This window comes from Notothenia rossii (assembly GCF_949606895.1).
Source record: "Notothenia rossii genome assembly, chromosome: 4".
Taxonomy (NCBI): domain Eukaryota; kingdom Metazoa; phylum Chordata; class Actinopteri; order Perciformes; family Nototheniidae; genus Notothenia; species Notothenia rossii.
Genome location: NC_136902.1, coordinates 75,223,282 through 75,284,229, shown reverse-complemented (window position 1 = coordinate 75,284,229; position 60,948 = coordinate 75,223,282). Strand labels below are relative to the sequence as shown.

Sequence of the window (60,948 nt, the reverse complement as noted above, 5' to 3'; positions counted from 1 at the left end):
TTTGTATTAAACAAAACATTAAGCTTTCCCAATGGTGTGGTTTTCGTTTTGTGAAAAAGTGCAAATGCAGTGTTTGTATACAATAACCTAACCTCACATATTTTTTTGCTGTTGGTCATGAAATTGCTCCTGCTGACTTGTGCCAGCCATTTTTTCCTCCGCTCTGTGTCAGTGGGGAAGCCGTACATTCGTACTCCTTTCTCAGAGCGATTTGAGCATCCCCAGGCAGCACAGCAAACCAGGACAACACGGAGGAAAAGGCACAGACAAACTGCATGATATGCTATTCAATGTTTATTGAATTCCATGTATTTGCAATGGATGTTCCTAAAACAACACATTTAACATCATCATCATCATCATGCTGCTGCTGCTGCTGCTGCTGCTGCTGCTGCTGCTGCTGCTGCTGCTAGTCCTTTGATAGTCACCTGTCGGTCTCCTCTCCTTTCTGAAAGCCATAAAGATGACATTAGTCATTTAGATAACTTGTGTCCTCAATTACCATGGGATTACTGAAACTACCATGAATTTAAGAAAATGGTAGAAATGAATCTAATCTGAATTTTGAAGCATTCCTTTAGATCCCCTCCCTCTAAATATATCAATAAACATTAGAAAGTGATGCTCCTGACTACTATACAAGTTTAAGAAGATAATATTGGTTTGAAAGAATTCAAAGCTATAAATAAACAGCAACAGGCTCTTTAACCAAGGCACTGTTAGCCTAACATGTAAACTAGTTGTTCACACTAATCCTAATATTATCACTTAATATTAGCAAATTCTATTTTATTTTTTAAAACATATTGATGTAAATACATACACATATCGATTTGTTGTATAAATATTGCAAATCAAAACCTTTATTCACTAATAATTACCAAAAGTCGAAGTTCTATCTCCTGTTATCAATGCATTCACATTGCCCGCCATGAACTTCCGGTGAACGATTCTCGTCTGCATGAACCACGTGACGATAACCGTTTTTGGACTTCCGCTGTCGTAACTCTTCTATCTATACGGCTATCTATACGGCGCTGGTTAGGCCTAAACCGCGGTTTTTTTATTCAAGTCAAGAACTTTCACTATATACTTGCAGGTAAGGAAGCCATCCTTTTTTAAAGTTTTGTAATTCGGGTCATGAACATATGGGGGAGTGTTCTATGCACAGCTCTCAGCATATTTTACACTTTTTCTGCCGAAATTAAGCAGGTGCCTTGTGGCCTCATGTGTGGCCTAATCTCGGACTCGGCCTCCATGTTGTTTTTTTCAGCAGGGCCGCTGGGCTGTGTGAACAAAGCTTACATTAAATCCGTGGGAGATCTATATCTGGTTGAGATATGTCCCGACTTTTCAATAGATAGCGACTACCCAGTTAATATATAGGCTCCATCTATGTCCATCTATGTTCCATCTTTAACGCCATTGATCTGTGGAGGATCTGCCGCGGTTTGAGGGCCTGCCGTCCACCCATTTCTGCTTCTGCTGGTGGTGGTTCCCACGGCTGAAGGCCGCTATCCACCTGCTGTTAGAGGCCTACTCCCACCTGTTGGGTGCTACTGTGCGGGGGAGGCCTGGTCTGGAGATACCGCGGAGAAACCGGAGTGTTGCCACACTGCTGATTGCCTATTTCCTTGCTGCTGTCCTGACGTGGTTTTGCTTCGGGAACATCGTGGATGCTGTTGAGCTGGACTGGGAAAATGGCAAATGTCGTGTTTCTGCTGTGCCTTTTTTTGACTGTGCTGGACAAGGAGAAGTTCGCTAGTCATCCTGACAATTCTGCTGGATGCGGGTCCGTTCTGCCGCCCGCAGTGGACATCCCCTGTACAGGTTCGGATGGGTTGCACAAACAATTGCTAGTTGCACTGTCGCGGACATTCATTTCGTCAAATGTCTGTCTTTCTCACATGCCTGCCACAATGGTCCTTCAGAATTGTTTTTTGAACTCTAATCTCACTTTTGCGAAGTTTGCTGGTGACTCTAGAACAGCTGAAAATGTATGTGTGTTGATTAAGAGGAAAAGGTGCTTGGTATTTTTATTGTTGTTACTATCAGGAAATGTACAGCCAAATCCGGGTCCACCTGGTAGTTTTAGTCAAATAGCTACTCCTGCTGATTTTATTTCTAGATCGGGGTTAGGTTTAATTCATTTAAATGTGCGCAGTCTGTTACCTAAATTAGATTTTGTCCGTATTTGGGCGAGTTCAACTGATGCTGATGTCATTGTCTTATCAGAAACGTGGCTAGACAAATCGATCTTGGCCTCTGACATTTACATAAATGGTTACAATGTATATCGCACTGACTGTCCTAAAAAAGGTGGTGGCGTTGCCATTTATGTGAAAAATAAGTTTTGTGTAACAAAAATGGTTTCCAAATCTGTTAGTAAACAACTAGAATTTTTAGCTGTGAATGTCGAAGTAACAAAGGGTCAACAGGTCATGGTGGTGGGTTGCTACAGGGCCCCCTCGGCTGTCAAGGACTCCTTATCTTCATTGGCAAAACTGTTATCTCAACTTTCCTACAAGGAAATAGTGCTGCTTGGTGATTTTAATTGGGATTGGTTAACTTCTGTGTCAGAGGATTTTAAAAACCTGTGTACCTCTTTGAACATTACTCAGATTATAGACAGTCCTACTCGCCCAAATATTAAGTCCCCAAATAAATCCTCCTTAATTGATCTAATTTTAACAAATGTTCCATATAAATACTCATCTGTGGGAGTATTTGCTAATGATGTGAGTGACCACTGTGTTGTAGCCACAATTAGGGACACTAAGGTCCAAAAAGTTAAACCACGCATCATCACAAAGAGAGATAAAAATCACTTAGTGGAGCAGGGTTTTTTACATGATCTGTTTGATTTTGATTGGGGAAAAATCGATCTGTGTGCTGATGTAGAAACTGCATGGTCTTATTTTTATCTTGGTTTTATAAAAATTATAGATAAACATGCACCTCTGCGTAAATTTAGAGTGAAGGGACGAAACAATACCTGGTTTTCTGCTGAAATGTCCAGTCTCCTTCATGAGAGAAACAATGCCTGGGCAAAGGCTAGGAAATCAGGCTCAGAGGTAGAATGGCTACGCTTTAGGCAGCTAAGGAATAGCTTTACTTCAAATGTCAAAAGTGCTAAGTCAAAGTACTATTTGTCAGTTACCACAGAAAACCTGAATAATCCTAGTAAATTTTGGAAAGCCATAAAATCGATTTCCACTGGTGATATCCCAAATGAGCTACCTCCGTACCTCACCACAGCATCTGGCATTATATCAGACAGGGCCACCATGCTAAATTGCTTTAATAAGCATTTTGTCTCTTGTGGCTCTCTGTTTGATTCTGTCACTGACTGTGCTTCTGCTTCTGTGAACGCTCCAGTCCTTGACTCTGAACAATGTGGTCTGGAAAACCCTTTCAGTTTTACTCCTTTAACTGTTGGTATTGTCCATGAAGCTTTATCCAAGTTAGATCCTAAGAAACCGGCTGGCCCGGACAACGTAGAACCTTTCTTTTTAAAGATAGCTGCAGATTTTATTGCTCCACCTCTTACTTCTCTTTTTAACCTCTCCCTCAGCACAAATACAATTCCTAAAGTATGGAAGTCTGCTTATGTCCTGCCTCTACTGAAAGGAGGGGAGGCAACTATTTTAAATAACTATAGGCCAATCTCTAAATTGTCAGTTTTGGCTAAGGTGCTCGAACGACTTGTGAGTGAACAAGTAAAGGAGTTTTTATGTATAAATGATATCCTGTCTAAACATCAGTCAGGCTTCAGGAAGAAACATAGCACCATCACTGCGACAATGAAAGTGGTAAATGATATTACTAGTATGCTAGATAATAAACAGAGTTGTGCAGCTCTGTTTATTGACCTTTCCAAAGCGTTTGACACCGTTGATCATCGCGTCTTAAAGCAGAGGCTACTCAGTATTGGCATATCCAGCCATGCAGTGGGGTGGTTTGTGAACTACCTCTCTGAAAGGTCCCAATGTGTTCATTTTGATGGGCTGTCTTCTGAGTGGTTAAACATAGCTAATGGTGTTCCTCAAGGTTCTGTTTTAGGTCCACTTTTATTCTCCATATATATCAACAGTTTAGGTGAAAATGTGGATGAAGCTACTTTACATTTTTATGCGGACGATACCGTGATGTATTGTGCAGGTCCCTCCATTCAGGAGGCGGTTGTTAAATTACAGGCTGTTTTTAACATTATTCAGACTCAGCTCTCTGAACTAAAGCTTCTTTTAAATGTGGATAAAACCAAGATAATGCTCTTTTCAAAAGCTAAAAAGTCACCAGAGCCTGTTTTAGATATTGTATCAACGCAAGGAACAAAACTTGAAGTTGTTGCCTGTTACAAATACCTTGGTATCTTGCTTGATGACTGTCTCTCTTTTAAACTTCATGTCAATAACCTGCTTAAAAAACTGAGGGTTAGGCTAGGTTTCTTTTTCAGGAATAAGTCCTGTTTCTCGCTTGAGGCCAGGAAAAGGCTAGTCACTGTGACCTTTTTACCTGTGCTGGACTATGGTGATCTGCTGTATATGAATGCACCTGCCAACTACCTAAGCAAACTAGATGCTGCGTATCATAGTGCTCTGAGATTTGTCACTAACTGTAAAGCACTTACTCATCACTGTACATTGTATACCAAGGCAGGTTTACCATCACTCACTGTACGGAGGCTCAGTCACTGGTACACTTTTATCTATAAAGCTATGTTGGGCAAACTCCCGTATTATATCTGTTCATTGATAAAGCAGAAAGTTGCAAGCAGCTATTGTCTGCGATCACAGGATATAGTCTTGTTAGATGTGCCAAGAGTAAGGACTGTCTTAGGTAAGACAGCTTTTATGTGCGCAGCTCCACTTGCTTGGAACAGTCTACAGGCAAAATTGAAATTGAGCATTTTTATTTCTTTGAATGTATTTAAGGCATGTCTAAATGAAATGCTTTCTGACACTCTGGGTATTTGTAAATGTTGAATATGTAAATATGATATCCTCTGTTGTTTGTATGTTGTTTTTATGTTTCATGTGGAACTAAATGATGCAGGTCTCCCTTGTAAATGAGATCGATGATCTCAAGGGACTAATCTGTCTAAATAAAGGTTTGAAATGAAATGAAATGAAATGAAATGAAATGAATAGACGAACGTACTCTATGGGAATGTAAAGGAATTTACGACAGGCTGACCATGGGCAAGCCTAATAGAGCTAGCCACGCGCGCCCACGCTGCGCCCAGCCCTTGCGCCCCTTGCTGCAATGCACCCCCCGCCCCCTTTGGATCCGTCGCTGGCTCTTTATTGTAGATTAATAATAGAGCATGAAGTTGGCTAAGAAAGACCTAAACACAGGTACACACTGTGTTTAGGTCCTTCAATGCTAGAAGTTGGTATTTAAGGTTATAGAACTTTAGAAGGGTAATTTAGATGACAATGTGAAGTTGAACACTGCAGATTTTTAGTGAATTTCCATCAAGAAAGCTAGAGGATGCTAAATTATGGCTGCTATATATATATTTTTTTTTTTTATGTAGTCTAGATCTATGCAAAATTCAACTTTTCAGAGTAACAGACTCTTTATGTTTTTGAATGGACATTGGTTGATAGTTTTCAGCCAGTTGAAATTATGTTTTTATGATTATCTTTTGCCCTGAATTTATTTAAGTTGATTAAGTTGGAAAAAGTAACATCCTGAAGTAATCAATAGTCTTCCATCAGCATTTGCAACTAAACCTTGTACAAATTGCAATGGGGCAAAAAGTAGTAATATTTGTTGATCGCTCATATTCTTAACTTAAAAGAAATGAGGAACATACAATCTTACCGTGCAGGCAGTGGTGCATGGCAGTAGTGTATCCAGGGGGGCTTGCCCCCCCCCCCCCTATTTTCAATTCCTGGATCCACCCCTGCATGGGCATGTTTTTTTATTTTAATTTGATCATATACATGCGCAATCTTGTCTTGCAGCAAAATGGATGAGAAGAGGCGGCGTCGTACACAATACAATAGAAAGTGGGTTTCAGCCCAAAGATCGGCATCACGTATGAATAAAAAGGTCCAGACAAGACACAGTGACAGTGATGGTGACATTACTGACTTTGTGTTAGATGTTGCATGCAATTCAGATGAGGCAGCTGATGTTCCAATGAACGAACATGTTACTTTGGAAAGCGAGTCTGTGGAAGAAGAAAATGGACAAAATGCTGATGCTGAGAGCGATGATGATGGGTCAATGTGGGACTTCATTGACGCAAATCCAGTCATCCTTTCATCTGAATCAGAAGAAGAAGAACAACATGTACCGGTAGCTGAATACTTAGTGCCATGGGTCAATGCACACCAAATAAAACATATGGCAGTAGATGACCTACTCAAAGTGTTCAAGATTGGACATAAGAATCTGCCATCAACAGCTCGTACGTTATTAAAAACAGACAAGAAGGTGACAACTGAAGAAAAATCGGGCATGAGTTATGTATATTTGGGACTTGAAGATTCCTTGGTGAAGACCTTGGACAAGTACCCCCAGGAAATACTGCACAATACAGACAGCATTGAAATTTCTTTCAATATCGATGGTCTCCCTCTTTTCCGCAGCTCGAATACATGTGTGTGGCCAGTCTTGTGTGCAATAATGATGGAACCAGTCACTGTCTTCCCTGTTGCCATAACATGTGGCAATTCAAAACCAAGCAATTTAGATTTCTTACTTGACACAATAACAGAATTGAATCACATCTTGCAACATGGCATTCAGTACAAGGAAAATGCAATTCAAGTGATACTGAAGTGCATCGTTTGCGATGCTCCTGCAAAAGCAATGGTGCGGGCTACAAAACAGTATTCTGGATACTACGGTTGTGAAAAATGTACGCAGAGAGGTGTTTGGTATGGCAGGCTGACATACCAAGACATTGACAAGATTGTGCTAAGAACAAACCAGTCATTCAGGGATCAGTCTCAAGAAGAACACCATAAAGGAGTTTCCCCTTTCACTATTCTTCAAGTGGATGCTGTGAATGTATTTTCTATGGATTATATGCACCAGGCCTGTTTTGGGGTCACACAAAGGCTAATTCTTCTGTGGGTCAGAGGCAAAAAGGAAATGAGGCTCCCTGCGACACACATAGAAGAAATCAGTGAAAAACTTCTGGACCTTCGGAGGTGTATTCCAAATAGTTTTGCGCGGAAACCCAGAGGCCTTGGAGATATTGAAAGATGGAAGGCTACTGAGTACCGTCAATTTTTGCTGTATACAGGAAAGCTGGTGCTCAAAGGCATTCTTAGGAATGACCTTTATGATCTTTTCATGGCCATATCTGTTGCTATGTGCATTCTTGTTTCACCAACTCTTGTGCAAATTCATAAGGAGTATGCTCACAACCTTTTAGTCTACTTTGTACGGAGGGGTCGTGAACTCTATGGCAAGGAGTTCCTTGTGTACAACGTGCATGCCATGCTCCACATATCCGCTGATGCTGAGCGGTTTGGAAGCCTGGACAGCTGTGCGGCCTTCCCATTTGAAAACTACCTCCATAAGATGAAGAGAATGGTCCGTTCTGGGAAGAATGCCCTGGCACAGATTGTGAAAAGGATTCACGAGTTGGAAAACGCTCCATGCACAACATGTTTGACAAGGGCAGAAAGCACCATGCAACTACAGAAGCCGAACAATGCATTTATTTTGGATGGTCCATCTTGTTGTGAGGCGGTGGCTTTATCAAATGAGAAAGATGAAGAGGGAAATAAGAAAGTGTTGTGCAGGGTGTACAACAGAACTGAATCTGTCTTCATGGAGCCCTGCGATTCCCAGATTATTGGAGTATATTGCATCCACTTGAACGACAGCTGCATGAAGCTCCTGACAAGAAAAAGCCTCCACACTAAAGCCATCATGGTCGAGAAAGGGAATGGCAGAAAGGCGGTGTTTCTTACCATTCTGCATGGATTATAATAGTTAAGTGCATTATTTCATTTCAATAAGCACCACTGCTACAAAGTTTGCAAGTATTTAGTTGTTCTGCATGGGTTATAGTTTATCCAAAGTATACCACAGATGATGTAGCAATTAAATATATGATAGTAAGCTTAGTGATAAACAGCTTTTGTGTCTTGGTCTTCAGGTAAAAGATGTCGGGCGAATTTGTTGTAGTAGAGTTTGTGGAAGAGATGGCTGTTGAAGTCGTCCACAAGTCATGGATACAGTCAACAAGAGATGTAAGTAAATACATGCATGTACTTGGAACATTGTCAAATATATGGGTTTGCAGCTGTTTGATAAAAAATGGAACTTAAAGCGTTTCACATATGTGGTTGGTTGGGGCGGTGGTGTCTAGGGGGCTTTTCTTCCCCCTTTAGAGGAATTAGAGGCCAAAAAAGTGGTCTCTTAAGAGAGGTCACTTCTCATAAGAGTTTCAATAACATGGGATGTATAGCCCTTGATCTCAATACAGGACCACTGTATATCACTATGCAATTCATTAAAACATTTAAACTACATTCAGTCGCTGTTGTTATATTTCAGCGTCTGTGTTGCTATTGGCCAGCAAGGGGTGGAGCCTCTTCAAAAGCCAGGAGAGGGGTGCTGCCTGACAAAGAGAAATGGAAGCTTTATGAAGTTAGGATATTTTCATTTGGAGGTAGGAAGCATTTAATATTTACAGTTTGAAATGTTAGATTAAGTACATAATTCATGCTAGTTTTGTGTACTAAGCGGGAACTGTAATAAATTGAAGTGAAAAAAGGAAACAGAATGACGTTAATTTTATTACCTTGTCAGTATATCAGGTCTCTTAATATAACATATTGTTTCCAACTTCAGACACCTATGAGAAGGCTCAAGAAAGGGCGAGAAAGGCTGAGGATACCTCCAATGTAGAGACTGACACAGAAGAATGTCGACGGAAAACTAAGAAGCCTGCAAAGTTTCAGGTTTCAGAAACTGAAGATGCTGATGGTAAATACAGAGAATTGGGCATAAGAGTATATTTAAATATGTGACGACATAGATGGCTTCATAATTGCCACAAATTAATAGAAAAACAGTTCAACGGAATAAGAAATATTAAGCCTTTCAGTTTTCTTTATTAAATGTCATTTAATGTGGTGCTTCACTTCACCTGTTAATCTTTATTAAATAATGTTAATACAGACGAAGAAGGGGAGATACTGGAGGCAAGTGACAGTGTCCCTGCTCTAGTTCTGGCCGAGCTACCAACACCTCCTCAACGGACAAATGGTAAATGAGGTTGGCACAAGGATCAAGTAGAGCTATATCCTCAACTGTTAATTTCAATTATTTTAGTTTCAACATGAAGCTTGAGTCACAAAAGGAAAAAAACAGCATTTGCTTGTATGCTAATTTTATTCCCAGGAGGTCCAACCTTTTCTTAAACACAGTATCTAACTGGCTAACTATGGGCTATTTTGACATATAGAACAATGATTACTTTTTGGTACAGACATTTATGCAGTACCAGGTAGATCAGTACCGGTAAATTGATATTTTGGGAGTATCTTCTTGCATTGAAAATAAAGTATTGCTTTCATGTCCTAATGAAAAATGCATTAATAATGTTTTATCGATAACCGCACTCATTAAATTCTGTTTAAGGCTGTTCTGCACCGAGAGCGATATCACCAAGTACCAGTACCCCTTCCAGGTCTATTTCTGGGCATAGAATCCAGTCTCCTGTGTGTCCTAACAGTGACACAAGATCAGGTATTTAGGACTATTGACATTGTGCATTTGTCTTCATATTTAAAAAAAAAAACTGTTTCGAGTAATGATATACATTGGTCCTCTTGAGAGACCACCCCATCTGCCAAGCCAAACCGATCTGTCATAAAGGGTGGTCTCTCATAAGAGGTTCAATAGCATGGGATATGTAGCCATTGGTGCATGCTGTAGTGGTCTCCCAAGAGAGGTGGTCTTAAAATGAGGTCACTCAAAAGGGGCACCACTGTTTTCACTTTGCTCCATTTAGCCTTTCACTTTATATTAATTTAAATATTCTGATACAGACATTTATAAATTAATGACATTACTATCTCTGTATACAGTGATGACTTCAAGTGCACGACTGTCTGAGGATCATCGTGGAGGAAAGCAACCCTTCCATACCAGGTAAGGAATCTGAGGCTTTGTAGTTTTACCCAAGTATTTACTGAGAGTAGTACGTACATGTATATCTCATTGCTCACCATGATTGGTCTAGGCCATTCATTGGTACAGTCACCCTGTGCTAAAGCATTTAGACTAGTACATGTAGTACATTAGACCAATCTGATATTAAGTTGTAGCGAATCTCTGTTACTACTCATGCCATGTAACTATGGCTTACTGTTGGCATGTACTGCAGTGAAGTAATAATTTCATGTTATGTTTTCAGCACCCCCACAACACCCAGAGCTTCTACATCTGCTGCAATAAATCCTGAAAGTGAGCCAACAGGTAACAAAGCCTAATGTAACAGTTTTACTTCAAGAATATTTTTCAAAATTGTGATCCAGAAAATATTCAATTTTGATTTCTTCATTCTAAACATTGTGTTCTTTTGAGACAAATTGATTGATGATTATGGCATCCTTTTCGCATTTTTTTCTCATTCCATTTACGTTTAGCTTGGGATCTAGCACTTGCCGTTGCTTGAAATATGTGTTTAACTTCAACGCAACATGAAATGTAATGAATCATTTGTCGCAATTGCCTTAATGCATTATACATGTATGTGGGTGAATAGATGCAAATTCTAAGCATAGTATTTAAAAATGTGGAATTGTGTTATCTTGCTACAGGATTCCAGAGCAGGATGCTGCTGCGTATGCAAAACCTTGAAGAGTCACAGGGGGAAATCCTTAGAATGCTGCGCTTCTTGACAAGTGCCAGCAGAGCAGCAGGAGAGGAGTTGGACGATGTACTACCAGACCCTGTCAGCAGTACTGAGGAGCTGGATAGGCTTTGTGAGAGGCTTACAGATAAGGCCTTCAAGAGACAATTGGTATGTTCCATTGTGAAAGAAAAACTTATTTTGTTAAGAATCGCTTACATTTTATGAAGAAGTAACTCCATCTTCCAAAGAGACAGATAGGCAGACACCAAGACAGACAGGCAGGCAGGCAGGCACACATACAGACAGGTATACAGACAGATAGGCAGACAGACAGGCAGGCACACAGACAGCTAAACAGGCAGGCAGACGGACAGTCAGGCAGACAGGCACCTAAGCAGGCAGCAGGCAGGCAGGCAGGCATAGATAGATAGATAGATAGATAGATAGATAGATAGATAGATAGATAGATAGATAGATAGATAGATAGATAGATAGATCGATCGATCGATAGATAGATAGATAGATAGATAGATAGATAGATAGATAGATAGATAGATAGATAGATAGACAGACAGACATAATTGGGACCACTGAATTATTTCAAAACTGTAGTAGTTATATTCAATGCTGCGTTTGTTATATATATCTGACAATTTAGCATTTTCACTTGGATGTACTCAAGGGTTTTTTACTAAGAAAACTAATTATCTACATTGCAGACATGCTATATGACTTCCTTGGGTGGCCACAACATCGGAGACACCATCCGGAGGATGCACTCCAAGTTGGGAACCAATGCCTTATGGTCAACGTATAGCCTCAAGGGAAAGAAGGGCAAGAACGCGTTGATTGACCTGTCGGTCACCAAGGTCCTCATCAGTAAGTGTTTAAGTCATAAATGGCATGCAATTGCTTCTTCAGTATTTTATGAAGCTCGCCTGATGCACTCCAGAGATACTCAATATAACATGTTGATTATCATTTATTATAACCGAAACGACCATTTTGGGGATGTTATGTTTCATGTGCATGAGTGGGTACGTGTCTGGGTCTGCATCTTCGTTAGTGGATCTTTCAAAAACTATGTGACATTCTAATTTACTTATTTGTATGAGTATTGGTCATCCATGGGCCAAGAACCCTCATGATTTTGGTGCTGATTCTATTTTTATATCTTTATTGTTGTGGCCATCTTGGATTTTCTTAATTTTTCTCCGGGGTTTGGCCATACTACCGCGTAAATTTTTCAGCTGTTCATGGGGGGTAATCATCTCGGTTAGCGATAATGGTCCCAGGTGGGTGATAATGGGGGATATTGATCCTACATCGGCGCTAATGGGGATATTGGTCCCAAGTGCGAGATACTGGTCCCCAGTGGGTGATCATGATAATGAGGGAAATGGTTCAGCAAGAAACCCATTTGTCTGGCAATCTTGAATATTTGGTGCCAGTAAAGATTTGGGGGATGTATCCTGTGTTCGTCTGTGAATACCATTCTAATTACAAATATTAAAATATAAAACTGCCTTAGGATTATTTAGATAAGATTTGTGAGGAATAGTTGTTTTAGTGTTAATTATTTCACCTGTACATATACATATATATATACCGTGCATTGCTTGGGGTTAGCAGTTTTGTGCTACTTTTCCTACAGGAGCATGCTTGAAAAACCATCCTAAAGCCAAGGCTTCCGAGGTGGAGGAGCAACTGTCCGAAAATCTCAAATATGCACCGAAGAAAAAAGGAGGGCCAAAATACAAGGTGATAGTGGATTCTAGTGACTTACTTAAATATTTGGTCCATCTCTCCAAATGTCTGTCAATAAAGCATTTACATATCACATACATTTACCACTTTGACATATAGTATGTGTCATCAGTACTTAAATCTTTGCATTCTCACAAAGTTAGTTATCATTATCACTACTCATCAATTAGGAACAATTAAGGATTTTATTTTCTAATATACCATGTATTCCCTAATGTGCATTCTTGCTTTTTAGGAACCTGCTGCAAAGAGAAGGAAGAGCGTCGCATCTGCAGTCGATGTCGATACAGATACAGATTCAGATTAACATTTCACATATTATGCCTGGTCATTGGTGCACGGACGTTTCGGCCAACGGACGTTTTGGCCAGGTATATTTGTCGGGGCGGACGTTTCGGCCAGCTTGTACAAAAAATATAATAACTGAATAAATAAATATTTTATTTCATTTAAATTCACCTACGTAGTAGATACATGTTACAGCCATTCATATATATAATAACTGAATAAATACATATAGCGCCACCAACGTAAATGTTCATTTAGTCTACAAGGTCTCGGTTCGAAAGCCACAAATGTTCAGCTGGCCAGCTATTATTGTATTACCTTGGACAATGTTTTATCTATTGTTAGGTTATTTCCTTGAGGTACTTAGAAAGTAGTTTAGGTAAACCTGTTATGCCTTCATATAAAGAGATTGCAATTGATATCATTTGTATCCCTCTTTGTGTTACTACATTTGACCATGGCTTCATTATGTTCTTTTGTTCAGGAACATACAAATTAAACTGGTTACTTATACACCTTAAGTTTGCAGAGAATATTTACATTTCCATAATTGTAGAAATATGATAAAAAATATTATTCTACTGTCTACATGTCCTAAAATTAATTATGGGTTTATGGAATTTCTTATTGATATATATCTATCTGTCCATTTGAATCGTGTCATGATGTATTATGCATTTGAACCATTGAAATGCAAATAAAATTGTCTAAGAAGTGTATTATTAAAATTTGAGTTGTGTTGATTACTTTGACATAATTAAAGCTAATCGAAAGAAAATATAATTGCAAATAGAAAGTGGTCTAAAGGTGGTGTGAACGTTACATTTCAACGTTACATTTCAATGTGGTGACCACGTTATTTCAACCATACAAAATCACGTGGCCTCCACGTAAATTGCCACGTTGTCACAACAACAGCATCACGTGGCTGTAACGTGGCAGCCACCCCAGCCTGTCAGACATGCGTCTGTGGTGACCACCTTCCGTGAAAGGACAGCACCCATAGGTACGCCCCGTACCAGAAAAGTCGGGTGCAGCCAGTGGCGCAGTGCCATTACGCATTTCACAGTAACCATCACTCTCCGCGCGCCATGAGGCGCAGGGTTTAGTTTTAGAGCGGCTATTCAGCGCTGAAACTCCCTCATGTGTAACCGTCCCAGTCGTACAACCAGGATGGCTGACGCCATGAGCCCCAGTAACCGCAGGCATGATCTGAAAAGAACATGTTTAAGCAGCTGGAAATGAGCTAGGCAAGTTCTGAAAGCTTTCACTCTTTCCGCTGACAGGCGGGCTGTAAAGGGCACCGAGTTCAGGTGTAAACCCAGGAAGATTACAGTCTGTGCCGGGCACAACATGCTCTTTTCTGTGTTTATTATGAAACCCAGATTGAACAGGTGCTTTACGAGGACATTTGTCTGCGTAATAGCCTCCTGTTCCGACTGTGCGAGAAGCAGCCATTCGTCTAGGTAGGTTGCCAGGCGAATACCCTGTTGTCTTAACGGGGCTATCGCGGCTTCCGTACATCGTACAAACACTCTTGGACTGAGAGACAGACCGAAGGGAAGTACTCTGTACTCGTAACAGACACCCTGAAATGCGAACCTCAGATATTTCCTGTGTGGGTAATATACTGGGATGTGGAAATACGCATCTTTCAGGTCGACTGATGTAAACCAGTCGTTTTGTCGCACGAGACGCAGCAGAGATGTGTAAGTGAGCATTCTGAATTTGTATCTTTTTAGATATTTGTTCAGAGCCCTCAAATCTAGTATTGGCCGAATTCCGTTCCCTCCCCGTTTGGGAACGAGGAAATACTTGGAATAAAAGCCGCTCTGACTCCGCTCGGCGGGTATTATAGATATAGACTTCTTTTCTAGAAGTGAGAGAATCTCTCTTTCTAGAATGTGGGCTGACTCCCCTCGGGCCTGTGAATACAGAACGCCCGAGAAGCGAGGGGGGGTGACAGCGAATTGGAGTCTGTAGCCCCGTGTAACTGTCTTGAACACCCAAGCAGACGTTGTGAGCATCTTCCACTGTTCGCTCCTTAGAGCCAGCGGAGATGTCACGTCATTTGCCCTCTGAGTCTCTATTTGTTGTGTTATGGGGCCCTCTAGTGTCTGAACACGGTGGTACCCCGATTTGACAGTCCCCACCGACACTGCGCATGCGTGTGACGGAGGTGCCTTCACAACCCCAGCCGGCACTGCGCCTGCACGCGACGGTGGTAGCCTCACAGCCCCAGTCGTTACTGCGCATGCGCGTGGCGGCGGTGCCCTCACAGACCCGTTCATCGTCCGACTTTTGAGAGAGGCCGTAGCTGCTCTCAAGACAAATGGCGGGCTGTTTATTGGTTTTATTGTTTTTATTGTTTTCTCTTTCATTTTTCTGAGCTGCGCCCTCAGCCTGAGGCCTGGATGTGTCAGCGGAAAATGCTTTATCCGAGAAAACAGAACAATATTGTGACATGTGTTTTGGTGCACTTGACGATGGCTTTGAGGCATCTCTCGAGGCAGCGGGAACACATCTGGAGCTGGGGAACCTTCCAGCTCTGTCACGGAGGGGAGAAGAGGAGGCTGTCAGGCCGCCCGCTTCTTCTTCCTCGACTGCTGACCGAAATTCCGTGTTGGCTGCGCCTGGGCTGCAGCCGGAACCGGAGATTTTCTGGGCCAATTCGCCTCCGTCTCCTGCCTGGGCTGGGGACTCGGGGCGGGCCGTGACCTCTGCTGTTTCGGTACTTTAAACCGAGCAGCTGAGGTAGCTTGGGCGAAGGACTGCCACTGTGAAGGCAGCGGCTGGACCCATCGAGGAAGACAGAGGTGGAGGGCCTCGTCTTTCTTCTTCTTGAACTCGCATCTCTTCTGCATAGAAGCGAGCGCAGATCCAAAAATCCCCTCGGGAACGATGGGCATTTCCAGCACATCCTCTCTTTCCCGGTCTGGTAGGTTGGTGAGGTTGAGCCATCTAGCTCTTTCCTGCACCACCATAATTCCCATTGCCTTTCCCGTGGCCTGGACGGTGCAGCGTTGAACGCGGAGACAGATGTCCGTGATCGCGGCTATCCCGTCCAGTACTGCCGGTCCAGGATTACTCGACAGATCCTCGCAGAGCTCCGCTTGGTAAGCGGTTAGCAGCGAGCAAATGTTCAAAGCCCTGGCAGACAATGCGGCTCTGTAGGACCGTTCAGTCATGGTTGACTGCAACCGGTCTGCCTTTGCCGGCAGCGTGTGGTTCCTGCTCGGTGTAGTCGCAATCCTCGGGAGGAGGTGAGCTGCCACCAGCGGTTCCATCGGCGGTATGCGGAGCATAGGGAGGAGGCACCCTGGATTGGGGCCTTGTTGCTGAAGGGCCGGTCTCTCCACGAGACCGACACCTCATCCAACATCTCCGGGAAGACCGGCAGGAGTTGCCTCTTTGTCCTCATTGCTTGGGGCAAATTGTTCCCCTCGTAGCGAGACCTGGAGGTCTCCTTGGCCATTTCGGGCCATGGGATGTCTAGTCTGGCTGCGGCACGCTGACACACGGCCTGCAGGTCCATACTCAGACAGGGCGAAGCTGGTGTGCTATCGCCCGGGAGAGCAGCCATCGCTCCCGGCTTTGCAGCCTGAGCTGATGACACGAAGACATCATCGTCTTGCTCATCAGAGTCGGACAGGAGGAATCCAGAGGTTACATCCTCTTCGTCCTCCATGTAGTCCAACTCCAGGACATCATCCGCGGGCGAGACCATGGTGAGGTCCAGTTGGGAGCCCCAGCTTGACACAGCGCGGGGCTCCGCTCGCACGTCCCTCGCTGCCACCGAGTCCCAGCCTGACACGGCGCGGGACTCCGGTTCTGCAGCTGCCACTACTGATGAGCCCCAGACCGACACAGTGCGGGGCTACAATCTCTGTGGCGGACGCCCTCATGTCCTGATTTCCGTCCGGTAAATCAGAGGACATGAGGAAGTCCTGACCTGACAAGCTAGCTTGGCGTGCTAGCCGTCGGCGAAGGCTCTTGATGGTGAAGCGGGCACAATGTCCGCATGAGCCGGGGTTGTCGATAGCCTCCTGGGCGTGTTCCAGCCCGAGGCAGGACGAGCAGACCTGGTGTGAGTCTGTGCCTGATATCTTCAACCCGCAGCCGCAGAGCCGAGCCTCCGAGTCTCTGACTCCTCTGGTGTGAGGGAGAGAAGCGTCCATCTCGGTCGCCGTGGTGACGGCGTGGAGAGGACCCGCTCGTAACAGGTACGTTGCTGAGAAAAAATCATTCCCCACCTGTCGTTAATCCGGAGAAAAAACGACGGTGTAGAATTTTATTCTCAAAGAATATTAACTGGTGTGTTAATACCCTTTTTATCTTCCCCTCCTCTGGTGTGAGAGAGAAAAAGAAAAAACCGTCCCCGCTACCTTGGCGTCGGTAGTGAGGAAAGGCAAGTTATTAACAGGTGTGTTACCAGGTTGAAAAATCAAAACCTTACCTTTAATTAAGAAAGAAACGGTGAGGTAGATTGCAACACTAACTGGTGTGTTAGTATTAACAGTCTTCTTGCAGAAGTATATATAGAAGTAGCCGGCGAGCGCCCGTCGACCGAAGTTAGCTTGGATAGCTTGGTTCCGTCTGTGGACTGTGTGAGCTAGCCCGGCTACCAGTAGAGATGTGCTCTGAAGCGAGAAAAGGTGTTTGAATGATGCATGCGGCGTAGCGCAAGCTACTTATAGGGGTTAGATTCACTGACGCTGACGTCAAGATCACCAGCCAATCAGGATTGGCGTAATGAGATTGATGCTTCTGTTTGCTCCGCGATGAGGCGCATCCCATAGTGAGACATCGAACGGAGTGTTACGAATGAGAACTTGAAACCACCAGAGTAAATCCAGACGACAGTAGATCAGAAATGTCTCTATTAGAAAAAGTAGAAAGTAGAAATAGTTTTTAGTAGTTTTTATTAGAAATATCCCTTACAATAAAGGCAGTATAGTATGCCCGTGTGTCATCTCCAATAAATGTCTTCAACCATCCTTTAAACTCAGGGTTTGATTCCCACTCCTCTGTACTTTTGTGAATACAGTTTAGACTGTGACATGATGACCTACGTGGATGTTTAGTTTGTCACAGAGAGGCACACACAGTGGACGAGGTGATTAAGTGACTGAAGCTGTCTCGACGCGGGAGAGTGTGGCTGTCTCCTCTCTGCTCTGACTGCAGCTGAGCTGCTGCGGGAGGCAACTGTGAGTGTACCGCCTGTGAGTACTAAGGGAGGGCTGAGGGGCTCACGGCAGCTCGTTATCTGCAGAACAATATGTGAGTCTCCAAACACCAGAAAAGTCCCTAATAACACCATTACAAGTCGTTAGATTAGTCGTTAGTCGCTTTTGACAAAAATAAGTAGCCGGAGGGTTTGGAAAGCCGCCAAGTTTAACGACAAAGTCGCCAAGTTGGCAACACTCTTGGTAGCTTCAGCTAGCTCTGGAACTTTCAGCTCGGTGGCAGCAGGTCCCGCCTCGGCTCCGCCTCTTTGCCCTTATTTGGATCAGGCTGGAGAAGGCGGGAGTTGATCTCTGACGTCACTGTCGAGCCGTTAGTGGCCGACTCCGCCTACTAAGGGCTTCTCGGCAACTCTGCAGAATAGGGGTGTGCGATACCACAAAATCTAGATTCGATCCGATACCAAGTATTTCAGGGCCAGTATCGCCGATACCGATACCGATACTTTTTTAAATGAAAAGCGTCTTATGTACTTTCATATAGGGGGGAGCTGCATGACATGGTTTTTGAGCTGAAATCATCATAAATAGACTAAATCTGAATTAATTTTCATGAATAAAAACAGGACAGTTTTTATAGACAAATAAACGTTTTACTTTTGCAAATGTAAAGTGCAAACATGAAAAATAACAATACAAAGTGGCCAGAGTAGCGAACTGTGTTCTTGCACACATCACAGTTCGCTAAGTTTTAATTGCCAGTTGTGAAATTGATCCACACAACGCTGCTCTTTCTCTCAACCATCATGCGCGTGTGTGTTTTGCACTCGTGAGTCGCTGGCTGCTGCTATCCTGCCCTGCCGGCTGCTGTCAGTCAGCTTGATAATCGGCGTTCAGGCAGGGACGCGCTGCGCGAGCCTCGAGGGGGATATGACAGCATGGAGAGAGAAGAAAAGAGCACATACTTGTGTTCGTTTGCACATAGTTCTTTGAAGAAATTGACGAGTAGAGGAGACGGGAAAAAAAGTATAAAAGTATCGATCCTATTGGCTCGAGTATCGATATTTTGAAATGTAACGTAATATCGGAAGTATCGATATTTTGGGATCGATCCACCCACCCCTACTGCAGAATCCTGTGCTTGACGTCACGGACCCTACGTCCATTTATATATACAGTCTATGGTAGACACAAACCTCCGCTGCCGCGCCCCCCGCCGTTATAATGTCCGTCTTTTCACTGAATTGTCGTCTTGAAAAGGGTACTCACAACAGATCATAACATCATCATCTTCACCTGTTGCACTTTCCATTTCAACGTTAAAAACAATAAAACGGCATATGAATTGCTTCGTGGCATTTATCTAGATCCTCTGTCTCGAGCCAGTGAACTACCGGGCTTTCTAGAATACCCTGGAACCAAGGAAAACTCTGAAAGAATACGCCCATTGGCAGCAAATCAATATATGATTTGCTGATCAAACTGTCAATCCAAAGGTACGCTCTCATTCAGTACAACGGCCAGGGCATTCTATCAAGGAAATAGAATACCTTGGTTGAAGAATATTCTACCCAGAGACCCAGAAAAATATCTTATTGTTTTTTTTTTTTTCTAACACAAAACCACTGAAATACGTGGTACATGGACCGAGAAGGACAAACAAATCAACAAAACACTGTAATATTATAGATCAACAACACAGATATGATTCTAATTTATTCATTTTACATACGTGTTATTTATATAATTAAATCGATTTTTTGGGTTAAGTGTTCCAGGGTATTCTCTGAATACTTTGAAGGCCCTGATGGTTCGCCACTGGTGCATGTTTATAGAAAAGTTACTTCATTTGGAGGAATAAAAGGTGTGCAACCCTCTGACCTTTGAATGTTCTTTTTGACGTGTAAGTGCATTAGAAAATTAATAATGCTCTATTTGTTTAGTGAGAGTAGCAGTGCAGGAACTGTCAGGTAGGCTAACCGATGATTTGGACGAGATGGTCATCTGATTTTAGGTGTCAATGAAGACTGATCTGGCTGGCTGTCAGTGTAGATGGCCTGCTGATGATCTGGCTGTGCATCCGCAAAGATGGCATGGTGAATGCTTTCTTCTAGGAAGAACGTCCTGCAAATGGCAAGATTAGACATGTTGAGACATGGCCGAAGGATGTCAGGCTTACTGGTCAACAGGTCGACTGAAGGCTCACAGGGTTCAGAAAATACAAGATAAGTCAGAAAGTAGGTGGGCTAGCTGGCTCAGGGAAGGCATGGCAGAAGGCATGATCCGAATGGCTACCGAGGCCATCGGCTTCCTCGACTGCACTTTTCCTTAGATCAATGTTATGCTTCTTTATTTATGCATTTTATATCTAATCCTTAGGTAGATTTCTTAAAAAACAAAACTGCTTACTGAAGTTGAAGCTGCCAAACCTAAAACATACCATCCAAGCCCGCCCCTCCCTACAAGCAGATCACGCAGACTGCGTGGGACCTCATCTCAAGCGCAAAAGTGGCAAAATTAAGCGTGCCACAGTTCCGGCACTGCGAGGCTTCTGCGCTCACAGTTCACGCGCATGCTCCAAGCTGGCTTTAACTATAAAAGGCAACTTGGAAATAGTCCATGGATTTTGGGTTAGAGAAGTTTCAAGATATGATCTTTTGAGAAATAATTGAATAAGAGTTGTTTTTTTAGCAGATAAATCGAGAGCACACAAGTACCAGTAAGTTTGGTAAGGCAAATAACCCTTTTCCTGTTTGGCGCCTCCTTCCTTTGCCCCCAAGTCCACAGAGATAAAAAATCAATGTTCCATTATTCTTTGCCAAGTTTCTCCTCAATATATAAATACAAGTGCCCAATTTAAATTTACATTGGGGTTCATGTGATGACACTGAATTGTTTTGTCTCGCTCAAACAAGATGTCATCCACACAGAGGTGGCCGGAGCAGGGATGGGCACTCTTACATCTGTTGCTGATGGTATCTTTCTCTCAGGCTGAGGAGCCAGTGTGCACACAGAGAGGGGACCCTGAGATCCCTCAGATGTTTAAGGATGGGGACATAATGTTGGGGGGAATCTTCTCTTTCCACAACAGCTGGAAGAACAGACGGGATTCCTACATGGACATACCACTGCCACTGCAATGCACCAGGTAACAGTATACCATATCAATATTTTGCTTCAAATTTCTGAAAGGGTATAACATTGGATATTTAAATGAGGATATACTCCTATTGTGTTTGATTTTATCATCAAATACTTCCATGTACTGTGTCACTCTTTCTACTTGATGGAATTGTTTTGACTAATTATTATTAACTGTTTGCATCAAGCTTGGATTTCAGAGGGTTCCAGTTTGCCCAGGCTATGCTATTTGCCGTAGAGGAGATTAATAACAGCACAGACCTATTGCCTGGCATCTCTCTGGGCTATAGGATCTATGATTCCTGTGGCTCAATTGCCAAAAGTGTGAGGGTTGCATTGGCCTTTGCAAATGGTTATGAAGTTGTATCACAACCCTCTGAAGTACCATGTACAAGATTTGCCCAAGTACAGGCCATTATGGGAGAAACTTCTTCCTCTCCCTGCATGGCTATGGCTACTGCCATCGGACCCTTTCATATTCCAATGGTGGGTAAGATTCTTGGTTATTATTAATATTCAACTATTGCAACTATGTATAGCAAAAGGGATTGTAGTTGGCTGTATAACTACTTTATATCCTGAATCTTTACGTTGGGATATAACTTGTTTTTTTTGTTTTAGATCAGCCACTTTGCTACTTGTGCCTGTCTCAGTGATAAATCCAAGTACCCATCCTTCCTCAGAACAATACCCAGTGACTACTACCAGAGCAGAGCCCTGGCACAGCTGGTTAAGCATTTTGGTTGGACTTGGGTTGGAGCTATTAGAACAAATGATGATTATGGAAACAACGGTATGGCCACATTCACAGAAACGGCCCAGCAGCTTGGCATCTGTCTTGAGTACTCTGTGTCCTTCTTTAGAACCGATCCACCAGACAAAATACAAAAGATAATTGACATTATCAAGGCTTCCACTTCCAAGGTGATCATTGCTTTCCTCTCCGGCATGGATTTGGATGTGATAATACATGAATTTTCTCACCACAACTTGACTGGGTACCAGTGGATAGGATCTGAGGGCTGGATACTTGATTCACAAATTGCAGCCTCGGATAAGCATCACATTCTAGATGGTGCTATAGGCCTGTCCATCCCCGAAGCACATGTCAGTGGCATGAGGGAGTTCATGTTGGATGTGAGGCCACTCAATGTATCTAATAATGAAATGTTTACAACGTTTTATGAGACGTTATTTAGTTGTAAGTTAAAGCGGTCAAAGTCTTCATCAAGAAATCAGAAAGAATGTACTGGACGTGAAGATTTGACTGAAGTGCAAAATATCTTCACTGATATGTCTCTGATGCCTATCTTTAACAATGTCTATAAAGGAGTGTATGCTGCGGCCCACGCACTTCATTTTATCCTCAGCTGTAACAAAACATGTAACACCAAGGTGCAGCTAGATCCATCTACGGTGAGTTGAAAACCAATGTTACTGAAGTTTTTACATAAAATCACATCAACAAGCAACATGTTTACAATAACGTAAATTAAACTTTTGCTGTCTCTCATGCTGTTAAAACACTTGGACCACAACACATTCTTCAAATTATGTTCTGCATTGACGGATATTTGTTTTTCAGATTTTACAGCACATAAGAACTATTCAGTTTAAAACAAAGGAAGGAGAAGAGGTTTACTTCAATGAAAATGGAGACCCAGCAGCAAAGTATGACATTATAAATTGGAAGCCAAGAGAAAATGACATTGTGGAGTTTGTCACAGTTGGCCTTTATGATGCATCTTCACCTGAAAACAAACAGCTACATCTGCAAAATGAGTCTATAACTTGGACACAGAACTCCCAACAGGTAAAATACTCTAAGTTCAATGTCGTTGCTAATTACACTCATTTTTTTCATTATAAATATGAAATTGACACTGTTAGTCATGCACGTCATAATGTGTGTTTGTTATGCATAAACATTTTAAATAGAAATATGCAAAGGCAACACAGTAATCAAAGTGAAGGCCAATCTTTTTCTTTCTTCTCATAGTCAATTTGATCCCACAGGTGCCTGTGTCAGTTTGCAGTGAAAAATGTCTTCCAGGAACTCGCAAGGTTCTCCAGAAAGGAATGCCTGTCTGCTGCTATGACTGTATAAGATGTGCAGAGGGAGACATCAGCAACATTACAGGTGTAGTTACATGAATGGAAGACAAAACATGTATTGTTCATTTTAAGAAATTGCAGTGGGTTTTTGGGGGATTTCAAAACCATGCAGTCCTTTAAGAAGAAAAAAACACAATATCGTTACATAACAAATAATTGTAAATGATACATATACAGATACTGAGACAGAATTCTGAAGTCAGCTATATAAATATATGCAAAAGTCTTCCTAAGTATTAATGCATTATATTAAAGCACCAATGTAAAATAAATGTTTCTACTTCAAGTCTACCTAAAATAAATCATTTCATTATTCATAGAACTTCATAGAAATCCCTGCGAAGAACTTGTGATTGTACAAATAAGCAAAACATTTTATATTCTTATTAGTTGCTGTATGTCTTGTATGCTTAGAAAATATGCAACGTAGGGACAAATACAAAATTAAAAAATAATTATACATAATGTTTACCACGTTTTTTCTTCAGATTCTGTCACCTGTGTGCGGTGTCACCCTGAGTTCTGGTCAAATGAAAGAAGAGATGCCTGTGTAAAGAAGGAGGCAGAGTTTCTGTCATATGAAGAGATTATGGGAGCGCTGCTCACTGCAGCATCCTTATTTGGAACATGCATCACAGCTGTTGTGGCCTTGATTTTCTTCAGATACAGGAAAACTCCAATTGTCAGGGCCAACAACTCTGAGCTGAGCTTCCTGCTGCTCTTCTCCTTGACTCTGTGTTTCCTGTGTTCTCTGACCTTCATCGGTCGGCCCTCAGATTGGTCCTGCATGCTGCGACACACAGCATTCGGCATCACCTTTGTCCTCTGTATCTCTTGTGTTCTGGGGAAAACTATAGTGGTGCTAATGGCCTTCAGGGCTACACTTCCAGGCAGTAATATGATGAAGTGGTTTGGGCCTGCCCAGCAGAAACTAACTGTTCTGGGTTTCACTCTAATACAAGTAATGATATGTATCCTCTGGTTAACAATTTCTCCTCCTTTTCCTTTTAAGAATTTTAAAGACTTCAAAAACAAAATAATCTTAGAGTGTGCTTTAGGCTCAGCTTTGGGCTTTTGGTCTGTACTTGGGTACATAGGACTACTGGCCATTTTATGTTTCATTCTTGCTTTTCTGGCTCGGAAACTGCCTGATAACTTTAATGAAGCCAAGTTTATAACCTTTAGCATGCTGATATTCTGCGCCGTATGGATCACTTTCATCCCAGCGTATGTAAGCTCTCCTGGAAAGTTTAGTGTTGCTGTAGAGATATTTGCTATTCTGTCCTCCAGTTTTGGACTGCTGTTTTGTATTTTCATCCCAAAATGTTATATCATCTTACTCAAACCAGAGAGGAATACAAAAAAATATATAATGGGAAAGGGAGTCCTAAAATGATTATGGAACCCTACAATTATATTAGTTTATTTTTAGTGTTTCCAACTGTGAGTTATTTTACTGTGAAACGTAGCATATTGAGATGACTCCTTTTAATAGAATGCAATGTACCATCATTTCAACCAATATGTATATATGCAAATAAAAAAAGAATAAAATGATATGCAGACCCAAAATACCAATCTCCTATGTGATTTCAGATTAATTGCCAGAAATTGTTATTCAAATAATAAAATCAATATTGTCTTGCATAAAACATTTGACTAAACTTAAATTTCATCTTGTCTCCTGAGACTTATTTTCAAGCAGGAAAATGCCCTTCTTGTTATTGATGGTGTATAAAGGGGTGTCATGAGCTCTCAAGCAGATTGGTGTGACCTGAAGAGTACAGCCATGTCATGACTGAGGACACTACTTTTGGTTCTGCTAATTGGGAAGGGGGGCTCTGTGTGCTGATTGCAAGACTCAGCACAACCGCCTGAACTGTTCCAAGATGGTGACCTTGTTATTGGAGGCATTTTTTCATTCTGCACAAGGCAAGATTACGTAATTAACACATTTCAGACAATTCCAGGAGTACGGAAATGTAAAAAGTATGTATATTTAGGCATATTTTCAACGTTGTATGTTCATTGTACTGTATTTGAGACAAAAGTATTATTTTGTTCTATCTTTCACAACACCCTAGCTTCAATTTTTGAGAATTCAAAAGTTCTCAAGCATTGATTTTTGCTATCAATGAGATCAACAAAAATCCTGACATGCTCCCTAATGCTAAACTTGGCTACAGTATATAATAACTGTGGAACTATGGACATATTGAGAGCTGCACTGGCACTGGTGTCTAATTTGTTTCAGATCAACCTCAGGCTATTTCCACTCGAAGCGCTTTAACAAACTAACAAACTTCCTCTGAAGTTCACAGTGTCCCCAGCCTGCCTCCACACCTGTCCCCTCAGCCTATACTGGAAACATCCCCTCAGGCCTGTTGCATCATGATAATCATAATTATGCCCTGGAGGATTTGACCATGATGTTGACCTTCGATAAAAAACTTTTCACCCTGAAGTAAAAAAAGAAATAATCATACTTTAAGTTTATATGCTTATGTTTTTAATCCTTTGGAAGCAATTAAGTTAGATGTCAAATAATTCCTAGATAAGACCATACTGTTAGGCTTTGACAGGAACTTCACAATGAGATACAAGTGAAAGATAAAAGTGATGGAACATTTACCAACGTTATAGTATTGGTAATGTTTCACAATGTGTGCATGTCAGTGTTGAACTGTGTCTATCACAACTGGACCTTCTGTAGACACACACACACCCTCCGCCGCTGCGCACCCCCGCCGTTATAATGTCCGTTTTTTCACTGAATTGTCGTCTTGAAAAGGGTACTCAAAACAATTCCGCAACAACATTATCTTCACCTGTTGCACTTTCCATTTCAACGTTAAAAACAGTAAAACGGCATATGAATTGCTTCGTGGCATTTATCTAGATCCTCTGTCTCGAGCCAGTGAACTACTGGGCCTTCTAGAATACCCTGGAACCGAGGAAAACTCTGAAAGAATACGCCCATTGGCTGCAAATCAATATATGATTGGTTGATCAAACTGTCAATCCAAAGGTACGCTCTCATTCAGTACAACGGCCAGGGCATTCTATCAAGGATATTGAATACCTTGGTTGAAGAATATTCTACCCAGAGACCCAGAAAAATATCTGATTGGTTACTTTTTTTTTCTAACACAAAACCACTGAAATGCGTAGTGCATGGACCGAGAAGGACAAACAAATCAACATAACACTGTAATATTACAGATCAACAACACAGATACGATTCTAATTTATTAATTTTACATAAGTGTTATTTATATAATTAAATCAATTTTTTGGGTTAAGTGTTCCAGGGTATTCTCTGAATATCTTGAAGGCCCTGGTTCGCTCTGGTTCATGTTTATATAAAAGTTATTTCATTTGGAGGAATAAAAAGTGTGCAACCCTCTGACCTTTGAATGTTCTTCTTATGTTTGACGTGGAAGTGCATTAGCAAATTAATAATGCTCTATTTGTTTAACTACTGAGAGTAGCAGTGCAGGAACTCTCAGGTAGGCTAACCGATGATTTGGAAGAGAGGGTCATCTGATTTTAGTTGACAACGAAGACTGATCTGGCTGGCTGTCGGTGTAGATGGCTTACTGATGATCTGGCTGTGCATCCGCAAAGATGGCATGGTGAATGCTTTCTTCTAGGAAGAACGTCCTGCAAATGGCAAGATTAGACATGTTGAGACATGGCCGAAGGATTTCAGGCTTACTGGTCAACAGGTTGACTGAAGGCTCACAGGGTTCAGAAAATAAAAGATCAGTCAGAACGTATGTGGGCTAGCTGGCTCAGGGAAGGCATGGCAGAAGGCATGATCCGAATGGCTACCGAGGCCATCGGCTTCCTCTACTGCACATTTCCTGAGATCAATGTTATGCTTTTTTATTTATGCATTTTATATCTAATCTTTAGGTAGATTTCTTAAAAAACTAAACTTTTTACTGAAGTTGAAGCTGCCAAACCTAAAAAATACCATCCAGGCCCGCCCCTCCCTACAAGCAGATCACGCAGACTGCGTGGGGCCTCATCTGATGCGTAAAAGTGGCGAAATGAAGCGCGCCACAGTTCCGCCGCTGCGAGGCTCCTGCGCTCACAGTTCACGCGCGTGCTCCACTAGCACTAGCTGGCTTTAACTCTAAAAGGCAACTTGGAAATAGGCCATGGATTTTTGGTTAGAGAAGTTTCAAGATATGATCTTTTGAGAAATAATTGAATAATAGTTGTTTTTTTAGCAGATAAATCGAGAGCCCACAAGTACCAGTAAGTTTGGTAAGGCAAATAACCTTTTTCCTGTTTGGCGCCTCCTTCCTTTGCCCCCAAGTCCACAGAGATAAAACATCAATGTTCCATTTTTCTTTCACAAGTTTCTCCAAAATATATAAATACAAGTGCCCAATTTAAATTTACATTGGGGTTCATGTGATGCCACTGAATTGTTTTGGCTCACTCAAACAAGATGTCATACACACAGAGGTGGCCGGAGCAGGGATGGGCACTCTTACATCTGTTGCTGATGGCATCTTTCTCTCAGGCTGAGGAGCCAGTGTGCACACAGAGAGGGGATCCTGAGATCCCTCAGATGTTTAAGGATGGGGACATAATGTTGGGGGGAATCTTCTCTTTCCACAGCAGCTGGAAGAACAGACGGGATTCCTACATGGACATACCACTGCCACTGCAATGCACCAGGTAACAGTATACCATATCAATATTTTGCTTCAGATTTTTGAAAGGGTATAACATTGAATATTTAAATGAAGATATATTCCTGTTGTGTTTGATTTTATCATCAAATACTTCCATGTACTGTGCCACTCTTTCTACTGCATGGACCTTTTGTAACTAAATATTACGAACTGTTTGCATCAAGCTTGAATTTCAGAGGGTTCCAGTTTGCCCAGGCTATGCTATTTGCCGTAGAGGAGATTAATAACAGCACAGACCTATTGCCTGGCATCTCTCTGGGCTATAGGATCTATGATTCCTGTGGCTCAATAGCCAAAAGTGTGAGGGTTGCATTGGCCTTTGCAAATGGTAATGAAGTTGTATCACAACCCTCTGAAGTACCATGTACAAGACCTGCCCAAGTGCAGGCCATTATGGGAGAACGTTCTTCCTCTCCTTGCATGGCTATGGCTACTGCCATCGGACCCTTTCATATTCCAATGGTGGGTAAGATTGTTGGATATAATTAATATTCAACTATTGCAACTATGTATAGCAAAAGGGATTGTAGTTGGCTGTATAACTACTTTATATCCTGAATCTTTACGTTGGGATATAACTTGTTTTTTTCTTTTAGATCAGCCACTTTGCTACTTGTGCCTGTCTCAGTGATAAATCCAAGTACCCATCCTTCCTCAGAACAATACCCAGTGACTACTACCAGAGCAGAGCCCTAGCACAGCTGGTTAAGCATTTTGGTTGGACTTGGGTTGGAGCTATTAGAACAAATGATGATTATGGAAACAACGGTATGGCCACATTCACAGAAACGGCCCAGCAGCTTGGCATCTGTCTTGAGTACTCTGTGTCCTTCTTTAGAACCGATCCACCAGACACAATACAAAAGATAATTGACATTATCAAGGCTTCCACTTCCAAAGTGATCATTGCTTTCCTCTCCCACATGGATTTGGATGTGATACTACATGAATTTTCTCCCCACAACTTGACTGGGTACCAGTGGATAGGCTCTGAGGGCTGGATCTTTGATTCACAAACTGCAGCTGTGGATAAGCATCACATTCTAGACGGTGCTATAGGCCTGTCCATCCCCAAAGCACATGTCAGTGGCATGAGGGAGTTCATGTTGGATGTGAGGCCGCTCAATGTATCTAGTAATGAAATGTTTACAACGTTTTATGAGACGTTATTTAGTTGTAAGTTCAAGCAGTCAAAGTCTTCATCAAGAAATCAGAAAGAATGTACTGGACGTGAAGATTTGACTGAAGTGCAAAACAGCTTCACCGATATGTCTCTAATGCCTATCTTTAACAATGTCTATAAAGGAGTGTATGCTGCGGCCCACGCACTTCATTTGATCCTCAGCTGTAACAAAACATGTAACACCAAGGTGCAGCTAGATCCATTTACGGTGAGTAAATGGATCAACCAACCAATGTTACTGAAGTTTTTACATTAAATCACATCAACACGGAAAATGTTTACAATAACGTAAATTAAACTTTTGCTGTCTCTCGTGCTGTTAAAACACTTGGACAACAACACATTCTTCAAATTATGTTCTGCATTGGCAGATATTTGTTTTTCAGATTTTACAGCACATAAGAACTATTCAGTTTAAAACAAAGGAAGGAGAAGAGGTTTACTTCAATGAAAATGGAGACCCAGCAGCAAAGTATGAAATTATAAATTGGAAGCCAAGAGAAAATGACATTGTGGAGTTTGTCACAGTTGGCCTTTATGATGCATCTTTACCTGCAAACAAACAGCTCAATCTGCAAAATGAGTCTATAACTTGGACACAGAACTCCCAACAGGTAAAATACTGTAAGATCACTGTCGTTGCAAATTACAGTCTTTTTGTTTCATTATAAATATGAAATAGACACTGTTAGTCATGCAACGTCATAATGTATGGTTTTTATGCATAAACATTTTAAATAGAAATATGCAAAGGCAACACAGTAATCAAAGTGAAGGCCGATCTTTTTCTTTCTTCTCATAGTCGATTTGATCCCACAGGTGCCTGTGTCAGTTTGCAGTGAAAAATGTCTTCCAGGAACTCGCAAGGTTCTCCAGAAAGGAATGCCTGTCTGCTGCTATGACTGTATAAGATGTGCAGAGGGAGACATCAGCAACATTACAGGTGTCGTTACATAAATGCAAGACAAAACATGTATTGTTCATTTTAAGAAATTGCAGTGGGTTTTTGGGGGATTTCGAAACCTTGCAGTACTTTAAGAAGAAAAAAACACAATATCGTTACACAACTAATAATTGCAAATGATACATATACAGATACTGAGACAGAATTCTGAAGTCAGCTATATAAATATATGCAAAAGTCTTCCTTAGGATTAATGCATTATGTTAAAGCACCAATGTAAAATAAATGTTTCTACTTCAAGTCTACCTAAAATAAATCATTTCATTATTCATAGAAATTCATAGAAATCCCTGCGAAGAACTTTATTGTACAAATAAATAAAACATTGTATATACTTATTATGTGCTGTACTGTCTTGTATGCTTAGAAAAGATGCAACGTAGGGACAAATACAACATTAAAAAATAATTATACATAATGTTTACCACATTTTAATTTTCTTCAGATTCTGTCACCTGTGTGCGGTGTCACCCTGAGTTCTGGTCAAATGAAAGAAGAGATGCCTGTGTAAAGAAGGAGGCAGAGTTTCTGTCATATGAAGAGATTATGGGAGCGCTGCTCACTGCAGCATCCTTATTTGGAACATGCATCACAGCTGTTGTGGCATTGATTTTCTTCAGATACAGGAAAACTCCAATTGTCAGGGCTAACAACTCTGAGCTGAGCTTCCTGCTGCTCTTCTCCTTGACTCTGTGTTTCCTGTGTTCTCTGACCTTCATCGGTCGGCCCTCAGATTTGTCCTGCATGCTGCGACACACAGCATTCGGCATCACCTTTGTCCTCTGTATCTCTTGTGTTCTGGGGAAAACTATCGTGGTGCTAATGGCCTTCAGGGCTACACTTCCAGGCAGTAATATGATGAAGTGGTTTGGGCCTGCCCAGCAGAAACTAACTGTTCTGGGTTTCACTCTAATACAAGTAATGATATGTATCCTCTGGTTAACAATTTCTCCTCCTTTTCCTTTTAAGAATTTTAAAGACTTCAAAGACAAAATAATCTTAGAGTGTGCTTTGGGCTCAGCTTTGGGCTTTTGGTCTGTACTTGGGTACATAGGACTACTGGCCATTTTATGTTTCATTCTTGCTTTTCTGGCTCGGAAACTGCCTGATAACTTTAATGAAGCCAAGTTTATAACCTTTAGCATGCTGATATTCTGCGCTGTATGGATCACTTTCATCCCAGCGTATGTAAGCTCTCCTGGAAAGTTTAGTGTTGCTGTAGAGATATTTGCTATTCTGTCCTCCAGTTTTGGACTGCTGTTTTGTATTTTCATCCCAAAATGTTATATCATCTTACTCAAACCAGAGAGGAATACAAAAAAATATATAATGGGAAAGGGAGCCCTAAAATAATTATGCATCCCTATAATGATATTTATTTATTTTAGTGTTTCTAACTGTGAGTTGTTTTACTGTGAAATGTAGCATATTGAGATGACTCCTTTTAATAGAATCATGTCAACCAGTGTGTATATATGCAATAAAAAAAGAATACAATTATATGCACACCCAAAATACCAATCTCCTATGTGATTTCAGATTAATTGCCAGAAATTGTTATTCAAATAATAAAAGCAACACTGTCTTGCATAAAACATTTGACTAAACTTAAATTTCATCTCGTCTCCTGAGACTTATTTTCAAGCAGGAAAATGCCCTTCTTGTTATTGATGGTGTATAAAAGGGTGTCATGAGCTCTCACGCAGATTGGCGTGACCTGAAGAGCACAGCCATGTCCTAACTGAGGCCGCTCCTTTTGGTTCTGCTAATGGGGAAGGGGGACTCTGTGTTCCGACTGCAAGACTCAGCACAACCGCCTGAACTGTTCCAAGATGGTGACCTCTTTATTGGAGGCATTTTTTCATTCTGCACAAGGCAGGATTACGTAATTAACACATTTCAGAAAATTCCAGGAGTACGGAAATGTAAAAAGTATGTATTGTTAGGCATATTTTCAACGTTGTATGTTCATTGTACTGTATTTGAGACTTAACACAAATGTATTATTTTGTTCTATCTTTCACAACACCCTTGCTTCAATTTTTGAGAATTCAAATTTTTTCAAGCATTGATTTTTGCTATCATTGAGATCAACAAAAATCCTGACATGCTCCCTAATGTTAAACTTGGCTACAGTATCTATAGTAACTGTGGAACTATGGACATATTGAGAGCTGCACTGGCACTATGGTGTCTAATTTGCTTCAGATCAACCTCAGGCTATTTCCACTCGAAGCGCTTTAACAAACTAACAAACTTCCTCTGAAGTTCACAGTGTGCCCAGCCTGCCTCCACACCTGTCCCCTCAGCCTACTGGAAACTTCCCCTCAGGCCTGTTGCATCATGATAATCATAATTATGCCCTGGAGGATCTGACCATGATGTTAACTTTCGATAAAAAAGTTTTTACCCTGGAGTAAAGAAATAAAGACTCATACTTTAAGTGTATGCTTGTGTTTTTAAACCTTTGGAAGCAATTAAGTTAGATGTCAAATCATTCCTAGTAAAGACATTACTGTTAGGCTTTGACAGGAACTTCACAATGAGATACAAGTGAAAAATATAAGTGATGGAACATTTACCAACGTTATAGTATTGGTAATGTTTCACAATGTGTGCATGTCAGTGGTGAATCGTGTCTATCACTACTGGACCTTCTGTAGACACAAACCTCCGCTGCCGCGCCCCCCGCCGTTATAATGTCCGTCTTTTCACTGAATTGTCGTCTTGAAAAGGGTACTCACAACAGATCGTAACATCATCATCTTCACCTGTTGCACTTTCCATTTCAACGTTAAAAACAATAAAACGGCATATGAATTGCTTCGTGGCATTTATCTAGATCCTCTGTCTCGAGCCAGTGAACTACCGGGCCTTCTAGAATACCCTGGAACCAAGGAAAACTCTGAAAGAATACGCCCATTGGCTGCAAATCAATATATGATTGGTTGATCAAACTGTCAATCCAAAGGTACGCTCTCATTCAGTGCAATGGCCAGGGCATTCTATCAAGGATATTGAATACCTTGGTTGAAGAATATTCTACCCAGAGACCCAGAAAAATATCTGATTGGTTACTCTTTCTTTCTAACACAAAACCACTGAAATGCGTGGTGCTTGGTCGGAGAAGGACAAACAAATCAACATAACACTGTAATATTACAGATCAACAACACAGATACGATTCTAATTTATTCATTTTACATACCTGTTATTTATATAATTAAATCGATTTTTTGGGTTAAGTGTTCCAGGGTATTCTCTGAATACCTTGGAGGCCCTGACGGTTCGTCACTGGTGCATGTTTATATAAAAGTTATTTCATTTGGAGCAATAAAAAGTGTGCAACCCTCTGACCTTTGAATGTTCTTCCTATGTTTGACGTGTAAGTGCATTAGCAAATTAATAATGCTATATTTGTTTATCTACTGAGAGTAGCAGTGCAGGAACTCTCAGGTAAGCTAACCAATTATTTGGAAGAGATGGTCTTCTGATTGTAGGTGTCAATGAAGACTGATCTGGCTGGCTGGCAGTGTAGATGGCCTACTGATGATCTGGCTGTGCATCCGCAAAGATGGCACGGTGAATGCTTTCTTCTAGGAAGAACGTCCTGCAAATGGCAAGATTAGACATGTTGAGACATGGCCGAAGGATGTCAGGCTTACTGGTCAACAGGTCGACTGAAGGCTCGCATTGTTCAGAAAATACAAGATCAGTCAGCAAGTAGGTGGGCTAGCTGGCCCAGGGAAGGCATGGCAGAAGGCATAATCCGAATGGCTACCGAGGCCATCGGCTTCCTCTTCTGCACATTTCCTGAGATCAATGTTATGCTTTTCTATTTATGCATTTTATATCTAATCTTTAGGTAGATTCCTTAAAAAACAAAACTGCTTACTGAAGTTGAAGCTGCCAAACCTAAAACATACCATCCAGGCCCGCCCCTCCCTACACGCAGATCACGCAGACTGCGTGGGGCCTCATCTGAAGCGTAAAAGCGGCGCAATTAAGCGCGCCACAGTTCCGGCGCTGCGAGGCTCCTGCGCTCACAGTTCACGCGCATGCTCCATTAGCACTAGCTGGATTCAACTATAAAAGGCAACTTGGAAATAATTCAAAATCCATGGAATTCTTTTAACCAAAAAAAACAGAAGTTTCAAGATATGATCTTTTGAGAAATAATTGAATAATAGTTGTTTTTCTAGCAGATAAATCGAGAGCACACAAGTACCAGTAAGTTTGGTAAGGCAAATAACCCTTTTCCTGTTTGGCGCCTCCTTCCTTTGCCCCCAAGTCCACAGAGATAAAACATCAATATTCCATTATTCTTTCCCAAGTATCTCCAAAATATATAAATACAAGTGCCCAATTTAAATTTACATTGGGGTTCATGTGATGCCACTGAATTGTGTTGGCTCACTCAAACAGTATGTCATACACACAGAGGTGGCCGGAGCAGGGATGGGCACTCTTACATCTGTTGCTAATGGCATCTTTCTCTCAGGCTGAGGAGCCAGTGTGCACACAGAGAGGGGACCCTGAGATCCCTCAGATGTTTAAGGATGGGGACATAATGTTGGGTGGAATCTTCTCTTTCCACAGCAGCTGGAAGAACAGACGGGATTCCTACATGGACAAACCACTGCCACTGCAATGCACCAGGTAACAGTGTACCATATCAATATTTTGCTTCAAATTTCTGAAGGGGTATAACATTGAATATTTAAATGAAGATATACTCCTGTTGTGTTTGATTTTATCATCAAATACTTCCATGTACTGTGCCACTCTTTCTACTGCATGGACCTTTTGTAACTAATTATTATTAACTGTTTGCATCAAGCTTGAATTTCAGAGGGTTCCAGTTTGCCCAGGCTATGCTATTTGCCGTAGAGGAGATTAATAACAGCACAGACCTATTGCCTGGCATCTCTCTGGGCTATAGGATCTATGATTCCTGTGGCTCAATTGCCAAAAGTGTGAGGGTTGCATTGGCCTTTGCAAATGGTAATGAAGTTGTATCACAACCCTCTGAAGTACCATGTACAAGACCTGCCCAAGTGCAGGCCATTATGGGAGAAACTTCTTCCTCTCTCTGCATGGCTATGGCTACTGCCATCGGACCCTTTCATATTCCAATGGTGGGTAAGATTGTTGGTTATTATTAATATTCAACTATTGCAACTATGTATAGTAAAAGGGATGGTAGTTGGCTGTATAAATACTTTATATCCTGAATCTTTACGTTGGGATATAACTTGTTTTTTTTGTTTTAGATCAGCCACTTTGCAACTTGTGCCTGTCTCAGTGATAAATCCAAGTACCCATCCTTCCTCAGAACAATACCCAGTGACTACTACCAGAGCAGAGCCCTGGCACAGCTGGTTAAGCATTTTGGTTGGACTTGGGTTGGAGCTATTAGAACAAATAATGATTATGGAAACAACGGTATGGCCACATTCACAGAAACGGCCCAGCAGCTTGGCATCTGTCTTGAGTATTCGGTGTCCTTCTTTAGAACCGATCCACCAGACAAAATACAAAAGATAATTGACATTATCAAGGCTTCCACTTCCAAGGTGATCATTGCTTTCCTCTCCAGCATGGATTTGGATGTGATACTACATGAATTTTCTCCCCACAACTTGACTGGGTACCAGTGGGTAGGCTCTGAGGGCTGGATCCTTGATTCACAAATTGCAGTCTTGGATAAGCATCACATTCTAGACGGTGCTATAGGCCTGTCCATCCCCAAAGCACATGTCAGTGGCATGAGGGAGTTCATGTTGGATGTGAGGCCGCTCAATGTATCTAGTAATGAAATGTTTACAACGTTTTATGAGACTTTATTTAGTTGTAAGTTCAAGCAGTCAAAGTCTTCATCAAGAAATCAGAAAGAATGTACTGGACGTGAAGATTTGACTGAAGTGCAAAACAGCTTCACCGATATGTCTCTGATGCCTATCTTTAACAATGTCTATAAAGGAGTGTATGCTGCGGCCCACGCACTTCATTTGATCCTCAGCTGTAACAAAACATGTAACACCAAGGTGCAGCTAGATCCATCTACGGTGAGTTGAACACCAATGTTACTGAAGTTTTTACATCAAATCACATCAACAAGCAACATGTTTACAATAACGTATATTAAACTTTTGCTGTCTCTCATGCAGTTAAAACACTTGGACCACAACACATTCTTCAAATTATGTTCTGCATTGACAGATATTTTGTTTTTCAGATTTTACAGCACTTAAGAACTATTCAGTTTAAAACAAAGGAAGAAGAAGAGGTTTACTTCAATGAAAATGGAGGCCCAGCAGCAAAGTATGAAATTATAAATTGGAAGCCAAGAGAAAATGACATTGTGGAGTTTGTCACAGTTGGCCTTTATGATGCATCTTTACCTGCAAACAAACAGCTACATCTGCAAAATGAGTCTATAACTTGGACACAGAACTCCCAACAGGTAAAATACTGTAAGATCACTGTCGTTGCTAATTACATTCTTTTTGTTTCATTATAAATATGAAATTGACACTGTTAGTCATGCACGTCATAATGTATGGTTTTTAAGCATCAACATTTTAAATAGAAATATGCAAAGGAAACACAGTAATCAAAGTGAAGGCCAATCTTTTTCTTTCTTCTCATAGTCAATTTGATCCCACAGGTGCCTGTGTCAGTATGCAGTGAAAAATGTCTTCCAGGAACTCGCAAGGTTCTCCAGAAAGGAATGCCTGTCTGCTGCTATGACTGTATAAGATGTGCAGAGGGAGACATCAGCAACATTACAGGTGTAGTTACATAAATGCAAGACAAAACATGTATTGTTCATTTTAAGAAATTGCAGTGGGTTTTTGGGGGATTTCAAAACCATGCAGTCCTTTAAGAAGAAAAAAACACAATATCGTTACATAACAAATAATTGTAAATGATACATATACAGATACTGAGACAGAATTCTGAAGTCAGCTCTATAAATATATGCGAAAGTCTTACTAAGGATTAATGCATTATGTCAAAGCACCAATGGAAAATAAATGTTTCTAGTTCAAGTCTAAAAATAAATCATTTCATTATTCATAGATATTCATAGAAATCCCTGGGAAGAACTTGTGATTGTACAACTAAGCAACACATTGTATATACTTATTATGTGCTGTACTGTCTTGTATGCTTAGAAAATATGCAACGTAGGGACAAATACAACATTAAAAAAGAATTATTCATAACGTTGACCACATTTTTTTCTTCAGATTCTGTCACCTGTGTGCGGTGTCACCCCGAGTTCTGGTCAAATGAAAGAAGAGATGCCTGTGTAAAGAAGGAGGCAGAGTTTCTGTCATATGAAGAGATTATGGGAGCGCTGCTCACTGCAGCATCCTTATTTGGAACATGCATCACAGCTGTTGTGGCATTGATTTTCTTCAGATACAGGAAAACTCCAATTGTCAGGGCTAACAACTCTGAGCTGAGCTTCCTGCTGCTCTTCTCCTTGACTCTATGTTTCCTGTGTTCTCTGACCTTCATCGGTCGGCCCTCAGATTGGTCCTGCATGCTGCGACACACAGCATTCGGCATCACCTTTGTCCTCTGTATCTCTTGTGTTCTGGGGAAAACTATAGTGGTGCTAATGGCCTTCAGGGCTACACTTCCAGGCAGTAATATGATGAAGTGGTTTGGGCCTGCCCAGCAGAAACTAACTGTTCTGGGTTTCACTCTAATACAAGTAATGATATGTATCCTCTGGTTAACAATTTCTCCTCCTTTTCCTTTTAAGAATTTTAAAGACTTCAAAGACAAAATAATCTTAGAGTGTGCTTTGGGCTCAGCTTTGGGCTTTTGGTCTGTACTTGGGTACATAGGACTACTGGCCATTTTATGTTTCATTCTTGCTTTTCTGGCTCGGAATCTGCCTGATAACTTTAATGAAGCCAAGTTTATAACATTTAGCATGCTGATATTCTGCGCTGTATGGATCACTTTCATCCCAGCGTATGTAAGCTCTCCTGGAAAGTTTAGTGTTGCTGTAGAGATATTTGCTATTCTGTCCTCCAGTTTTGGACTGCTCTTTTGTATTTTCATCCCAAAATGTTATATCATTTTACTCAAACCAGAGAGGAATACAAAAAAATATATAATGGGAAAGGGAGCCCTAAAATAATTATGGAACCCTACAATTATATTACTTTATTTTATTGTTTCCAACTGTGAGTTATTTTACTGTGTAACTTAGCATATGGAGATGACTCCTTTTAATAGAATACAAGTTTAAACCAATATGTATATATGCAAATAAAAAAAGAATAAAATGATATGCAGACCCAATATACCAATCTCCTATGTGATTTCAGATTAATTGCCAGAAATTGTTATTCAAATAATAAAATCAACATTGTCTCGCATAAAACATTTGACTAAACTTAAATTTCATCTCGTCTCCTGAGACTTATTTTCAAACAGGAAAATGCCCTTGTTATTGATGGTGTATAAAGGGGTGTCATGAGCTCTCAAGCAGATTGGCGTGACCTGAAGAGCACAGCACTGTCCTAACTGAGGCCGCTTCTTTTGGTTCTGCTAATGGGGAAGGGGGGCTCTATGTGCTGATTGCAAGACTCAGCACAACCGCCTGAACTGTTCCAAGATGGTGACCTTGTTATTGGAGGCATTTTTTCATTCTGCACAAGGCAAGATTACGTAATTAACACAATTCAGACAATTCCAGGAGTATGGAAAATGTAAAAAGTATGTATGATCAGGCATATTTTCAACGTTGTATGTTCATTGTACTGTATTTGAGACAAAATTATTATTGTGTTCTATCTTTCACAACACCCTAGCTTCAATTTTTGAGAATTCAAATGTTCTCAAGCATTGATTTTTGAAAGAAAGAAAGAATCATACTTTGTTTACATGCTTATGTTTTTAATCCTTTGGAAGCAATTAAGTTAGATGTCAAATCATTCCTAGATAAGACCATACTGTTAGGCTTTGACAGGAACTTCACAATAAGATACAAGTGAAAAATAAAAGTGATGGAACATTTACCAACGTTATAGTTTCACAATGTGTACATGTCAGTGGCGAACCGTGTCTATCACAACTGGACCTTCTGTAGACACCAAGCGGCAAACTCTGGGGAAGAGCCGGGACCCCAATACGGAAGTGCTACATACTGCAGTTCATATATTGGCCGATAGGTGATGACTGCAGAAAGGAGCAATTTCCATAGACCCCCATGTTAAAATTCCCAATTTTACAGCAGAAAAAAACATGTTTCTACCCCTGACTCCATACATTTTATTATCGATATAGTTAGATTTCCACCTTCATGATTATGGATCTGTGAGTGAATTGTTTTCTAACACGACCCTTTTATTTATATTAGGTCTTAACGTTTTTACATAAATTAGGGCGTGCCACATTGAGTGACCGCTCTGTCAAGTGACTGCTACTGCTAGCTTCTTGTCTCTCTGCCCGCTGATCCGTGAAGCTAGCTACAGGAACTCTGCCTGGTCAGTTCATCCGGGAAACACAACTTGAAGCAAGTGTCAAGTGTAAAGTGGGATAATACTGTTGAACAAACAGCTTCTGTTTGAGGTTGATAAAATAAGGTCATCCTTGTAACTTAGAGAGATATTTTATTATGTAGGTAGGAACTGTATGCATCACTAAGGTTAATTTAAATTGGCTATGCTCAAGTATGTAGACAAGATAATGTCGAAGTAGTAGTGTATGTGAAATCAACCTCACAATAAGATGTGTGTATATATTACTATTATTAATGTCACATTTCAAGATGATTACTTAGATATTACGATATGGTTGGTTGAGCTGGAGTTCATTATTGAGCTTACACGTTAACGTCACAGTCATCTGAAGAACGAACCCAAACCTTGTTGTTTTTATGAATTGCATTAGCAAATGGGTATCAAATAAACAGTAAGCATTGGTAACACAACTTCCAAAGTTACAGCGGGCCCGGCGCCACGAGTGGGCAAAAGGGGGCCACTCAGTTGTATCCTTTGCCCCCTCACTTTGAGCATCATTCATCCATCAAAAAGTACAATACATGTCACAATTATTAATAACTTTAAATCATTAATTTCCCCCAACACACGTTACTATGTTTGGATAATATATGTGGGCAGGCAGTCAAGCAACGTGTAAAAAAGCCTCAACCCCAAGTGAGCTTGTAGTCTTAATGTTAGCCTGTGTGCTTAGCTGTAAACACAGTCGGATGGGTGACCAAAAGTCCCTGTTTTCCGGGCAGAGTCCCCGTTTTCGGTGGCTGGTACCCGGTTGAAACTCCCGAAAATGTTCCCGTTTTTGAACGTGTGTTAAAAAAAATAGAGCAAGGTGAAATCTAATGTTACATGTCAGTAAAAACAGAGTAACAGTGTTGTGCCTGTTTGCAGCGTTCGCGTATTTCTTCTTCTACTACTTCTTCTTCTTCTTTTGTCTTTAATGGCGAATCGCTTCCACTTGGAGCATATCGCCAGCTACTGTTGATTTATTAAATGTTTATATTAAATCCTTGTCCTCAGACCAGTGTTTTTGAGGAACTTGAAGATCAGCTTGTTTACTTCATTTCTTGATTTACTTTCGTATATTGACTTTAAATCCATGTTGTTTGACATCAACAAAAAATAAGACAGACGACTACAGATAGCACCACACATGATGGTTACTTGTTATTATTTAGGGCTGCCTGTATGGATCATACTGCCCCAAAGCGAGCCCTTTTACTAGAATAATAATGTGTTATGTATTATATAAACCGTATTGGTACAATGAGCAACATCTAGTGACGGATTTTGGAACGTTGATTTGATTTTTCTCATGGCAGTTAGACTCTAGAGACAAACCAGGGGACTTTATTTTTATTTTTAATCTGTGTCTGTCCATTTGGTGTAGTATTTGATCCAATATTACATTTGGTTTATATATCCTTCTGGGACCCGAGGAAAAAAAGTGTCTTCCAATTGCCTTTTTTTTTTGTGATTTCCTACCTATTTAGGGTTGAAAAAACATCTTGCAATTTAGACTTTTTTTACTTTATTTTATTTTAAAATGTTACAGTATGTCCACTGTAGAGGACGTCGGGACCATATTAGTTTGAAAAGACAGCCAAAATGAACAGATAGACTATGTAAAGTATTATGGTTATAGAGTGATATTCATACAATAATACATTCACCTTTATTTAAAACATGAATAAGTAATTGATCTGAACATTGCTGTTTATTTGGTCACTCAAAAACTAGTTTGGTTTTTGGTGAATCTTTCCAGATCTTCAAAGACTTTGTAGTCAATGTAGTGGGAAAAGTACCTCATTAACTCCTGTCGGCACGGGCTGTAGGTCATCTTGATTAGTTGTATGGATGTGGTCTCCATTTGACCATGCTCATAAAAACAAAGCTGGCATTCATGAGGCAATTCTCATTTTTCATGGCTCCACTTAAAATAAAAACAATAATAAGACATATGTGCTACTCTTGGCCCACGGAGGGCCATGTCTTTCCAGCTCGTCCCTATCTGTCTCTCTGTCTGTATCTGTGCGCTAATGGAGCCTCCTACATCTTTCCCCCCCTTCTTCTTGACCCTCTTCTATCCCAGGTGTGAAATCATCATCTCTCTCATCATCTGAGAGCTCAAAATCTGAATCTCCCTGAACTATCTGGTACATAAAATGTCTGCTTCAGTTCTGTCTCCTGCAACAATATTGAGTCATTAAGTCCATGAAGATGGTCCTGACGTCCACTAGAGTGGACATTTATAAAAGGGCTTTTATTTGAAAACTTGAATTATTTAATTGCTTTCAGAACAAATGATATAGTTCCTCACATGTTAATAAACAAGAACATATATGATTTTCATGGTAAAAATTACAATTATTCAACAATATTTGGCTTCTCCTCCTGCTTCTATAACATTTTGTTTTTGGTATGCCAGCCATTTTGGATGAAAAGAAAGAGGAACTTCCCAACATGCAATTTTAACCAATGACATATCGCTGGAAAGACCAGGATGTCCTCTGTACTGTACATCAGTGATTGATAGAGTAGCTCAAATGAGTCAAAGGAGATGCATGTTAACAAAATGTCCACTACAGTGGACATTTTCAATGGGCTGGGTCCCAGGAGGATATTAGTCACTTTCGTATGAGATGCCAGGTTTTAGGCCTTGATTTGAACATTCAATCCTGAAAATAAAAGATCGACCAGATTAATGTTTCTTTAATCCTGACCTGACTAGAGTAGATAGTAAGTAAGTAAATCTGTATAGGAAGACGAGTTAAGGGATAGAGGTGAAAACGTTATGGTATAATTACAGAGCCTGTCCATTTATAAATTGAGGAAATCAATGTTAGTCTGTTAACCAAAGTGCAGGTATCTATCTATCAAATATCTACTCTCTATTATTAAAGATCAGAGGAAAAGAACAGAATGAGAGGGGTAAATCCAGAACAAAAATAAAGAAGCAAAGAGATTGTAGAGCAGTGAGAAGGAAAAAAGCTTGGTGTGTCAATTCATTACATTGCCAGTATTTTTCGTTGTTGTAAAAAAAATCGCCCCCTCTGATTTTTTAACAGCCCCCTCAGTCATTTCATCCTGGAGCCGGGCCTGAGTTATACAGTAAAATAAAAAGGACCCTGACTCGGACAATACACAATCCAACATGTTCAACAGAAGATAATCAGTTATATTGTTTGTACACATGGTACTTTAAATATATATCTTTTTGTTTAAGGTGTCCAGGTGATGCAGACAGGCTGGACCAGAGAGTGAGAGACAGAACTGGACTCCTCACAGCAGTGAACTTCAGCTCAGGTACAAAGACTCTTTTTTCATACTGTACAAAGAATCAAGAAAGATATTGGTTTAAATGAATGAAGTATTGACTTTAATACACTGATATACATTCCATTAAACAATACTAGATAACCTACACACCAGTGAAGTTGAGGGGTTTTTCTGTGCAAAAAGTTACATTTAGATGTTAACAAGCAATATGATTTTGTCAGCTTTCTAATTTAATGTATTAAAGGCAAAGATATTTAACACATAGTGAGAACTGCTACTATTTATCTCTGAATATTGTTCAAAAAAACGTGGTAAAAGTTATTCTTTCAGTGAGACAACAGAGCAAGCTTCTACAGTTGCACTACGTTTTGATAAGTTACATATTATTTTGATAATAACATATATTTCAATGTTGATGAACTTCATACTGTTCATTCATAATCTGATTGTCTTTGTAGCTCACTGTTGAAATAAATAAAAAACATTACAATTACAAAATAATTATATCTACAGCCCCTAAACACACAAACACACCGCTTTCAAAAATAACACACTTGTTCTGCAATAATATGTTTTATGTTTTCCTGTAATTTTTGTTAGGAAAGGACATGCCTGAAAGACACAACATTTTCTCCTTCTCTGAGGGTCAAGAAGAACATCCAAGAGGAAAATTAAAAGCTGATGCTATGAGATTTTAAGACCAGCACACTAAGAAACTACTTTCATTGTAAAAACAGTCAGCTGATCGAATGCACCTATTTCCACATCTACACTCCATCAGCTAATTATTTCCAGTGTTGGGAAAGTTACTTCCAAAATGTAATATATTACATATTACTTATTACTCTCTTTTGAAAGTAATAAGTTACATTACAATATTACTGTCTCTGAAATGTAATGAGTTACACTACTTTAGTTACTTTTTAGTTACTTTCACCAAAATAACCGCAAAAGAATAGCTAGGTATTTTAAATGCTAAAATGTAGTTTAGTGCAGCTCATTATGCATCCAGTGAAGGGCAATGTGGTATAGCATAACAACTGTGTAGGCCCTTAAGGCTACTAACAACTTGTATTACAGGGCTTAGTTGAATACTCGATACTGATTGTAAATTCTTAACATGTGACACGTTGTTAATACAGCAGTACAGACCGCTGTCAAGGACTATAATGAAGGTTAACATATTGTAAATCAAGGCAAATATTATTTAAACCATGCTCATGGTTTGAAATGGCAAACATTGAAAGGCAAAAGTATTATTAAAACCATGTATCCTACTACATCATCACCTTGGTCCCATCATATACGCTGGGAAGAGAATATTTACCATGCTTGAAAACTGGTATCACATCATCATGTGAGGTTGACTTTGTGACCTGGAGAACATTTCAGCTGCAACATCAGCTCGTTGAAAATAAGCTTGGGATATGAAATATTTTTGTAGCCATTCGTGGTGAAGGCATCTGTGCTATTGTATGCATTATTTTTGACCCAACATTTCTACAGGCATGTCAGAATATGGTACTATTTTCACATGAATATTCTAGCCATTGTCTATTTTTATACCACAAGCTGCAAAATGACTGCCTTACCCCACTGTACAGGCGGGTAGTTGTTTAGATATACCTGGCACCTGCGGGCCGCAGAGGGCGACGTAGTTTCGGGCGACGAAGACTGCTGCTCCGGAGCCGGCGAGTCAGGCGGGAGTAAGCTAGTGTCCACAACGGAGGGTAACGTGATGTCCGCATCTGACCTGTTGCTACTGTCTGCAGTAGATGCAGTGTTGCTGGCGTTTAGTGATGGTTGCTTTAACCATTTTCGTATAAATGATTATCCACAGATCAGATGTGTGTCACTGCTGTGGAAGCACTTTGGAAATGATGCACGCGCAGCGGAGCAGGTCACGCGCACCTGACACAATTTGTTGTTAGTATTTTTCGCTACGTTCTCTTTTTTGAATGGTTGCATAACGTTCAACTTCCCCGAAGATCTCGACGCGAAGCCTGAAGGGTAAACACCCTACCACACAATTTGTCGGGTTTCGGAATGTCTCGCTATGTTAGTACATTCTTAAAAAACAAAACACCATTTAATTTCGGGTTAAAATGTGTTGTAACTGCGTTACTGAGCATTGTAACGGGTAATATATTACCCACATTTCATTAGTAATGCGTTACATTACTTCGTTACAGCAAAAAGTAATATATTACTGTAACTCCGTTACTTTTGTAACGCGTTACACCCAACACTGATTATTTCAAATGGGGCCAATCTTCAGTCAGATGTGAATGTGTAATCTAACATTTTCAGTAAGAATAATGGACAAAAGGAGTGCAAATACAAATACAATTTATTGAAATGTCAACCAAAACTTAATCAAACATGTTAAAAGCACATATGGACAGAAGGTGTAAAACTATTAAATGTACAAGTAAACACATTTAGTCAAATAAAGTGACAGACTAGGCCTGTGCAGTTGGTATCAGCTTTGCCCAGCATGGGCTCCTCCATCAGGCCTGGTCCCCCTCGCTGAGGAAAGACCCTCAGTCTTCTCCGGGCCAAACAGACAGACAGGACGTCCATCACACGGAGGTTTCTCCCTGGAGTCTCTGCAGTTTTCTGGACACCACGCTGTCTCAATCCGTCCACACTGAATATGAGAGGGGGAAAATGAAAATAACTAATGCTTTAGACCAGGGGTTTTCAAAGTGTGGGTAGGTGAGCCTCCCCTCAGAGAACATAAGAACAGCCGTGCCCCCCCTCCCAATTATTATTGCTTTTATTATTATTATTATTATTATTATTATTATTATTGTTGTTGTTGCTATAATGCAGGGGTATTCAATTGCATTTCAAAGAGGTCCAGTAAGAAAAAATGTAATTAAATGCTCTGTTTTCGCTGTCTACCTTCCGCCATTTGAAATTACTCCGACTGTTTCTCTCCTCTTGTCGTGTCTCTGTGTGTGTTTGAATCTATCGTGCTGACTGCACCGATTTGATTGGCTGAGTAGCGTCACCTCCTTAAAACATTAAACAATAACTTTTTTAAACCTTTTTATTTTTATGTTTTAAACATATTGTATAAAACTCCCCCACTACTTGGACTATTCCTTGCACCCCTCTAGAATAAGCCCGAATGGTCTCAACCATATTGCATCAGTAACGTGCACTTGTTATTATAACAAGATCGCAAGGACGCTGGTAGCGATCGGAAAATTGAGTGTTGTTCAGTTTGTGTGTTGTGGAACATGTGTGTCCGTGCATGAAAATATACCACACACCCAATTACAATTGCATGTTCAATTCACTACCCTGGAAGTTAATACAGTTGTTAAAGTTGGAACAGCCTGTGGACAGCCGTTCTTCCTTGCATGTCAGTCGCCGACACCTTCTTACAGAGGACAGGCACATCTAGCTGCAGCACGACCCGTATATTTCCGCACGCCGTGTTCTCAAGACATATTTTTTTTAACATTTTCAACATGGTGGATAAATCCTTATATGCTCCCGGTAACACATTGAACGTCAACTTTGCCTCCTTATTACACTCACCCCTACTTTAGTGGGAACAATGAGTCTGCATCTTTGATGCACAGAGGAATAAACACAGATCATCCTCTGGCTGCAGCCTTTACCGGTACTTGCTTTTGATCAAAGTCAATGCGGAAAACCTGCACTCACACAGGTAGGTGAACGGAATGAGCACTTTTACAGCCTTTTTGGCGAGGTGGGGGAACTCGGTCTCCACTGACAGCCACAAGTGGGCAAGTGTCACTTTACTCGTCTTTTTCTCGTTCTTTTGTGTCTCACGCTGCGCCTCCCCTGAAGCTCTCTGGCGCCCCCCAGGGGAGGCGCGCCTCACACTTTGAAAACCGCTGCTTTAGACAATAAGAAACATAAAGTTGACTGTTGAGTTGCTCAATTTTTTGAGATTGTCAATACTATTACTGTATAACTAATATATCAGGTTAAGAGGCACATGCAAATAAAGATTGGTCTTTCTATACGTTGTCTCTTGAATTGTTTGTCTAAAGTCAAGGATCTAGAACTGGTACTTAGTTGTAATGATACAGTCTGGTTATTATGCTGTTTGGAGGAGGCCTCACAGGTAAGAGCACGAACTAGCTACCATCACATGTACCTTAGCTTGACTTAAATGTATTAAACGTATAATTAAGTGATATCAAAATATAAATAACTAATGTCATGCAAACATATTAATATGTGCTTGATTCCAGTGTTGAATCTAGCACAATTGCATATAAAAAGGAAAAAGGGATTTTAAGATTCTGAAGTATTATGCTAAAAACTCAATAACTTAGATTATTATTTATAGTTTTGCTGAGTAGTTTCATGTCCGCTTACCTTAGAAACGTAAAATGCCACGGCATTGTGCAGATGGGGAGCATGTTAGCTTAGCTTGGTAGCCAGTGTTGCCAACTCCATAGTAAGGAAAGTAGCTATTGGCTGACCGAAAAGTCGCCAGAAGTCCCTAAATGACGTCATTGCCTAATTTGCATATCATGTAATGGCGGTAAAAAAACGTTCCACCCCCTTCAACGATCAAAACTTGAAACCACCAGAGTAAATCCAGACGACAGTAGATCCGAAATATCTCTATTAGAAAAAGTAGAAAGTAGAAATAGTTTTTAGTAGAAATATCCCTTACAATAAAGGCAGTATAGAATGCCCGTGTGTCATCTCCAATAAATGTCTTCAACCATCCTTTAAACTCAGGGTTTGATTCCCACTCCTCTGTACTTTTGTGAATACAGTTTAGACTGTGACATGATGACCTACGTCAGGGTTCCCCAATTATATTTACCAAAGGGCCAATTTTTTTCAAGCATGACAAGCTAAGGGCCAAAATGTTATGTGTCACTAAAAGTTGTTTTACACTATGTGCAGATGTTACCTCTATTATAATTGTTGTAGTTGTGGCAGTAATAATTAAACAAACCCTGTGTTGAGAGTAAAGGAAAAATGCATCCTTGAAACAAAATTAGACCGAAATCAAACATTTATTAACAATAATAATAAATAAATGCTTTAACAAATACAAATGATTTTGCTGTGGTCTGATGGGGCATAACAATAAAACAAAAATAAAAAACAACAGAGTGAACTCTGATCAAATAGTCAAACAGGTCCACATCCAATTCAGCAAACACTGTAACACACACACACACACTGGGAAAGACAGGAAGACAGAGAGAGTTTCAGTTAGTTACTTTTATAATGTCGTACCAAAATACACCACATTATTAGTTTTAACATTTTTAAATATGTGTACCAAATAATATCAGGCTGTAAATAACAAATAGTATTGGGTTTTTTTTACTTTATTTTTTTCTATATTATTTTAATGTTGTATTCAATTTAACCAGTTTGTGGGCTGTTGTTAAAAGCCCTGCATTATCCAAGGTTTTTTCTCTATCATATTAATAATTTGTTTTTAAATACGCTGCATAGCGTTTTATTTAGGAAATGAATGTACATATAAAATATAACTATAAAATGGTTATTTTTGTGGCACTGTCCAAGATGTGCACTGGAGAGTCTTTTCCTGTCCTGGCTTTTGATAGCATTCATTGAAGAAAATCCTGATTCGCAGATGTATGTTGAGGAGAACATTGTGAGTAGGAACATAGCAATAGCTCTGGTGTTTTTTTAACGAGCTTGGGGAACCACGTTGATCCAAAAGTCACACACTGGTGCATCCTTGTGTTGAGCTTTCAGCAACTCAGAGCTTCCCATCTCTAAGACCTCCATCTGAAGAGCTCCTTCTTCTATGGAAGGCACCAGCCTTTTGGCCTCTCCAGTCCACTGCCCGTCTGCTGACACAGAGAACGGCTGTCTGAGGAAGAGGAGGATGTCACGTGAGATTTTAGGGGAGCTTTCAAATCGCTCCTTGAAGTTTTCTGCCAGTTTTGACACAAAATCCTTCATTACTGGATCTTCCGGCATTTCATTCTTCTCGCAGTGCTCACGCAGACGTGGAAAGTGCAGCTTCCTCCCATGAATATCTCTCTCCAAAAGGTGCAGCTTTGACCGAAAAGCTTCAACCGCCTCGTACATCTCAGCAACAGTGTGGTTCTTGCCTTGCAGCTGCAGGTTAAGGTGATTTAGATGAGACATGATGTCACACAAAAAATTAACATCTGCTATCACCTTGGTGTCAGTTAAAAAGCTCAAAAACTCATGGGCTTTTTGGCTCTGCAGGCTTGATAAGAACGACACCAGTTCATCACGCAGGTCGCACACCCTCTCCAACACACAGCCCTTGCTCAGCCAGCGAACATCGTTGTGTAGTAAGAGATCCTTGTGTTCAGATGACATTTCCTCTAGCAACGATCTAAAAAGGCGATGCTGCAGACTAGAGCTCTCACGCACAAAGTTAACCAGTCTCGTCACAGTATCCATCGTTTCTTTCATTTTTCCACACAGTTTTGCGCACAACACTGATTGGTGAATGATGCAGTGAAATGTCAGAAGCGCCGGGTTAACGGCGGAAAGCCTGCTTACCAAGCCTTTGTGCTTTCCAACCATCGACGGAGCCCCGTCAGTTACAACAGAGAAGATTTGACTCACATTCAAACCATTCTTTTCGAAGAACTGTGTCAGCTCGTGGAAGATTATTTCCCCGGTCGTGTGCCCGGGCAGAGTAAGCAAACACAGCAGCTCTTCCCGGAATATCTTCCCATCAAAAAATCGTACGAACACAGACAGCTGTTCCATTTCGGTTCGGTCACAGGACGATTCTATGGCTAAGGATATAGCCTCTGTTTTCTTCAAATCCGTGAGTAGACTGGAAAAACACTCCTCCGCTAAAACCTCAACTCTTCTGGTTGCCGTGTTAGCCGACAGCGGCACCTGCTTTAATAGCTCAATAACCTTTTTTTGTTGTTTTTCATCATGATTTAAAACTTCACGAGCCATGTCTATCGCACACCGTTTAATTAACTCAGCATCTGCAAACGGCTTCTTGGCTCTAGCAAGCGTCCAAGAGACGTGCAATGAAGCAGCTGATGCGCCCTCTTGTGCGGATGTTGTTTTCGACATTGTGGAAACAGAGTGCTTGTATGATGCAAGCAAACCTGCTATCTTTTGTGTGCGCTGGTCGGATTTCTCTGGATAGTTAGCATTAAAACTGGCAGCATGAATAGAGGTGAAGTGCCGCTTCAGGTTGTCTGATTTGATTACAGCTACATTCTGCATGCAAATCAAACAAGTCGGTTTAGCATTGGCGTGGTCCGGTAAAAAAAAACAATACTTCTCAGTCCAGTCAGTTTTGAACTGACGGTTCTCCTGGTCTAACTTCCTCTTCTTAGCGAATTCCATCCTGGGTTTGAGTTATCCACGGCCCGTTAGCTGGCGAGCTATAGTTTAATATGTGTTTGCCGCTATTCCAGGTGGTGACGAGTAAGTCAAGCGCGCGAAGCACGTCTTGCATATGCACGCGATAAGGTCATGGGTCAGGTTTACGAGTGTCGACGGAGGTCAAAATAAAGCGAAACCGCAGACATTTTATTTTATGTTTTTATGTTATAACAAGTGAATGCCAGTAGATCAGCGCGGGCCATGCATTTGCCTCTCGCGGGCCGGATCTGGCCCGCGGGCCGCTAATTGGGGTTGGCTGACCTACGTGGATGTTTAGCTTGTCACAGAGAGGCACACACAGTGGACGAGGTGATTAAGTGACTGAAGCTGTCTCGACGAGGGAGAGTGTGGCTGTCTCCTCTCTGATCTTACTGCAGCTGAGCTGCTGCGGGAGGCAACTGTGAGTGTGCCGCCTGTGAGTACTAAGGGAGGGCTGAGGGGCTCACGGCAGCTCGTTATCTGCAGAACAATACGTGAGTCTCCAAACACCAGAAAAGTCCCTAATAACACCATTACAAGTCGTTAGATTAGTCGTTAGTCGCTTTTGACAAAAATAAGTGGCCGGAGGGTTTGGAAAGCCGCCAAGTTTAACGAAAAAGTCGCCAAGTTGGCAACACTGTTGGTAGCTTCAGCTAGCTCTGGAACTTTCAGCTCGGTGGCCGCAGGTCCCGCCTCGGCTCCGCCTCTTTGCCCTTATTTGGAGCAGGCTGGAGAAGGCGGGAGTTGAACTCTGACTTCACTGTCGAGCCGTTAGTGGCTGACTCCGCCTACTAAGGGCTTCTCGGCAACTCTGCAGAATAGGGGTGTGCGATACCACAAAATCTAGATTCGATCCGATACCAAGTATTTCAGGGCCAGAATCGCCGATACCAATATCGATACCGATACTTTTTTAAATGAAAAGCGTCTTATGTACTTTCATATAGGGGGGAGCTGCATGACATGGTTTTTGAGCTGAAATCATAATAAGTAGACTAAATCTGAATTAATTTTCATGAATAAAGACAGCACAGTTTTTATAGACAAATAAACGTTTTACTTTTGCAAATTTAAAGTGCAAACATGAAAAATAACAATACAAAGTGGCCAGAGTAGCGAACTGTGTTCTTGCACACATCACAGTTCGCTAAGTTTTAATTGCCAGTTGTGAAATTGCTCCACACAACGCTGCTCTTTCTCTCAGCCATCATGTGCGTGTGTGTGTTGCACTCGTGGGTCGCTGGCTGCTGCTGTCCTGCCCTGCCGGCTGCTGTCAGTCAGCTTGATAATCGGCGTTCAGGCAAGGACCGCGCTGCGCGAGCCTCGAGGGGAGGAGGACAGCATGGAGAGAGAAGAAAAGAGCACATACTTGTGTTCGTTTGCACATAGTTTTTTGAAGAAATTGACGAGTAGAGGCGACGGGAAAAAAAGTATAAAAGTATCGATCCTATTGGCTCTAGTATCGATATTTTGAAACGGAACGTAATATCGGAAGTATCGATATTTTGGGATCGATCCACCCACCCCTACTGCAGAATCCTGTGGGTGACGTCACGGACCCTACGTCCATAGTCTATGGTAGACACACACCCTCCGCTGCCGCGCCCAGCGCCGTTATAATGTCCATCTTTTCACTGAATTGTCGTCTTGAAAAGGGTACTCACAACAATTCCGCAACAACATCATCTTCACCGGATGTACTTGCCATTTCAACGTTAAAAACAATAAAATGGCATATGAATTGCTTCGTGGCATTTATCTAGATCCTCTGTCTCGAGCCAGTGAACTACCGGGCCTTCTAAAATACCCTGGAACCGAGGAAAACTCTGAAAGAATTCGCCCATTGGCGGCAAATCAATATATGATTGGCTGATCAAGCTGTCGATCCAAAGGTACGCTCTCATTCAGTACAACGGCCAGGGCATTCTATCAAGGAAATAGAATACCTTGGTTGAAGAATATTCTACACAGAGGCCCAGAACAAGATCTGATTGGTTACTTTTTTTTTCTAACACAAAACCACTGAAATGCGTGGTGCATGGACCGCGAAGGACAAACAAATCAACATAACACTGTAATATTTCAAATCAACAACACAGATACGATTCTAATTTATTCATTTTACATACGTGTTATTTATATAATTAAATCGATTTTTTTTGGGTTAAGTGTTCCAGGGTATTCTCTGAATACCTTGAAGGCCCTGACGGTTCGCCACTGGTGCATGTTTATATAAAAGTTACTTCATTTGGAGGAATAAAAAGGGTGTGCAACCCTCTGACCTTTGAATGTTCTTTTTGACGTGTAAGTGCATTAGCAAATGAATAATGCTCTATTTGTTTAGTGAGAGTAGCAGTGCAGGAACTGTCAGGTAGGCTAACCGATGATTTGGACGAGATGGTCATCTGATTTTAGGTGTCAATGAAGACTGATCTGGCTGGCTGTCAGTGTAGAAGGCCTGCTGATGATCTGGCTGTGCATCCGCAAAGATGGCATGGTGAATGCTTTCTTCTAGGAAGAACGTCCTCCACTAGCACTAGCTGGCTTTAACTATAAAAGGCAACTAGGAAATAATTCCATGGATTTTTGGTTAGAGAAGTTTCAAGATATGATCTTTTGAGAAATAATTGAATAATAGTTAATTTTTTTAGCAGATAAATCGAGAGCACACAAGTACCAGTAAGTTTGGTAAGGCAAATAACCCTTTTCCTGTTTGGCGCCTCCTTCCTTTGCCCCCAAGTCCACAGAGATAAAACATCAACGTTCCATTATTTTTTCACAAGTTTCTCCACAATATATAAATACAAATGCCCAATTTAAATTGACATTGGGGTTCATGTGATGCCACTGAATTGTTTTGTCTCACTCAAATAGTATGTCATCCACACAGAGCTGGCCGGAGCAGGGATGGGCACTCTTACATCTGTTGCTGATGGTATCTTTCTCTCAGGCTGAGGAGCCAGTGTGCACACAGAGAGGGGACCCTGAGATCCCTCAGATGTTTAAGGATGGGGACATAATGTTGGGGGGAATCTTCTCTTTCCACAGCAGCTGGAAGAACAGACGGGATTCCTACATGGACAAACCACTGCCACTGCAATGCACCAGGTAACAGTATACCATATCAATATTTTGCTTCAGATTTCTGAAAGGGTATAACATTGGATATTTAAATGAGGATATACTCCTGTTGTGTTTGATTTTATCATCAAATACTTCCATGTACTGTGCCACTCTTTCTACTGGATGGAATTGTTTTGACTAATTATTATTAACTGTTTGCATCAAGCTTGAATTTCAGAGGGTTCCAGTTTGCCCAGGCTATGCTATTTGCCGTAGAGGAGATTAATAACAGCACAGACCTATTGCCTGGCATCTCTCTGGGCTATAGGATCTATGATTCCTGTGGCTCAATTGCCAAAAGTGTGAGGGTTGCATTGGCCTTTGCAAATGGTAATGAAGTTGAATCACAACCCTCTGAAGTACCATGTACAAGACCTGCCCAAGTGCAGGCCATTATAGGAGAACCTTCTTCCTCTCCCTGCATGGCTATGGCTACTGCCATCGGACCCTTTCATATTCCAATGGTGGGTAAGATTGTTGGATATTATTAATATTCAACTATTGCAACTATGTATAGCAAAAGGGATTGTAGTTGGCTGTATAACTACTTTATATCCTGAATCTTTACGTTGGGATATAACTTGTTTTTTTCTTTTAGATCAGCCACTTTGCTACTTGTGCCTGTCTCAGTGATAAATCCAAGTACCCATCCTTCCTCAGAACAATACCCAGTGACTACTACCAGAGCAGAGCCCTGGCACAGCTGGTTAAGCATTTTGGTTGGACTTGGGTTGGAGCTATTAGAACAAATGATGATTATGGAAACAACGGTATGGCCACATTCACAGAAACGGCCCAGCAGCTTGGCATCTGTCTTGAGTACTCGGTGTCCTTCTTTAGAACCGATCCACCAGACAAAATACAAAAGATCATTGACATTATCAAGGCTTCCACTTCCAAGGTGATCATTGCTTTCCTCTCCGGCATGGATTTGGATGTGATAATACATGAATTTTCTCACCACAACTTGACTGGGTACCAGTGGGTAGGCTCTGAGGGCTGGATCTTTGATTCACAAATTGCAGCCTCGGATAAGCATCACATTCTAGACGGTGCTATAGGCCTGTCCATCCCCAAAGCACATGTCAGTGGCATGAGGGAGTTCATGTTGGATGTGAGGCCGCTCAATGTATCTAGTAATGAAATGTTTACAATGTTTTATGAGACGTTATTTAATTGTAAGTTCAAGCAGTCAAAGTCTTCATCAAAAAATCAGAAAGAATGTACTGGACGTGAAGATTTGACTGAAGTGCAAAACATCTTCACCGATATGTCTCTGATGCCTATCTTTAACAATGTCTATAAAGGAGTGTATGCTGCGGCCCACGCACTTCATTTTATCCTCAGCTGTAACAAAACATGTAACACCAAGGTGCAGCTAGATCCATCTACGGTGAGTTGAACACCAATGTCACTGAAGTTTTTACATCAAATCACATCAACAAGCAACATGTTTAAAAAAGCGTAAATTAAACTTTTGCTGTCTCTCATGCTGTTAAAACACTTGGACCACAACACATTCTTCAAATTATGTTCTGCATTGACGGATATTTGTTTTTCAGATTTTACAGCACATAAGAACTATTCAGTTTAAAACAAAGGAAGGAGAAGAGGTTTACTTCAATGAAAATGGAGACCCAGCAGCAAAGTATGAAATTATAAATTGGAAGCCAAGAGAAAATGACATTGTGGAGTTTGTCACAGTTGGCCTTTATGATGCATCTTTACCAGAAAACAAACAGCTACATCTGCAAAATGAGTCTATAACTTGGACACAGAACTCCCAACAGGTAAAATACTCTAAGTTCAATGTCGTTGCTAATCACACTCATTTTTTTCATTATAAATATGAAATTGACACTGTTCGTCATGCACGTCATAATGTGTATTTGTTATGCATAAACATTTTAAATGGAAATATACAAAGGCAACACAGTAATCAAAGTGAAGGCCGATCTTTTTCTTTCTTCTCATAGTCAATTTGATCCCACAGGTGCCTGTGTCAGTTTGCAGTGAAAAATGTCTTCCAGGAAGCCGCAAGGTTCTCCAGAAAGGAATGCCTGTCTGCTGCTATGACTGTATGAGATGTGCAGAGGGAGACATCAGCAACATTACAGGTGTAGTTACATGAATGCAAGACAAAACATGTATTGTTCATTTTAAGAAATTGCAGTGTTTTTTGGGGGGGATTTCAAAACCATGCAGACCTTTAAGAAGAAAAAAACACAATATCATTACATAACAAATCATTGCAAATGATACATATACAGATACTGAGACAGAATTCTGAAGTCAGCCATATAAATATATGCAAAAGTCTTCCTTAGGATTAATGCATTATGTTAAAGCACCAATGCAAAATAAATGTTTCTACTTCAAGTCTACCTAAAATAAATCATTTCATTATTCATAGAAATCGCTGGGAAGAACTTGTGATTGTACAAATAAGCAACACATTGTATATACTTATTATGTGCTGTACTGTCTTGTATGCTTAGAAAATATGCAACGTAGGGACAAATACAAAATAAAAAAATAATTATACAAAATGTTTACCACATTTTTATTTTCTTCAGATTCTGTCACCTGTGTGCGGTGTCACCCTGAGTTCTGGTCAAATGAAAGAAGAGATGCCTGTGTAAAGAAGGAGGCAGAGTTTCTGTCATATGAAGAGATTATGGGAGCGCTGCTCACTGCAGCATCCTTATTTGGAACATGCATCACAGCTGTTGTGGCATTGATTTTCTTCAGATACAGGAAAACTCCAATTGTCAGGGCTAACAACTCTGAGCTGAGCTTCCTGCTGCTCTTCTCCTTGACTCTGTGTTTCCTGTGTTCTCTGACCTTCATCGGTCGGCCCTCAGATTGGTCCTGCATGCTGCGACACACAGCATTCGGTATCACCTTTGTCCTCTGTATCTCTTGTGTTCTGGGGAAAACTATAGTGGTGCTAATGGCCTTCAGGGCTACACTTCCAGGCAGTAATATGATGAAGTGGTTTGGGCCTGCCCAGCAGAAACTAACTGTTCTGGGTTTCACTCTAATACAAGTAATGATATGTATCCTCTGGTTAACAATTTCTCCTCCTTTTCCTTTTAAGAATTTTAAAGACTTCAAAGACCAAATAATCTTAGAGTGTGCTTTGGGCTCAGCTTTGGGCTTTTGGTCTGTACTTGGGTACATAGGACTACTGGCCATTTTATGTTTCATTCTTGCTTTTCTGGCTCGGAAACTGCCTGATAACTTTAATGAAGCCAAGTTTATAACCTTTAGCATGCTGATATTCTGCGCTGTATGGATCACTTTCATCCCAGCGTATGTAAGCTCTCCTGGAAAGTTTAGTGTTGCTGTAGAGATATTTGCTATTCTGTCCTCCAGTTTTGGACTGCTGTTTTGTATTTTCATCCCAAAATGTTATATCATCTTACTCAAACCAGAGAGGAATACAAAAAAATATATAATGGGAAAGGGAGCCCTAAAATAATTATGGAACCTTACAATTATATTAGTTTATTTTATTGTTTCCAACTGTGAGTTATTTTACTGTGTAACTTAGCATATGGAGATTACTCCTTTTAATAGAATACAAGTTTAAACCAATATGTATATATGCAAATAAAAAAAGAATAAAATGATATGCAGACCCAAAATACCAATCTCCTATGTGATTTCAGATTAATTGCCCAAATTGTTATTCAAATAATAAAATCAACATTGTACCGCATAAAACATTTGACTAAACTTAAATTTCATCTCGTCTCCTGAGACTTATTTTCAAACAGGAAAATGCCCTTCTTGTTATTGATGGTGTATAAAGGGGTGTCATGAGCTCTCAAGCAGATTGGCGTGACCTGAAGAGCACAGCAATGTCCTAACTGAGGCCGCTCCTTTTGGTTCTGCTAATGGGGAAGGGGGACTCTGTGTGCTGATTGCAAGACTCAGCAAAACCGCCTGAACTGTTCCAAGATGGTGACCTTGTTATTGGAGGCATTTTTTTATTCTGCACACAGTAAGATTACGTAATTAACACAATTCAGAAAATTCCAGGAGTACGGAAATGTAAAAGGTATGTATTGTTAGGTGTGGTGGCTGTCCATTTCCAGCCGCCTCCTTGGGGATGCTGCTGCAATCAGCTGTTCACCCTCACACCTGATTCTCATCAGCCATCTACAACGGCATATCAGCAGAGGCTCCACAACCTGTCGGCGCCAGATCGTTGTTAAACCACAGTGGTAAACCTCCAGGCTACTCAGCATTATCAGCTACCTTATTTCTGGATGTTCTGACGCTAACGTGTTTTCTTCCTGTGCTCCAGGATCATTCTCTGAACGCCGTGTTGTCGTCACCAGCCTCCACTTCCTTGCCACTCCTGCCGGATTATCCTTCCCGCACCTTTTGTTCACTAATAAACCCTTTTTGAACACTCTGCCGTGTCCTGCGTTTGGGTCCTCTCAGATATCGTAACAGAACGATCTGGCCCGCATGGACCCAGCGGACACAGGCCACCAGTCCAAGACTGCGGACGAACTCAGCCAAGCCCTGGCCAGTCAAGGCGCTCTCGTGGGGCATCACGCTGTGGTTCTCCGTGAGGTAGTGGAGACTCTCCGGAACCTCTCCGCTAACGTGCAAAGGATCGGCACGCAAGTAGAACTGCTCACCACACAGTATTCTCCTCCGCAGCCCGCTGCACAGCCGGCAGCCCCTCCTCCCGCTCCTGCCGCACCTCTCTATCAGCTACGAGAGGCCGTCATTCCCACACCGGAGCGATACGCTGGAAATTTGGGGATTTGTAGAGCCTTTTTGTTCCAGTGTACGTTAGTTTTTGAGCAGCAGCCCAGTACTTATCATACAGATGGGGCTAGGGTAGCATACGTAATGAGTCTGTTGAAGGGGAGTGCTTTAGATTGGGCTACAGCTGTTAGGGAGAGCCAGCCACACATTTGCTTATCATTTGATACTTTCATTTCCGAAATGAAAAAAGTTTTTGATCACCCGGTACGAGGGAGGGACGCTTCCAGGCGCCTTCTTTCTCTCCGGCAGGGCTCCCGTAGTGTAGCCGAATTTTCAGTTGAGTTTAGAACAGTTGCTGCAGACTCAGGCTGGAATAACGAGTCATTGCAGGATATTTTTCTTCAGGGGCTGAACGAAGCAATTAAAGACGAGCTAGCTGCTAGGGATGATCCAGTTAGCTTGGATAATTTAATTGCCACAGCTATCAAGATTGATAATCGCCTCAGAGAGAGACGTAGGGATAGGAATAGCCATCACCCCAATCCCAGCTACTCCTCACCTGATCCCCAAATTGGGACTGCCACTGCCCCAATCTCCAGATCCTTCCCGATTCCTTACACGGCCTCACCCCCAGAAGACGAGCCCATGCAAGTGGGAAGGGCCCGCCTCTCACCATCTGAGCGTGCTAGAAGGATCCAGGCTGGGGAATGTGTTTATTGCAGCCAAACCAGCCATCTCGTTTCCTCCTGTCCTAATCTGCCAAAAGGTCAGGCTCGTCAGTAGGTGTGGGGATTCTGGCGAGCCCTTCCTCCTCTCTCAACCCCCGACCCAGAACGCAGCTAGAAGCCGTGCTTTGCTGCAACCAACAGTTCCTACCTCTGCTCGCTTTAGTGGACTCGGGGGCGGACGAGAATTTTTTGGACATTAATATTGCAGTTCAGGCAGGAATTCCCTCCGAAGTGTTAGATTCACCTCTTAATGCTAATGCTCTTAATGGTAAATTCCTGGCCCAAGTCACTCACCGCACCTTGCCAGTAAACCTCATTCTGTCTGGAAACCATCGTGAGGTTATTCAGTTTCACCTAATTTCCTCACCTCATGCCCCCATAGTGTTGGGCCATCCCTGGTTAAGAACACACAACCCCCAGATTAATTGGGTAACTGGCAAAATCCTTAGTTGGAGTTGTTTTTGTCTATCCTCATGCCTGCAGTCTGCCCTACCGCCTGCAGAGACCGCCACTCCACCACCCAAGATCGAGCCGCCTGACATGTCATCTGTCCCCACTGAATATCATGACCTGGGAGAAGTGTTCAGTAAACAGCGAGCTCTTTCTCTTCCCCCTCATCGACCCTACGACTGTCCCATTGACCTTCTTCCCGGGGCCCCTCTGCCTTCCTCCCGTCTGTTCAACCTGTCTCGCCCTGAGAGGAAATCCATGGAGAGTTACATCCATGACTCCCTGGCTGCCGGTGTCATCCGCCCATCCTCCTCCCCGGTCGGAGCTGGTTTTTTCTTCGTGTCCAAGAAGGACCGCTCACTGCGGCCCTGCATTGATTACAGGGGTCTTAATACCATCACTGTAAAAAACAGATATCCATTACCCCTCATCAACTCTGCCTTTGAACCCCTCCAGGAAGCCACAATTTTTTCCAAACTGGATCTCCGCAATGCCTACCACCTCGTCAGAATCCGAGAAGGGGACGAGTGGAAGACGGCCTTTAACACACCACTCGGTCACTTCGAGTATCTGGTAATGCCTTTTGGACTGATGAATGCCCCAGCAGTTTTCCAGTCGATGGTTAACGATGTGCTCCGTGACCTCCTCAACCGATCAGTTTTCGTCTACTTGGATGACATCCTTATATTCTCTCGTAACCAGGAGGAACACATTATCCATGTCAGGCAGGTGCTGCAGAGACTCCTGGAAAACAGACTCTTTGTGAAGGCGGAGAAATGTGCATTCCATGTCAACACAGTCTCATTCCTGGGCTACATCGTTGAGGGAGGAAAGATTAGGGCCGACCCTGAGAAGATCCAAGCAGTGGCAGGGTGGCCAAAACCAACCTCAGTGAAACAGCTTCAACAGTTTCTTGGTTTCGCCAATTTCTATCGGCGCTTCATCAGAGACTACAGCAGAGTGGCGGGCCCTTTAACCAGACTCACTTCCCCTACAACTGGCTTTTCCTGGACCCCAGAGTGCGATGCAGCCTTCTCGGAGCTAAAGAGACTCTTCACCACTGCCCCTGTGCTCATCCACCCTGATTCCTCTCGCCAGTTCGTTGTGGAGGTTGATGCCTCCAACACCGGGGTAGGCGCAGTTCTTTCCCAGCGCTCGGAAAGAGACCAAAAATTACACCCTTGTGCTTTTTTCTCCCGCCGCCTCACTCCAGCTGAGAAAAACTATGACGTGGGTAACAGAGAGCTGCTGGCTGTCAAACTTGCCCTAGAGGAGTGGAGACACTGGCTGGAGGGAGCTGAGCTCCCTTTTATTGTATGGACAGACCACAAAAACTTGGCTTACATCCAAACTGCCAAGCGCCTTAACTCCCGTCAGGCTCGATGGGCTCTGTATTTCGGTCGCTTCTCATTCACCCTTACCTACCGCCCAGGGTCACGGAACCTCAAGCCGGACGCTCTCTCTCGCCAGTTTGCTTCCGAAGAACCAGCTGCCGGTCCAGACACCATCCTGCCTGCCTCCTGCATGGTAGCGGCTGTTACTTGGGAGATTGAGTCACTTG

General features: G+C 41.5%; 5 protein-coding genes across 6 annotated transcripts; all 5 read left to right on the top strand.

The window, feature by feature from the left end:
• The first annotated feature begins 1,072 nt into the window (after positions 1 to 1,072).
• Positions 1,073 to 13,805, top strand: LOC307037475 (uncharacterized protein). 2 transcript variants are annotated; one of them, XM_079678364.1, is made up of 11 exons: positions 5,130 to 8,222; positions 8,530 to 8,644; positions 8,827 to 8,961; positions 9,157 to 9,243; positions 9,619 to 9,726; positions 10,068 to 10,131; positions 10,397 to 10,458; positions 10,803 to 11,005; positions 11,557 to 11,716; positions 12,492 to 12,598; positions 12,840 to 13,805. In XM_079678364.1, the coding sequence occupies exons 1-11, from the start codon at positions 8,136 to 8,138 to the stop codon at positions 12,909 to 12,911; spliced, it is 1,200 nt and encodes a 399-aa protein (XP_079534490.1). In that variant the 5' UTR covers positions 5,130 to 8,135; the 3' UTR covers positions 12,912 to 13,805. The 2 variants fall into 2 exon arrangements, with proteins under 2 accessions (XP_079534489.1, XP_079534490.1); XM_079678363.1 differs by lacking the exons at positions 12,492 to 12,598; positions 12,840 to 13,805 and adding an exon at positions 1,073 to 1,099 and having other exon boundaries at positions 8,129 to 8,222; positions 11,557 to 12,471.
• A 7,185-nt stretch (positions 13,806 to 20,990) lies between these two features.
• On the top strand, positions 20,991 to 24,791 carry LOC307037456 (extracellular calcium-sensing receptor-like; the record flags this gene model as incomplete). The annotated part of the gene is made up of 6 exons (XM_079678340.1): positions 20,991 to 21,223; positions 21,405 to 21,702; positions 21,838 to 22,632; positions 22,802 to 23,029; positions 23,233 to 23,356; positions 23,820 to 24,791. The coding sequence occupies 6 exons, from the start codon at positions 20,991 to 20,993 to the stop codon at positions 24,725 to 24,727; spliced, it is 2,586 nt and encodes an 861-aa protein (XP_079534466.1). The 3' UTR covers positions 24,728 to 24,791.
• A 3,002-nt stretch (positions 24,792 to 27,793) lies between these two features.
• Positions 27,794 to 31,543, top strand: LOC307037454 (extracellular calcium-sensing receptor-like; the record flags this gene model as incomplete). Its single annotated transcript, XM_079678338.1, has 6 exons — positions 27,794 to 28,026; positions 28,208 to 28,505; positions 28,640 to 29,434; positions 29,613 to 29,840; positions 30,046 to 30,169; positions 30,636 to 31,543. 6 exons carry the CDS (start codon positions 27,794 to 27,796, stop codon positions 31,541 to 31,543), a joined length of 2,586 nt encoding a protein of 861 aa, XP_079534464.1.
• Positions 31,544 to 34,616: 3,073 nt separating this feature from the next.
• Positions 34,617 to 38,354, top strand: LOC307037458 (extracellular calcium-sensing receptor-like; the record flags this gene model as incomplete). The annotated part of the gene is made up of 6 exons (XM_079678342.1): positions 34,617 to 34,849; positions 35,031 to 35,328; positions 35,464 to 36,258; positions 36,429 to 36,656; positions 36,861 to 36,984; positions 37,447 to 38,354. 6 exons carry the CDS (start codon positions 34,617 to 34,619, stop codon positions 38,352 to 38,354), a joined length of 2,586 nt encoding a protein of 861 aa, XP_079534468.1.
• Positions 38,355 to 53,230: 14,876 nt separating this feature from the next.
• On the top strand, positions 53,231 to 56,962 carry LOC307037460 (extracellular calcium-sensing receptor-like; the record flags this gene model as incomplete). Its single annotated transcript, XM_079678344.1, has 6 exons — positions 53,231 to 53,463; positions 53,645 to 53,942; positions 54,077 to 54,871; positions 55,041 to 55,268; positions 55,472 to 55,595; positions 56,055 to 56,962. The coding sequence occupies 6 exons, from the start codon at positions 53,231 to 53,233 to the stop codon at positions 56,960 to 56,962; spliced, it is 2,586 nt and encodes an 861-aa protein (XP_079534470.1).
• Between the last annotated feature and the right edge of the window lie 3,986 nt (positions 56,963 to 60,948).

What these genes read in the sequence shown, in the direction of transcription:
- LOC307037475 (XM_079678363.1), top strand. Translation starts at nt 8,136, where the DNA reads ATGTCGGGCGAATTTGTTGTAGTAGAGTTTGTGGAAGAGATGGCTGTT. An exon ending in GGATACAGTCAACAAGAGAT is followed by an intron (nt 8,223 to 8,529) that starts GTAAGTAAATAC and finishes GTTATATTTCAG; the next exon opens with CGTCTGTGTTGCTATTGGCC. An exon ending in TAACAGTGACACAAGATCAG is followed by an intron (nt 9,727 to 10,067) that starts GTATTTAGGACT and finishes CTCTGTATACAG; the next exon opens with TGATGACTTCAAGTGCACGA.